This window comes from Lotus japonicus, chromosome 5, assembly GCF_012489685.1.
Source record: "Lotus japonicus ecotype B-129 chromosome 5, LjGifu_v1.2".
NCBI classification, from domain to species: domain Eukaryota; kingdom Viridiplantae; phylum Streptophyta; class Magnoliopsida; order Fabales; family Fabaceae; genus Lotus; species Lotus japonicus.
Window position 1 is genome coordinate 55,253,317 of NC_080045.1, and position 71,546 is coordinate 55,324,862.

Sequence of the window (71,546 nt, forward strand, 5' to 3'; positions counted from 1 at the left end):
TAAAATAATATTTTTAATAAATAATGTAGATAAATAGTTTTAAAATTAAAAAGCGCCGCTAAAATGAATTTAAAGTTAACTATAACATATATGTGCATTATTGAAAAAATATCTAATAATAATTTTGATCTATGATATATTAGTAAAAATTACTTATCTATGAGAGGGTTGTTCTCATGAATCATTTGCTATTAATAATATTCATCTTTTGTTGTAAAAAAAAAGTTACTTAAGGAAGCATAATAGAGAAAAATAATAATGGTCAAAGTTGAATAAATGTTCGTTGTGAGAGGCATATCCATTTAATGTGATCGTAGAACCTCGAGAGATTATAAGTCTCTTGGCTATCGGCTTTGAGAAAACATTTGAAAATCAAATAAGTTAAATAAATTTAAATTCGCTTGATAATATTTTAAACTATTTAGGTTATCACTTATCATAATTCTAAAATTTAAAATTAATTTATTCTTCTTGACCTTGACAAGTCACAACAAATGACTTTCTTGGTAAAAAGTTGGATTGGGCGAACAAGACCTAAAAGAGAGGAACTTGCTAGGGGCGAGAGATAGGGGCGAGAGAAAGGACTTAGGAGATTAGGGACCCCCTTAGGGCAAGCGCCAGGGGCGGTTGATGTATGTAAGGGAGTTGGGCCAGGTGAGGTACAACCCAACAAGCCCCATTAGTGGCAAAGTTAGGGTTTCATGTAACCTCTATAAAAGGGGACTTTATGATCATTGCAAATGATCATTCGGCATTTATTCTAAAGGATTAGACTATTACTAGACTCATGCTTTACTAGGGTTTGAGGCTTATACCATTCTTGAGTGTTCATTTCCAGAACAAAAGTATAAAAAATGATATTAAAATTTATTTCATGACACTAGCACTTAACATTTTTTTACGTAATTTAAATATTTCAAATTAACTTTATAATTTTTCATAAAATTTTTTTATTTCTAAAAATCATTTCTATGCTAATAATTAAATATCAATAATAAAATTTGAGTAATATTAATTATTTATACAAAAAAATCTAATAATATTTATTGAAATGTCTTAACACAGTTTATTTACAATTATAATTAAAAAATATTTTTTTATTTATTTAAACTATAATAATTTATATATAATGTTAAAAAATATTGTAAGTAAACCCGTGCAACGCACGGGTATAATATCTAGTAGTAAGGTATTGGAGGTGCATGTTTTGAGGTTCAAGCCATAACCAACAATGCAAATAATCCTACAAACACAAATCAAAATAAGTTAAGATTCCCTTTCATTTCATTTTTCTTTACCTTTCAACCTTTGTTTGGCATATTTTAGGGATTCATATTAAGGCACAAGGTCCCTTATGAATAACAAATGGCCTTAAAAGAGAAAATTGTTGTGTTGGATAGTCAATTTCCATAGGTTGATCATCTAAATTCCGTAACTAAAATACTACATATACATACATCATATATATATTCATAAATAATTTGCGTGTCAACAATATAGAAGGTTCTATCAAAAAGAAGATTAATTCCCCACTGCAAGGACTTTCCATCTTTGCTTCTTATAAATCCAAGTTAATCATTAGTAGTTAGATTTAAAAGAGTCACCTACTTCTCACAGTCACTCTCCATCGTCAACCATCATCAGTTACAATTGCAACCATCATCAGTTACAATTGCATATACGCAACATTAGGTAAGATGACATTTCTTTTATTTAGCCTTCAATTCCTTCAAGGTTAGTATGAAAAAAAAATATGGAAAATAAAAACTGAGCAAAAGTACATTAATATTTTGTGTCATAATTTGGTTTGGCTGAAGAAATTTGAAGGGGAGGAAAACCAGTCTGCTATGATTCCACAATTGAAGTTTGGTCAATGAGGTTATGGATCCACTTCTGGGTTAGATTATTTGGCACTGATATTGTAAACGTTGTTAACTGATTAATGGCATTACCATATCATCTTAGTCAGAGTCAGACTCATGATGAGACACTGTGTTTTCTTGCCCACCGGGGGGCCAGCAGATCACCCAACCTAACAGGAGAACCTAATAATTTCCTTTCCTTTTTTTATAACAATTATGTGACTTTTATGTTCCTAAACTCTTTTCTAACTTCGATTATGTGATGTACCAAAAAAAACCTTCGATTATGTTTAACTTTACCCTACTAAAAGCTAATAGGAGCTGATAATTACTTTACCTTATATAAAAACTTATTTGGTAATATCTCTTATTAATGTGAAACCTCCTTAACAAACTCGCTACATATTATTTCACAAGTAATCTCTTAACACATTTTTAAAATTTAATTGGTAGGCTATATCATATATCCAATCACATTTCACCGGTTTTATATTTTAATTTAATTATAATGTAGCAAGATAATAAAATTTAATTTTTTTTGGTATTACTAAAGTATCTCTTGCTCGTACCCAAGAGACTAATGTAAAATCTCAATTTAGCAACTAACTTCACAGTAAAAACATGAGTCATTTCAGCGCGTTTTTTTTTCAATCACACGCTGCATTTTCTGAGAAATTTTTTGAGGAAGTCACTCATCCCAAAATTTCTCCAAGGCAAACACACTTAACCCCAGAGTTCTTATGGATTGGGTTTTTTCGAAAAAAAGATGCACCTTGTTGTTATGTGTACGTAGTATCAATCAAAGTCATCATTAACTGCATAGTCTCATGCCTATACAGTCTTAGAGCACATCTCATTCTAGTGCGAAATCGGTATAGACATGTGTCACTTTGCCTAGCAGCCCTCCTAGGTCTCCCTCCTTGTCTACTCTATTTCATTGCATAGCTCACCAATGTAACTGAATATCAATGTAAAACTTATTCACAATTTTACGTATAGTTAATAAACTATCACTGTTATTATAATTTTTTAACAGTCGATGTAGTAAGTTTATCTTGAAATCTGTAAATTAAAGAGTTTGTGATAATAATAAAGTTTGACCAAATGTCATTATTAATCTTAATTAAAAATGCTTGATCTCAGAATTCTTTTTGCATTAGAAGTCTTGTGAAATTGGAGTTTCACCAAAATTAAGATTCGTGGTTAAATGGGTCAATTGATCATTTTGTTGTTTGTTTGGCTATTCAAAGATATTCATTTTACTTATTTTATATACATACGTTAATTGGCAGAACATGTCAATTGAACAATAAGAGCACCAGAAAAAATTAACATAAAATTATGTCGATTGCGACAAGGATTAGAGCAGAGATCCAAGGGACTTTTCATATTAGCAAAAGAAGTGGACATCATAACCTTTATAGTAGCTTTCATGAATTGATCAATCTGTTCAAAAAAAATGAATTGATCAAACTATAGCGATCAATTTGGTTTGTTAATAAAAAATGACCAATTCTGTTTGACTGTGGTCTGAAAATGTTAAAACTAGATTCGAGTCAAATTTTATTATTGATTTTATCTCATTTTCTGACTTTTATATGGCACTGATCAATATAGATATGAGACACTTGTTTTTTTTTTTTTTTTCCGTCATTAGTTTTTTTCCTTATAATCATTAGTCATCCGGATTTTAATTCTTGTCATATTGCCAACAAATGGTCGCTGATCAGTTTATAAGAATGATTATTTCTTTTAAGAAGATTGTATGTTCAATCTCATTACTAATGTGAAGATTGTGTTAGTGGATAATTGATAAGTACCTTTATAAGCTACTATGGTCTTGAAGACATGTTTTGATCTATGGGAGTGATGAGAGCCGAACTTGCCCAAACTTTTAATCCAACACTATTTTCTCTCAAAGGGTTATGTGTTCGATTTTCGCTGCTAATGTGAAAGTTGTGTTAGTGAGCAATTTATAATTATTCCCTAGTTTGTTCCCTCTGTTTCTTTTGCTGTTAATTATCCGAAGCACCAAAATATGTTTCATCTTCATGCGTAAGGATCGAATATATATTATATTATAATTGCGGTTGAAGTAGCTAACTCTAATGGGATTAAGAATTGTACCCATTTAGATATTAGTATATTCACACCTTAACTTTATAATGTTTGGTAAGGTAAAAAGGAATGAGTATATTTACCTCACTCTAAATATATATTGCATTCTTTCATTGATTTTCTTCCTCGCCTTTCTTTTGTACCGGACGGCCTAAATTTGGAGTTTAGGTTCCTACTTCCAACTAATATCTAAATGGGTACAATTCTTAGGTGCCCACTAGGGTGGACACCTACCATTAACCACCATTGGATCTTGGAATAAAAGAATATTCTCTAGATTAATGGTCAAGTTTGAATTTCGATTAAAAGGGTATAATTGTCCCCAAAATCCCCAAACCCAATCTCCTTGAAAATCTGGGTTTCTTACCTTTGAAGATCTGGAGAAACAACATGAAATAAATCAAATGCAACATTGGATATGTAACATAACAGAATCAAATCAAAGACCCTATTTCCCAGATCCAAAAAATTAAATGCAACATAACAGAAGAAACAATTCAGCGTCGTCACCGAATGGGTTTGGGGAAAAAAATTCAATGCAACATATCAGAAGAAACAATATACTCCAGAACCCACCGTCGTTCACCTGAACAGCACCGACGATGTCACCGCCGTCCCAATATCCACCCGGAACAAATCTGGAGAAAAGTCAGATCGGGTTTGAACCCGTTTTGGGTGAACCACACGGTGCACAAGGACGCAGATCTATCAGGCCCTATTCTCCTCTACATGTCATTTTGCCTTTTCCAGTTACTCGCCGGGAAAATCCAGTTCGGCGTGATCTTGGGTTGGATCGTGGTTTCCTCCATCTTCGAAGCGAGGCGACCCAACATGTGGTGGCGCGCATCCACCACCACCCTCTTCGCGCAGATCCCTGAACCTGACACCATTCTCACTCACTTTGCCTTTAGCGGCTGCTGTTGCTCCGTCTGAAATTTGATCAAAGCTCTGGGTTCCTAGATTTGTAAATGGGGAGATCGAAGCTTGGCTGCAGTTGCACTGGCAAGATGAAGCATTTTCCTGGAATTGCCAAGGTAAAGGGAAAGGGAAGAACAAGAGGAAAATGGTAAAATGACAGGAAAATACAAAGTTACCCTCTGATGTTGTGGCAGTAAAATTAAAAATGAGACATTTTGACATGCAAAATTAGCATATTGAGCGTTGGAAATATGACATGATCATAACATTATAACTTTTTTTTACAAGGAGGGGATCATAACATTACAACTATACTTCATTAGTGTGACATGACTATTTAACTATATATTTAGTAAAAAAGTGCCATGTGATTATATGCTTATGCAAATTGATGAATCTTTCAAGTAAGTGTGTGTTTGGATTAGCGTTAGCAGAATTGGATCTGGCCAGAATTGAATCTGGAAGAATTGGATCTGGTAAACGTGAGTTTGAGTGACGTGATTTATGTTTGGATACATTTATCAGGAATTGGATCTGATAGACTTGAATTGGATCTGTAAAAGGGTGAGGGGACAATTGGATCAGCATTGATGCTGAAGCAACAAATTGTTGTGTTAGGATGGATCCAATTCTGGGGCCAGAATTGGATCAGCATTTAGCATCCAAACATCAATAGAGATGGGAAAATCACGTTTGAGGTCTTTAAACGTGGATCAGGCCTGATCCAACGTGCATCCAAACACACCCTAAACTAGCTAGGATAAGGATAATCATTTGTGCGGATGGTACTCATGTTTCTAAGTTTGGATAAATGCATTGCTAGATTCATTTTATTAATTTTTTCTTCAAAATGGTAAGGATAAATGCCTAAAGAAATGAGAACTATGAGTCCGCACCTTACACGCCAAATGAAAGTTTCATAATTCCTCTGACTTCATGACTTGCATGTTGCTTACCAATTTTTTTGGCACCACATATATTTATTCATATTACTTATTTTTTCTAACGTAGAGAAATGAATTAATTTATTCTCAGCCACGGAACAGCCAAGGACGCGCGCCTTCCAATTTTCAACGTGATTCCAATCAATCAAATTTGCAGCCAAACAACCTCATTATTCAAATCAAAGTCCTTCCGTACCAAACGAATGCACTAATGATAAACTAATTAAAAACTTTAATTGGATATATATAAAGCTAACTTAAATGTGATATATTATACAATATATTTATGGAAAATGATTTGATTAATACATCACCTAATGCAAATATCCAATAAATATTTAGGGTAAGAAAATTTTAATTTTGTTTGTCTACACCATATGTATTGTTCATTATCACAGGAAGTAATTTTGTTCAAGACAAGAATATTCATAATTAACTTTCATCGAAAAGTTTTTTCATTGACAATACAACAATATATTATAAGAAGATATCAAGGTTTTGATTAAAGTAGATGACCCGCTTAGAGTATCGTCGTATCGGGACAATCACTTTTATGGTGATTTTAGACCGCCACAAAGTAGAAAGTTTGAAAATAAAAATAAAAAACATGTTTTGTGCATGACAGTCTAATGTAAGTGTCGGATCTATTATTATTCATAGGTCTAACGCATAATGGTTCATCATTTTGCTAATTTTCTTTTACACGAAATTTAGGTGAAGGGATAATGTCTCTTTACAATGTAGTGAAAGTGTTTTAGCTTAAATAGCACGTATAGAAAACTTACTTTAAGTTACCAAAAAAAAAAAGAGAGAATTAGCGGAGTTTTAAACTTGCGATTTATAAAATACGAAACTCTATTATGGTCCGCTAAACCCACATCTATGTTCACCATTTTTGTTAATTCACATCATAACTCCATGCATATATTTAAAGACTCAACACCATGTCCTATAAAATGTCAACTACGTAAACATTGGACGTGGCAACCACCTTTAAGCTCCATAGCCACAAAATGGTTGTTAAGTCACATAGCACATAGAAAAACCTTAATGCTAAACTTCCCTTGGCTTGCAAATAAAGAGGGTGGAGTTGTTGGTTATGCTTCAATTCATTCATGATTGCTAGCTTCTATACAAATGGGTCGTTGGCAGCAAAAAGCCAAAGAGTTCTTCTCCAACCATGGTGGTGCTCCCACCCCAAAAGCAACCTTCCACCTCCTCACCATCACACTCCTCAGCCTCCTCCTCCCCCTCTCTTTCTTCCTCCTCGCCTCCCTCTCCGCCGCCAAACACTACCTCCAAACCTTCACTCTGTTTCTCCATTCACCACAACAACAACAACAACCCTTTTCCTTTCTCTTCACCCTCGCCCTGCAAATCAACCCATGCATCCTCTATGTCCTCGTCTCCATTGTCAGCATCGCCACGCTTATCAACGGCTTAATGGGAAAAATCACTCTTCTGAACGATTCTTCCACTTCCCCTGTTCTTCAACCCAGTCTCTACATAGCATGGATTCTCCTCTGCGCTTTCCAATTCTGCGTTGGTCTGGGAATTGAAGCAAGCATTGCAGCTGGGATTTTTGAGTTTGATAACTCTTCTTCTTCTTCTTCTTCTTCAAGTTTTGGAGAAAGTGCAGCAGAGAGAAGCCTATTGAGCAAGGTGTTTTTTCTTCTTGGTCTGCACGAGACAACACAGGTTTGGTACAGAGTGGTGGTGAGGCCGGTGGTGGATGACACTGTTTTCGGCGGTGCTAAGAAGGAGAAATGGATAGAGAGGGTGGCGGTGGCGGCGAGCTTAGGTGTTTTGTGGTGGTGGAGGTTGAGAGAGGAGGTGGAGAGTTTGGTGGTTATGGCGGAGGCAAAGAAATCAGAGCAATTTGGAGAGTTGGAATTGAAGGATTTCATTGGGTGGTGGCTTTATTATGTTACTGTGACAATTGGGATGGTGAGAATAGTGAAAGGTCTCATGTGGATGTTCATGGTTGCTCTTTGCAGAAGAAGGGTAACAGAGGTTCCAGTTTCCCCTGTTGTGGAATCAAGCCTCAATGATGACAAGGTGTAAATTTCACTAATTTTGTAATTTTTTCTTCCTTTTTTTATTCAATTCACCTTTTTTTTTCTTACAAAAAATGGTAAAATTTGAGATAAAACATTTGTATACTACTGCCTAATGGGTCATGGCATATTAGACCATCAGAGACCTAAATTGTCATTAACTGAGATTTTACTTGATGCATGTATGAAGATGTGAGAATTAAACTCAAAACATGTTTCTACTTATCTCAATCCAGTTGGCTTTGATTCAATTCTCTACTACCTTTTCAATTATAAAATTCTCTGGTGGTCAGCGACATTACAATATTGTGCATCTTTATGAAATTGTAACTAATCTGCATATGATATTGTATTGATCACCGTATTATTGCTTAAGTTGTTGATAATTTGCTACTTTAATATGACTTGTTGATCTTAGTTCATTGAATTCCATTTGCGTGTTCTTGAATGATAATATTCATATGATGCCATGACCTAAGGACTAAGGTCAATGTTAATGAGTTTTAATACGGATCTCCAGCAGTTCAAATCAAATGTTGCAATTTCACGTAACTCCAACTCACTTTTTAATTTTTTTTTCCCTTACAATAGCATGTATAGTATACTTTTTTTTTATGATTTAAGAAGTAGTGCTGTTATGCAACAAAAGTAAAATATTCGGATCTTGTTTTCCCAAAAATACAAAATGATGAAATCTTGTAATAAAAAATAAATAAAAATGATGTAATATGTAAAATGAGCCAATATGCACGAGATCATCTAGATGGAAGCATTAATCTGAAAAACTCAAACATGCATTTAGAGATATAATATAAAATTATGGTGCTTGCTGTGTTACCTTGAGTCAATTCAAGGTGTGGTACCTAAAATGAGTTAAATTTAATGTAAAAACTTATATGTCCATTAAAAGTTCGATTTTATTATATCATAGTAATGTAGTATTTCATTGTCAGAGACGTGAAATTTGTTTGTTCTGTTTTTTAATCTTTGTTCTTCCATTAAATATGGTCATTTAACGCGCATCGCCACCATGATTGTCCGTCTTTCACTACTCGTTCATTTTTCATTAAAAAATGAATTATATGGAATGAAATTAATTGAAAAGTAAAATAAAATTTGAAAATGTAAAATTTACATTAAACAACATAGTAATAATCTATTAAATAACTTAATGTGGGTATCACACCCACAAAAAATTATGGGTACCACAGAATTTGCCTAAAAATTATTATTGGCATCTATAAATCATAACAGGTACTTTGACAGCCGTAATGACAGGTTAATCGTAGCATATGAACTAGTCGTTGGTTAAATAGTTGAAAGCATGAGATTAATCCTTAATGCAATATGTTGGAGTGGCCAGATTGACTATAGATATGATCAAGATAATCCTTTGTTAAAATCACATTGACTATAGATATGATCAAGATAATCCTTATAAAGGCTAGTGCAATCATCACCTTTAAATTGGTTTTGAGGTAGAGTTTTGTCTCCTAAATTCTAATATGGTATTAAAGCCTATCATAGATTCGTTTATTGGATATCACTCATATATGAGCATTTGTAAATGTTCAATCCTACAAACCTCACGATTCATATGTCCAACTATGAGTGTGATAGGTGTGTTACGGTCTCACATTGACTAGAGATATGATAAAGACAGTTCTTATGAATGATAGTGCAATCCTCACCTCTAAGATAATTTTTGAAGTAGAGTATGTCTTTCAAAATTATAATATTCTCTCATCCCTCTCCTTTTTTCCTTCACATCACGGGTCTTACCTTTTATTTCTCTCTTCTATTCCCAAACATAACATCTTATCCATAAGTTAATCTAAATTACTTATGAAAATTATCTTAAAACAACTTATAGGTAGAGTATAAGCTTTTTACATGATCTTACAAAAACGTTTATGTTATAAGATAAACTCAAATAAGTTCTTCCAAACATATCTCAACAAACCATTTTTGCTAACTTTTAGTATGTTGTTAGTTAGGTAAACAGACAATCTCCCTATTCCCTTATCTTCAAAGAACGCCATCAATCATCTTCTTCAACGCAGGGCTGAACTTCTTAGGAACATGCAAAGATAAAATACTCGCTAGCTGTGTAACTTCATGGTTTTGTTTGGACCCTTGCATTTGTTTCACTAAAGACAAACCAGCTATTTTGACTGACGGCAGCTATTGTCCAATTGATGAATTGAAAGTATCGAAATATTATCATCAAAGTTGCATGATTCCACCCCCATTGATAATGCAAACAACAACATCGATGTTTTCCTAAACAAGGTTACTGTCTTAAGCTTGATTAATGATTTCGGCTGCAAAGCGACACGGGGAAAGGGAGTGATCATTTTTCTTTCACAGCTTTCAATATCAATGTATTCCAGGGCGGTTATGGTTCTATAAAAGAGGAATTTGTGTCCCACTAAGAAGTGGAAACATAGTTTCTCTTAACGGAATTATAGCACATAATCAATTCTAGAACTTAGAAGCTACTCAAAAAAGTTTCTCTTTAAAAAGCATCTTAGAAGAATTTCCAAACATGCAATTACTCGGAGGATTGACCAATACTAGCAATCCTCCTCCAACTACTGAACATGAGAAGGAAGATCATTTCTCCAAAGAGCAAAACCAGCAGCAGCAACAACAACATGATCATTTCAGTTTTGATAACTTGATGTTTCAAGATTTCTACTTTGAACCTGCTCTGGAACCAAAAGCTGCATTTCAAGAACCTAAGGAGCAAAAGAATCGAGGAGTGGAAAGTTCACAGTTTTTTGGATTCAATAAGCACCTTGTTGGGTCCAATAAGCAGGTTCCACCATCATCTTTGGCATCACTGGATCTCTTGAAAAATTATGGAAGCAGGTTCAAGAGGCCAAGGGGGCAAAATATTCTAAGCAAAACCAAAACTTGTGCAAGTCCTCTGAAGTTGTCAACTGAAGACATATTAAGAGTAGCTGGAGCAAGGTTTATCCAACACTCAAGTTCAACACAATGGCAAGACAATCTCTGCACTCCAATGCACCCATATGCAAATGGTTTCAGTGGTTTCTCTGAGGAAGAAATCAAAGACATTGAACTTGCTCAGCTTCTTCTTGCAGCAGCAGAGAGGGTAAGTTGCCAACAATTTGAACGTGCAAGCTTCTTACTTCAAAATTTTCAGGGGAATTCACCACATCATGGAAGTGCAGTTCAGAGAGTTATCTTTCACTTCGCTCAAGCACTCCAAGAAAGAATCAACAAAGAAAATGGGACAACACTGAAGGGAAGTGATGAGAGAGTTAAAGAAAGGCATTTGATTGAGCTATTGGAGGTTGACACCAACATAACCATTTTATGCCATCAAAAAATGCCTTTCTATCAAGTAATGCAATTCGCTGGTGTGCAAGCTATACTGGAAAATGTTGCATCCGGAACCAAAATCCATCTGATAAACATTAACATTGGCTGTGGGGTGATGTGCACAGGTTTGATGCAAGCATTATCAGAGAGGCAGGAAAATCCAGTTGAGATTCTGAAGATCACTGCAGTTGGAGTTGCAAACAAGACCAAGATAGAAGAGACAGGGAAAAGGTTAATGAGTTTTGCTGAGTCCTTGAACTTACCCTTTTCATATAACATGATTTTTGTTACAGACATGATGGAGATCAAGGTAGAGCAATTTGATGTTGAAGATGATGAAGCTGTGGCTGTGTACTCTCCTTATTTCCTGAGGTCTCTGGTGTCAGATTCGGATTCCTTGGAGAATTTGATGAAGGTGTTAAGAAAAATCAAGCCAAATATAATGATAAACCTTGGAGTGGAGGCAAATCATAACTCACCATCCTTTGTGAATCGCTTTGTGGAAGCATTGTTCTACTACTCAGCATATTTTGACTGCCTTGATACCTGCATGAAAGAGGAGCATGAGTGCAGAATGAGAATTGAAGAAATGCTATCTGAGAAGATAAGAAATATTGTTGCTATGGAGGATAGAGAGAGGACAGTTAGGAGTGTGAAGATTGATGTTTGGAGAAGGTTCTTTGCAAGGTACAGAATGGTGGAAACTAGATTGAGTGAGTCAGCAGTGTACCAAGCTAACTTGGTTGCTAAAAAGTTTGCTTGTGGGAATTCCTGCACCATAGACAAGAATGGCAAGTGTCTGTTAATTGGATGGAAGGGGACCCCAATTCATTCAATCTCAGCTTGGAAGTTTCCCTGATTAATTATATCTATCTAGTGAACATCTCTGATTAACTTGTAGCTTATGTGTAAAAGTGATTATATGACTTCTTGGAAGTGGTTTCATTTCAAACAAGATATTATGGTCATATATGGAAAAAGAAAATTTCATGTGCCCTATTTGTAGAAAGGGTTCTGCTTGGTAATCCAAAGAGTTTTGTTTGAGCAGGCTGAAAGGGAAAGTTGCTGGTTCCAGCAAGCTGAAGTAGAGCACCATAAATCCCTCTGATTCAAGCTGAGAATGAAGTTTTGAAGAAAGATAATTAATTAAGAAATTATAATGAGTTAACCCCTTGAAAAAATATATAAATGAACACATGTATATATGATGATGGATACTAGAATGGTGCACCCTATACTGAAATTGTATGAAGAGTATATTGCAAAGAGTTTAAGTTGCTTATTGATGTCTTCTGCAAGATAGAAGAAAATGCCGAAATTGACGAGGGGAAATTTGAGGATTAAGAATACCTAAATTTAAGGTAAACTCAATCTAACAAATGTCTTTCATGAGATTCTAATTTGTATTTTAATCTTTACGGGGTCTAACTTGCTTATTATCATTCCAACCTTGTTAGTAGTGTATTATATTTATACTAATTTGTTATTTAGTTTTTGTTTTTAAACATTATCGAACGTTATAAAGTACTTGCATCCATTATGAGGCTCTAAAGGTGAAGGTTCTCATAAATATGAATGAATATATTCAAAATTACCCATAGAAGTGTGCTTACTCTAACTAAACTTCACTTTGGGTTGTTTGCCGATTATTTTTTTAAAATAAATTTTAAAAAATAAAATATTTACTAAAATATTGTATTTTAAAAATGTTTACCAATCTATGGTAGTTTTGGGGCCATGTAAGATGTCTAGGTGTCCACCTTTTGCATAAACTTCACACTTGTAGTGACCTCTTTGTCATAAATGCGCCTAGAGCCAAGACTTTTCATTAGTCAACAATTTCATCATTATTACGTTGACTAGTTGTAGGCGGTTCTGAGAAAGACTTCTAAAGTGAGGAGCTCTCATGTCTTGTCAGTCTCCTAACATGAGACGCCACTATTTTGAAAAAGACTACTCAAGTGAGTAGTCCTCCTGCTTTGTCAGTCTTCTCGTACGAGATGTCATTATTACAGGAAAGTCTCCTCAAGTGAGAAGTTCTCATGTGAAAGTCAATCTCATCAAAGAGAGAACAACTCCATAATTGCAATGTCTCACTTTTTCCACCTTGATAGATTAGCACATCCAAGTTTGTCAAATTCTTTTGTAGAACAAGAACATAACATGCATCAATTGTTTGAAGTATTTAATGAGAGATTAAAAGACACAAAAAAGATAAAGATGTGACATGAAGAGGGTGCTTTTCAAAAAAGATAAATTGGAAGGAATAAGAAATGGTGGCCGTAGATAGTGGCGGAAAAGAACAACACGGACACAGCAGCTGAAATTACGTTCCGATGTAGTAGGCCATGTCAGATATTTACCAACAAAAACCACCATTTACAGAGCGAGTGTGCGTTTTTCTCTCTCGTTCTTCTTCTTCCTCCTTTGATCAATTGACTCACTCTGATCCCTTCCATTTCCATGGTGTCCAAACCTACGGACTCTGCTCTCAAACTTCCTCGAGTTAGTCTCTCTCCCTCTTTCTTCCTCGAGTTTGATTATTACCTTTCTAGATTATTGAATTGAATCAGATAGTTCAGAATTCTCTGTAATGTTCTCTACTTGAAACACTACAACAGCTATTCAATTCACTAGTAGTAGGGCTTTTCGATCACCCTTTATCTTCAATTTCAACCTGTGTTTCGTTCATGCTAATTCCTTTTCAAAAAGATACACTGTCAATATATAGTGCCAAGTGATTATTTGTTTTTTAAATGTATGTAACTCTGTGTTTTCTATGATAATATGATATTGACAGAAACAGCATGAAGAGCCAGAAAATTATGCTGTTGGTGTTGGGAACAACTTGTACACCAAGATAAATCAGCTGAAAAAGCAAATCCAGGAAGAGAGAATTGTATACGTTAAAGTAAGTTTGTAATTGGGTGTGTGATCATATAGCTTGATTCTTCAAAAGGCTCCAACTTTTTGTAGTTTGTTTGCTCATAAGATAGTTTTTTTAGGGAAATGGCAGGAACATGGTAACATAATCAACATGTAGTATGAGGGTGCCGCAAAAATTGCTTCTTTTTATGTTTGCTTTTACATTGTGGTAAAATTTCTGATTTGTTTGGTTATACATATATGGTTGAGACTTTCAGCAATAATTTTACCTTAGCAGTGTTTCTTGGAACAACATCATGTTCATGATTGATAATTTGGACTGGGAAATGGAAGGTTGAGATAGCTTCTTTTTGTACACCATGTTGTGCTATGTTTGTTCATCCATTTAGAATCCACTGCACAAGTTACTAGGGGATGAATGGGAAAGTAGTTTTTTTATTTATTTTATATTTTGCTTCTGCTTGAACATAGGTGTGAGGAGTTTTCAATGGTTAAGCAAATAGGCTTCTAGTCTGCTTGCAAATAACCCTAGTGATATTTTTGTAGGAAAAACTTCAAAAGAATGAGAAGATGCTAGAATGTCATATTTCAAGAGTCGTGTCAGCAATATCAACCAGGGACTCTTCACAGACGGAGGAAAATAGGACACATTCACTTCTTTCCTCCAGGATCGGCCATCCTTTATGTAAACTTAATGGTTTCTCTCAGGCTTCAGGGGACAAAGACTATAACAATCAAGATGTATCATCTGCTACAAGCATCAAGATTCCACATATTGAAAGATTACCACCATATACATCTTGGATATTTTTGGACAAGTATTTTTTTAACTTGCAAATATTTTGAATTTCTGTCCTATTGTTCCTGATTTGTAATTCTTTGCTAAATTGAAACTACCTGCTACTTGAAATTTAATTCATTTTAAATTGAAAGTGAGATTTCAAAATATATTGATGAGTGTATACAGATTTTATAATGTATTTATACTATTTAAAAATCTTTCACAATATCAGAAATCAGAGAATGGCTGAAGATCAGTCAGTTGTTGGAAGAAGACGTATCTACTATGATCAACATGGAAGTGAAGCACTGATATGTAGTGACAGTGAGGAAGAGTTAACAGAACCTGAGGAAGAAAAACATGAATTTTCTGAGGCTGAAGACCGTGCTATATGGTAAGTTAAAGTGAAGATCATAGATTTGATTTAAAATGAATTTTAATAATGTACTTAAACTCATAGCCCATACCTTCCCATCTTTATTCAAACATTCAAAGTTTCTCAACTCTAGAAGTGCTGTCTTAACTATTGAATTTACTAGGATGGCATTTGAGGAACATGGAATAAATGAGGAGGTATTGAATATTGTTAGCAAGTTTGTTGGGGGCACCAGTTTAGAAATTCAGGTAATCTAGAATAACATGTGGAAGTAATTATATGCTTGATTGATGTCAATCTTAATCATTGAAAACATATATTACACCTTGGGGATTTATACGGAGAAGCTATTTTCATATCTTGGAGAAACTGTTTTTTGTGAACATGTGCAGGAGAGGTACAAAAGTATCAAGGAAAATAACAATGGTAGGTTAGGCCGTCATTCAGAAGGCTCAGGAGAATACAAATCTCATATTGGCATATGTCCAGAGAAAAGTTTGAGTGCTGCATTAGATTCTTTCGATAACCTTTTCTGTCGCCGGTGCCTGGTGTGTGCTAAATCATCATCTTTTTCTCTTTTTTATCATCATCATAGTGAGTATGTCTTTACTTTTCTGCTTTCCTGCGGCAGATTTTTGACTGTCGCCTGCATGGATGTTCTCAACCTTTAATATATCCTGTAAGGAGCTGTGCCCTATATTATTTACAACTCAATCTGTATTACTTCATCCATAGAGTGAATTTGATTGTTTACTTCAGAGTGAAATGCAGACAGTTTTGCCTGGGCCTGAAGGTGACAGGAAACCATGCAGTGATCAGTGTTACCTTCAGGTATTCTGCTTTGCCTGAGTTTTGAAGCATTTTTATATTTTGAGGCAGATAAGAAAATATAAGTTCTAGTCTTCTACTTGTTTTCAGTTTTCAAAGAGATAAAAATGGGTTATATTTTTTACTCTGCTGGTATCCCGTTTAGGATGTTTTCACTGACTTTGGAATTGGCATATGGTAAATATGGTGGCATTTCTCTGTTTTGTTGATTTACATTGGAAGTAGTTCTACTAAATATATGAGGCATGTATCCTTGGCAAGATTTGATTTCCACTTCATATATGACAAATGATTCCTGCATGTCGTATCTATCTACACATGCCAACTTTTGCACCCAGTTACAATGCTTCTTATATATTTTATAGGGAAAATGTATCAAGACTGATTGACTTTTCACTTGGCAGCAGTTAAAGGTTATCAAAAGTGTGTCGGGAGATTCAACTCGTGAGTCTTTTCAGGATAAAAAAACTACAATTATAGAAGAGGCTGACGGGATATTGGCACCCTCCAGTGCAGGGGAACTTGGTAATCAGGGTGCTACACTTCCGACAGAAATGGCTGGTCATGAAAATCTCAATTTGAATGTTCCTGTCTCAGAAAATTTGGGGAAACGGAAGGTCACAAATCAATCAGATACAGCACTATGTGACTCCTCTATATTACCTCCTGATGATTCTCACAATTCTTGTAAAAAGCTGAAGAGAATCTCCGATGATACAGTCACTGCAATAAGTGATAATAACGAGAACCTTAATTTGGACGCATGTGGTGAAAGTAAACATGGAGTTTCGGGAAAATCTGTAGAACATCCTTCAAATAAATTAATATTTTCTTCTAGCACTTGCCATGGTGAGCATGATGAGAGTGTCAAGGATGGACCAAAAGATGTCACAAATGAGACAGAATTTAATAAGTTGTTCAATTCAATGGGAGGGCAAGTTGATGGGATGCTAAGTCTCTCGGACTGGAAACCTCTGGAGAAAGACTTATACTTGAAGGGAGTAGAAATGTTCGGAAGAAACAGGTATGAATCTTTCAGAGTTTCACCTCACACTATTATGTAAATGCTAGGACGGTATATAGTTTGAAGTGTGCATGTGGGGAGACTTTCTTGTGTCTAGTATATGTTTTGTGTTGCCCTTTTTACGCACTGTTTAAGTGAGATTTTTGTTATATCATACTTCATTACTTATTATTAATATTTCTTTTGGCCTTGTGTTGGAAGTAACTCGTACTTTTGTCCCTAAATCCTACAAATCCATCCTCTTGTTTTAGTTTCATTTTCAATTAATCCTCTTGAAAACATGAATGGTTATGAAAAAAAGAGACAGGTATGTAAACTTTAAAACCACATTGTAGTAAACTCAACCGTAGCTAATGCTTCCTAACTCCTAAGGCTTTGTTTGGTTTGGTTGTTAGTTAAGTTTCAAAATTTATAAAAACCAAAACTAATTTTTTGTTTTATGATTTTAATTTAAGATTTTTGTGGTTTCTAGTTTTATTAAGTTTCAAATATTATCATTTCTCGGTTGCTATCATCGTCGCTGTCAAGGACCTCTACCACCGCTGCTGGACACCTCTCCACTGTTGCCATCAGCCGACACCCTTCACCATTACCCTCATCATCCAGCATCCTTCAACCTTTCTTCGCTAAAACCCTCCACCACAGTCGACACATTTTAGTACCCTATATGGTGGTGGACAGTGTCGAGCGATAGCAGAAGTGGAGAGAGTTGAGTAGTGGAGTTGGCAATAGTGGAAGGTGTTTGGCAGTGGTGCAAGTAGAAGAAGCCAAGTCTTGGCGGAGGAGAGTGCTTGGCAGCGACAACCGTGGCGGTGGAGGTTGCTAGGGGTGGTGGTAAATGGTGTTGGGCCACAACAGTAGTAGTAAAAGGCGCCAGGTGGTGGCAGTGGTAATGAAGGGAGTCAAGTGGCGATGGTGGAGGGTGCTTGGTGGTGGCAATGATAGAGGTAGTCGGGCAACGACGATAGTGGATAGTGTCAGGTTGTAGTTAGTGGTGGAGAGAGTCATGTGACGATGGTAAAAGGTGTTTGCTCACAACGGTGGTGGAGGGTGTGGAGCGGCTACGATGGTATTAACACATTTTATTTTGAAATTTCTATTTCCAAACAAAAAATTGATAACTCATGTCCATGCCAAACAAACACTAAGTAAACGAAATTAAATCACAGTTCATTTTCTTGTCATAAAGATCATATTTTATGTAAAGGTCTAATTTTCCAGAGTTTGTGCTCACGCCATGTGGTACTCAATACTCATACAATGCAGTTGTCTCATAGCAAGGAACTTGCTTTCTGGTTTGAAGACTTGTATGGAAATAGCTAGTTACATGCATGCTGGAGGAGTGTTGATGCCCTACGGGTCTTTTGCTGCATCTAGTTCAATCATGGACGACAAGGGAAAATTTGATGCAGAGTGCCAAGTGAGAATTATAAGCTTTCATTTTCCATCTTCATTACTCTGTATTCCACTGTCTTCTCTTTTTGTATTGATTTTTTGTTCTTTATTTTTTTCTTTTTGTATTTTCTTTTGGGGTGGGGGAAGGCTTGCTCTTTGCTGAAGATGGAAAATAAAATTTTCCATATATGATGTACCAAAAAGCCCCGCCGGTGTGATAAGCCTAGGTTGCTTTAATGTGCAAAAAAGATTATGACTGAATTTTTTGTTTCGGAAAAATTATATATCCAACCTCATTATATCTGAAATTTCTTGGCTACATAGGAAAATTAGCATCTTGATAATCTCATTAGGCATTAAACTAAAAAATATGAATAGTTATTATTATAGGAAGTGATCCCAATCTAGAGATGTGATAGACAATTTATTAGTAAAAACTGGAACGAGCACAGAAAAAAAAGCATAATGCTCCCAGCTGTGCAGGATTTCTCATAATAGAAGAGCATAATATGCACTTATTCACTTTATATCTGGTTTCCCAATAACCAGGTTATGTATAGGTTGTCATGCAAAAGGATTTAGTTGTCCTTATGAACTGGTGTATATTCTTTTCCTATTTCATACCATTGCATTTGGTAGAGCTTATTGGAGCTTCTCTTGCACTTATTCATATATTTAATAGTTAATGACCTACTTATAAGCTCTTTTGAGGTCATTTGGATATTCTTATCACATTAGGTTATGAATAAGAACAAATTTATGAATAAGTGCTTATGTGATAAGTGTTTATTGACAAAAGAGCTTACTTAAGTTGTTTACCCAAACAAGTCAGTAGTTTCTGTCAAGAACCCACTATTTTAGAAACTTCAGCTGTTAGCTAAGACACTTGAATGGTTTTATCTCTAGCACACATTATGCAAGAGTTCTATAGGCTTTGAAACAAGGATAATATTTATACCCACTTAATCTTGTGCTGAAATTTAACTTATGAATGTTCAGTTTTCCCTCACTTGAATTTATTATCCAATTTTTTGTTCTGACAGCTGCAAATCTTTATGAGTACCCTACTATTTATATGCCACAAAATTCTTGTTGAATATGGGTTTTCATGTTAGGACCAAGACATATCATCTAGGTCACGGACGCTGCTGAGAAAGAGGGGCAAAACAAGAAAGTTTAAATATTCTTGGAAGTCTGCTGGCCATCCATCAATATGGAAAAGGATTGCTGATGGAAAGAACCAATCTTGCCAGCAGTATACACCATGTGGATGTCAGTCAATGTGTGGAAAGGATTGTTCTTGTATGAATGGTGGAACTTGCTGCGAAAAATATTGTGGGTATGTCACTTTTCATTTGATTTTGTAGCTTTTAGAGTAATGCAATCCAAGAGAAAAATTGCAAGATATTTACTTCTCGTGGTCGTATGTTGGTTTGTTTGTATTAGTGTGTGGAATCTAAGCACATATGATGAAGTCCAATGAGATTGATCCGGATAGACGATCAAATAGGGTTTTACTTGATTAGCTAAGCTTCCGAACTCAAAAACAAGAAATGATCATTCATTTCTAAATGACAAGAAATATGTAACTTACTATCTGTTAATATTTTGTTATTTCTTCAAAACATTTTTCCAAGTTTGGCAAAGCTCCTATAAAATGTATTTTCAAGTTAACTTGTGAACTGTTCTGTAGAATCATGTAACATCATTGTTGACAAATTGTGATTTAAATAATAATTTCTTATACCTGCAGTTGTTCAAAGAGCTGCAAAAACCGGTTCAGAGGATGCCATTGTGCCAAGAGTCAATGCAGAAGCCGACAATGTCCATGCTTTGCTGCTGGACGTGAATGTGACCCAGATGTCTGTCGAAATTGCTGGGTTAGGTAATGTGCCAAATATTTTCACTGTGAACTTGATTTTATGCCTGTAGACTTTTTTGGATTTACATTTCTCAACTAAACCTTTCACAATTCCTGCACTGACCACAGAAACCTAAGTTACAACTTTGTGATAATATTATTTATGTATGGTTTTTTTTAACTGATTTATTTATGGTTTATACAAGTATTATTGTTTCAGCAAATATTCACCGGTCCATATGACAGCTTCATGCATCAAAAGTTCAGCACACTATTTAAATATTAATATTTAGCAGCTATGCTTCAGAAAATTTATCAATTAAATAAATGCTTCAATGCGAGATGGTTGAAGATGACCTTTGGGTACTTTATTGTTATACCCCATTCCCATTAAGAATGAAAGAGGGATTAAACATGTAGGGTGCATTTGGCTGTGGTTCACATATGAGAAATGACAAACGGTGACCTTGTGCAATATCCATCTTGTCTGATATCAGTGTTGGCAAGATGCCAAATATCTCTTACAGCTATGAATTAACATATAGTTGAGGTGAAATCTCCATTTTCTTTAAGAAAGCTACAAGCTCCTTTTTGCTGTTCTTGAAACTGCCTAAATTCCTTTGTATTCTTATTGAACTATATTGACTGTAATTGTTGATTTCTTAGAACTTTTAATAGAATTTACTTGGTGTAAAAATGCAAGGCACCTCTGGAAAAAGGTGAATTCTGGACAGATACCTTTGCTACTGAAATAAGCATCTCAGAATCTCAATTCCCCCACTCTTAAGAAGAAGAAAAAAAAAACAGAAAAAAGATGAAAGAAACTCTACAAACCATGAATTGATAACTATCTGCTTCACCTTTATCTTCTAGTTTGACACCCACTTTAATTCCCTTTAGTTCTGTGTCGGTTCAAAATATCTTAAACTGTTCCACTTTTACATGTTATTTGGACTCTGGGGTCCCCCTTCCACTCTAATCCTTATGAATACTTTTAAACGCTACCTTCTCTATACAGCTGCGGGGATGGTTCGCTAGGGGAGCCACCTCGGCATGGAGAAGGTCAATGCGGCAATATGAGGCTTCTGTTAAGGCAACAACAGAGGGTTAGTACTTCTAAGCTTAGTTGATAAAATCATCAGAATTTCATTCTCATGAATCAAAATTCTGAATGCATAATGCATGTAAGTATTTGTGTCTCACATAGTTTTTTGTTTTTGTCTGTATCAGATTCTCTTGGCAAAGTCTGATATTGCTGGATGGGGAGCCTTCTTGAAGGTTAAGATTAACGGATTTGTTTGTTTTCTAATAATATTAGCTTGTTCCCCTTACAATCTGTGGTGACATTTCAGAACCCTGTTAACAAAAATGATTACCTAGGAGAGTACACTGGTGAACTGATCTCCCACCGAGAAGCTGATAAACGTGGGAAAATATATGATCGTGCGAATTCATCTTTCCTTTTTGACTTAAATGATCAGGCATGTGTCTCATTGTCTCAGCATGGTCTACTTTTACTTTTTTCTCTTAACATCGGCTACTCTGGCTTTTCTCAAATTGCTGTGAGCTTCCTTGTAATTTATAAGTGTGTCATCATATATTGATTTGTTATACTTCTTTTTCCCTCGTGTCAAGCTATAACATGTTGGGATTTCAAACTGTTTATTTTAGACCTTAAATCTGCTATCTGTTTCTTCACAGTACGTTCTCGATGCTTATCGCAAAGGAGACAAGTTGAAATTTGCAAACCACTCATCAAACCCCAACTGCTATGCAAAGGTGAGTCCATAAACTCAAGTTTTTGGGAGTTTTAAAACTTGCCCTTTGTGCTTAGTAGCGTGTACATGATCTTAGAAATTGTCACAATAATTGGCCTATTGCACCACTTTCATAGGTAATGCTGGTTGCTGGAGATCACCGAGTAGGGATATTCGCCAAGGAACACATTGAAGCTAGTGAGGAGCTCTTCTATGATTATCGCTACGGTCCAGATCAAGCGCCCCCATGGGCTCGTAAACCAGAGGGTTCCAAGAGAGATGAATCAGCAGTTCCTCAAGGCAGAGCAAAGAAACACCAGTCTCATTGATGATGAGCCATGGCCAAGGTCCAGCATGTACACACATTTTTGGCTTCTACCTGTATATTCTATACACAGATAAAGTTGTGACATCACACCAGAAGACTCAAGCAACTGTGACTGAATAAGGAAATGAGTAATTGGTATGCTGATGCTAATATACCTTAAGTTATGGAGATATGACATGGTTATACAATAAAATGGGTAAGAGATGAAGCAAATACAAATGTTGAGGGCAATAAGCTAGAAATTAGCCTAGCAGTGGTAACAAAAGTATAGAATTTCCTTTTGGATGTATGCTTATTTGGCATCTTTTTCTTTTTTCCATGAATAAGGTAAATCTTTGCTATTTGCTAATAGTGAAAATAAGGAGTGCTATATATACATATACATGCACAATTACAGTTTCCTGGGACTTAAATTCAAGACAATTTCAAAATGAAATATGCTAGTAAGACTCACTTTAGCACTACTTTCCCAACACTTTCTTATTGATTGATTGAAATTTATGTAAGGTTCACTAAAAAACAAGTGAGTTAATGGGAAACCATTGAGGACAAGAAGTGCTTCAAAACCATACATTATAAGCAGGCTAAGGCACACCAAAATCCAGACAAATGCAGCTTATATTTGAGGAAAGTATCAAGATCATGCTACAAGACCGAAATTAAAGAGAAGGTTACAACAGATTTCAATCAAACGCAGTTCAGATTTCTGCAAAGTATCAATTAGAAAACAGCCTCAACAATAGCATGCTTCTTTTTGGGGTATCCCATTCCAAGCATGTGGTTCAAGTACACCTTGCCATCTTTCACAGTTGCTGCTGTGGCCAAACGGTGCTTAGGCCCTGAGAATGTTGCCACAACAGAAGCTGTGTCCCACCCATCTGCACTCTCCACTAATCTCCCTGAAGGGCTCCCAGCAACTACAAGCTTATTAGGAGACAACAGTTCTAAACCATCACCAAAATAAAGAGGCCCTCCTTCTACCTTTATTATCTTCACTTCCTCTCCTTTGGCTAAATCAATCTTGAACAAATTGCCGCTGAAAGTGTGGATCACTATCAAAAACCCATCTGGGTGGTAAACGATGCCGTTTAGCCCAAAAAAGGTCTTGTACCACTCTTTTGGGGTGAAAAGTGGGTTTCTAATGATGGATAGAAGCTCTCCATCCACCCCAACTTTCCATATTTTACTGCCTTTTACATCAGTGACATAGGCATTGCCTTCTGCATCTACTGCAACATCGTCAGCAAAGGACTTCTCATCACCTGCAGGCGACGGAAAACCGACATTAATGAAACAGACAAGTGCTTCAAAAGGATGAGAGATGTCACATTACAATAGCAAATTTAGGCTGTTGTTGGATATACAGTGTCACCATTGCATACGGACGTTAGCACACAATCACGCACTTTATATGATAAGAATTAAGAAGTCCTTGTTAGAAGTTTGTTAGCAGTTTGTTATTGTTAGTCATCACTTAGTTGTTAACTAGTCATACACTTAGTTGTTCAGTTGTGATAAATTCATTAATGCAATTTCACTGCTATTCAGTTTCTTAACCTTTCTGAGTTCCCTTTCTTTCTCTCTATGGTTCCTGATACCTTTCAACCTTAAAGACAAGTGAATGTAACTCTTCTTATAAAGTCTGTTCACATTACACTCAACAGATATCAAATCCCGCAGTTAATAATTCCATAATGTCCCCACAACTCACCACCAGCGGTATCTAAGCCAACACAGTTTGAAAGCTACACTCCATTTAAGAGCCAACAATATAATAGGCCATACAATACAAGACACTGATGTTGGTGGTGGCATTCACTGAGGTGACATGACTAATTCATTTACAGACATGTTTTGTGGCTTTGATATGTATGGCAGATAGTTAAAATCAAATGAACAAACTAACTTTGTATCTTAGAGGTTAGAGCAAATTAATGTCAAAAGATTTGGACAACAACTCAACTTAAATTATCGTCAACTCTCTCCATCTTAGACCATATACAATGGTTGTTGGAAAATGATGTTGAGGATTGTTGAGAGGAGAGAGGGATGGCTGGTTTGTTGAAGGAATTCAACATTGTTGAGAGGAGAGAGGGACGCCACGTGGCGCCCTCTGAAAGGCCAAAACAGGCGCGTGCACTACACGCGCAGGATTTTTCTCCTCCCCTGCCACGTGGCGTCCTCTGATTGGTGGTTCCGGATTTCGTTTTTCCTTATCTTTTGAACTCAATTATTTCATCAAAAAAAAAATTTCTGGAAAAAAAATTTATACCAAAATTCATGATTTTTTTTCTCTATAAATAGAGACTTGGTTCGTTTGATTTGGACACAGAAAAAAAAACCAAGTTTTTTCACTCTCTTATTATCTCTCTCACCATATTATTTATCTATCTATTAACATTTGTTTTGAAATGGATTCCAACAATCACCATTTCAACACCCAGAATTCTTCAAACAACCCATTTTACAACCAAAATCACAACAACTATGAAGATCCAAATCAAATTTCTTACCAACGTCCTCAAAATCTCACCAATTATCAAGTCCCACATCAATTCTTCAACCAACGTCCTCAAAATCCAAACTATTATCAAGTCCCACATCAAATCTCCAACCAACGTCCTCGAATTCCAAACTATTATCCAGATCCAAATCAATATTCGAACCAACCTCCTCAAAACATACAAAATTTTAACCAGTCATCAATTGTTCCAAACTCTCATCCATCTTATGGATCTGTGAGATATATTTTAACCAGTCATCAATTATAGTCTATATTTTAACCAGTCATCAATTATAGTCTATATTTTAAAAAAAAATTAAATTGTTAAGTGTTTATTGTTTTAATTTAATTTAATTCAACATTGTAATTTTATGTAATCATAAAAACAAAAATATAAAATTAAATAAAAATGTGAAATAAAAAAGTGGTGGGGTAGGGTGAGTGGTGAGTGGTGAGGTAGGGTGTTAAGAGTTAAGTAAAATCATTGGAGTGGGTAATTGTAGAGAGAGTGTTGAATTGGAGAGAGAAGATGATGTGGAGTGTTGGGAAGAGAAAAAGTGGGGTAGGAAAGGGGTAAACAAAACATTTTTTGTTGAACCATTGCTCATGGTCTTACCGTTTAACTGTCATACCTACCAAGCACCAACAGCTTTCTTGCTAGATTAATGTGTTTATTTACGAATTAGGTATTCTTGCTTTGACTAATATCGTTAAGGTATGCACACTCTCACTCTCACATCTTTAACAGCTTTCTGTAATTTATCAGAATCAATTCTAACCTTCAAAAGCTATTTAAGCTCCTTGTTATAATATTCTTAAATGATAGTTCAAGTGGTAAGAGTTAGGGGATATATGGGTTGGGTGGGGAGGTCCAGAGATCAATTGCTAGAAAGTGTAACTTATCTTTTTGATGTAAAAAAAAACTCTTAGCTATGATTAATCTTTTTTTAAATCAATGGTAAAAGAATTTGGAAACACAACACCAAATTAAGGGTTGTTTACATCATCGAAAATAAATATTAAATAAAATAACTCTAATTTTAAGTTAACCAATAATATTGTACTAGTAATGCGTGTTCTGAATTAGAATTTCCATGTTAGAATAGTTGGGCCATCTAAACCAGAGTGTGACTTTATCAAGGGATCTTAATTGATTTATGGAACACCTAAATTAATGCTAAGAATATGAATAGCTAAGCTAGTCTACTTTGAAAAAATTGCATGATGCTAAAGGAAAATTCTACCCTTGCAAGCAACAAATTAAAAAGAAGACCAAACGTGCAGCATGCGGAGCAGATAATACAATTAATGAATACAAAATGTGAATAAAGACATAACACAACCGTGGCTGCAGGCAAAGCATCTTGCACACACAAGATTCTTAGCCATATACTACCTTATTAAATCCCATATTACATTAAAGAATAAGAAAGAAAAAAAAAGTACCTAAGTTTTTTTTTTTTTATAGGCAGGACCTAAGTTTATGATTTATTGGTTGAGAGTCAATTATGAGTAATGATATCACTTATTTCTCTCTTTCATCTCATTTTTATAAAAAAAAAAAATTATCTCTCTCAACATTTCATGTCACATCACATATCATATTACTTATTTCTCTTTGATTTCTTCACTACCTCCCAAAGTGGAGGTGGAATTAATTATAAAACAAAACATTATTGGTCAACTATATATCAAGTGAGTAAAAACATATCTTAAAAAAACTAGATCAAATTGTATTTATTCATCATTATATTTGATTGGCGAAAATGAGTAATGTACTTCTAGATGCTCACGAGAGTTAATCTCATAATTATCGGTCATGAAAATACATTAGTAGTACACTTAAAAAATCATTTTTATTTGATTTAACAAAGAACAATTTACTTTCAAAAAAACAAAGAACAATTTGCTCATTTTAAACAAAGTTTGAGTTGAAAATTTATATATACACGTCCTTTTCAGTTTTCACAAATGCATAAAAGAAAAATGAATAGTACTATACTTACCGGTACGGGTGAGTGGGGTAAGAAAAAGACGGTTCCAAGTAGAGAGATCATAAGCGGCGAGAGCGCCGTATCTATTTCCCAAAACGTCGGCGTTCACCACCAGAATCCGGTTCCTTGACCGGTCAATCACCATCCCCAACGACGCGTTACCGGCTAACTCCGGTTCTCTAACCACCGTCACTTCCTCCAACACAGCTTCTCCTCCGGCCGGCACCACCGGAATCTGACCGACACCTCCTTCGAAGTACGAGACTATGAAACGGTTGTTGTCGGAATCCCACTTGGCGCATTCTCTGAAAAAGCCAGTGCTGTGGTAGTGATAGACATGAGTGGCGGGTTGAGCTCGCTCTAAAGAGATGATTATGCCGACGGGAATGGATATTAGTAGCACTAGGAAGGTCAGAGATTTTGCAGAGAAGAGAGCCATGACAGAGAGAGAGTGGTTGAAACTGTGTGTGTGGAAATGGGTGTTCAAGTTTGTTTGATGGCAATTAGGTAGTAGAAAAAATGGGTGTGGAGTAATTAAACCAATCGCGAACTGTGTTGGGAAACCATGTCTTGTCAATTGTCAAATACGAGGAGGGAGAGGAAGGAAAATAAAACACCGTAGAATTTGCTTGCACAATTAATATTGCTTCACCAAGTTAGATATTTTTTATGAGATTAATTTCTATGCACCGACGGTGTAAAAAGTTTTACATCATTATTCAATCACAACCTTTCATTTTTTATTTTAGATAGTATTAAATTCAAAATCAATTGTGAGCTAACAAAATGGAGGGATGTGATTGAATGATGGTGTAAAACTTATTTACACCGTCGGTGTATAGAAATTAATCTCTATTTTTATACCAAGTATTTAATATTTTGGCAATGTGAATGATAATTTATTTGGAAAGAAATTTCAGTCTCACGGCCCGTTTGGTGGTCAGAATAGGATATGATAGGAACTCATATGTGAACAGGATAACAATAGGATAGGATAAGAGCATGATAGACTCTTATCGTATCCTGTGTTTGAGGTGCACATGATAAGGACAGGATATGATAAGAAAATGTATCAGATTTATATTTGAATAAAAATACATTTCAAAATTGATCATTATATTAAATTTAATTTTTTTATATATTTTTATGATTGAGTCTATATTTTAAAATAACTAAAATTAATTTGAATTTTATTAATTAGCATATTTTATTGTTTTGAAGATAGCCTATATTTTAAATAAAATTATGCAATTAATCAATTGGTTTTCACTTAGTTGTGACACGTGATAATTAACAATAAAAATTAACCAAATTACGAATATTATTATTTCAAAATTAATTTATATTTAAATTATAAATTATTATATAAGTATATAAATAATTTTAAATAATAGGAGATGAAAATAGAAAATTAGACTATTACTATTAAAAAATCAATATTTGTAACTAATTAATTTTCACTTAATTGTGACACATGATAAATAAGAAAAATGAACTAAATTAAAAATATTATTATTTCAAAAGTAATTTATATTTAAATTATTATACAAGTAGATAAATAATTTTTAAATAATAGGAGATGAAAATATTAAATTAGTCTATTACTATAAATAAATCAATATTTGTAAGTGAGTAGTCTATTTTACTATTTATGAATAATAATTTTATTTATTTATGTATTTGATTTAAATTAATATTTTTATATTTATTAATTGTTATGATTATAAATTATAAATTATATAATATTAAAATAAATTAATTTGAAGTTAGCATATTGAAAGAAAATATATAATTGGTATCCTATCATGTTCTATTTTAGCTCCCTCCTCAGGATAACTTTTACACATGATTAACAGGATAAGATAGGAGACAAGACAGTGTTATCATATGTTATTGGCGCTACAAACAAAAGATAACGACATGATATGATTATTATCTTTTCCTATCCTATCTTGTCCTGACCACCAAACGGGCTCTCAAGTACATTGATCTCATAATTATTATTGGGTGTGAGGTAATTTAGAAAAAAAGTTTATTACTTAATATTATCATTAATATATACTTTCAAGTCAATTTTCCTTCGTTGATTGATTCATTCATGGAAACAAGTTAAAGTACATTAACAAATTGGAATGGTCTCGCTCTACGTGGGGCGGCTTGACCTCTACCAGCAGGAATCCTTGTCTTAGGGTTATAATTTAGCCCCACTATAAAAGGCTAAGCCCCTCATTTAATAAGACAAGTTTTAACTTAAGCTTAATAATGACCGCATAAAACCCCAAGTCTAGGACCTCCATGTCAATGCAAGAACACAAACTTACAGGGGATTGGCATATTTCCACTAGTTTATTAGAATGAGTATATTAACAACTAGCAAGTCATATCTTGAAATTCATCAATAGACGGGTGAAGGGATAGGTTTCATTGCTAACATGCCCTTGTAATTAAGGAAAATAAGTCATACACATAACCACTTCTATCTAATGAATTAGATATAGGAGTAGAATAGAAAAAAATATGAGACACAATACATGAATGATGTACATGATGTGGTAAGAAAAGAAAACACATTAATAAGCAAAAATAAATCTCTAGAATAGAATATAAGATAAGGTTTTTTTTTTCAAGCAAACAAGTCTCAGCAGAGTTGGTAGGTAGTTGAACTTCTTAAGCATTTAGTCGACGGTTTGATTCTTGACAGATGCGTATGTAGATTGTTAAAAGAGGTGAATCACCTTAAAGTGATATCTGAGCTTCGAGAGAATATGTCTTATAACACCCGCATGTGTGATATTGGGCTAATACCAAAAAAAGTTTATAAGGCCAAAATTTGGAGACCTGCAGGCTGCATATTTAAAAGCCCAAATGGAACTAGTTGGGCTTTCAGGGCCCACGTTAACACCTGGCCTGCACTCGTAGATACATCAACGAAAACTAACCAAATGGGTGCGATTGAACTCCCTCGACTCCACAACTTTGTCTTCGCCTGTGCTGTGTGCCTCTCTCGTGAGTTCTCTCTCTCTTTCCCTTTCTGCATTTTTGTTACAGATCTTCAAACCCTAGATTAGAATCCAACTCACTGTGATTTTCTCAATAGAACATGATTGCTCGTTGTTTGATCTGATCTCTCAAACCCTAACATTTCTTTTCAGCTAAAAAAATACGCGATTGTCGCAGTCGAATCTGTTGATAGAAAATTCATTCGTAGGAATTTTCATATTTGCTATAGTTTATGGGGAAATTGTTGTTTATATGCTGGTATTCTGTTTATGTTATTGGTGTTGCGTTGGTTGTTCCTTATAGGATTTTCTATGATGCACAAAGTTGGTTTCACAGAAAGTTTTGTGAAACCGAATTGATAAGAAGCTATACTGAGCTGATACTTTTCTGTGTGTGAATGTAATAACTAAAAATGTATGCTTTTTTTTATGGGTAGCTATATTTTTTCACTCTTCATTGATTCACCGGATCGAAAGTTTGTGGGTAATCCCCCTATTTTCTTAGTTCTTACCCCCATTTTAGGGTGTGCCAAACTACTTGGGGGTAATGAGTGACTATGCCTTTCCGTGTGCTTTATTTTTCGGTCCTTCATTTTGTTGAATCCGGACGGACTATTAGATTGGTTAATGAAGATTGGTCAGGCTCTTTTTGATCTGTGTTCTAGTGTATTTTATATATTTTTGACTGACTATTGTTTTGTAGGTTGTAGAATTCACAAGCTTAAAGAAAGTGAATCAAATGGCTGGTCCTAGGATTGCTCATGCTACCTTGAAGGGACCGAGTGTTGTCAAGGAGATTGTGATTGGAATGGTGCTCGGTTTAGCTGCTGGTAGTGTCTGGAAGATGCATCATTGGAATGAACAGAGGAAAACCAGGACCTTTTATGATTTACTGGAAAAGGGTGAGATTGGCGTTGTTGCTGAGGAAGAGTGATAATGTTCTTGCTTTGTGCTTTTGCTCTCCATTTATAGTCGTTTTTCTTTTGTCCTTCAATATTCAATTGGCTCTTTAAATATATATGAGCTAACTACTCTAAGATGAAAAAAATAAGTTTCTTGCACTGATTGTGGACTAAGTTTGCTTGAGAAATTTTATGAAGCTGAGTTTTATTTCATGCTTGAATTATTATCTTCTTGCTGCTCTAATGTATATGCTTACCTTTTTCTTTTTAACGCTGTAGATTTTGGTAGCTTGTTTATACTTTTTACTACTAAGCTGCAAGATGTAATGTCACAAATGAGGTGTCTCTTGTCTTTAGAACAGTTAGATCATTAGTGTTAAGATGTTTATTATGTGAAGGATATATTATTGGGCTGCACTTGAATCTGTTGCATTGCACATTTTCACTTGTGGTTAACTTAGAATGTTGGTGTAAGTACATGTATTAGGTCAGTGTTTTATATTACAGCATTACAACTGTGCCAAGTCTTATTAGCTAAATCCCAACATATATTCTTCGATATCTTCCCATGCAATACCTGAATTTCAACACTATACAACTTTTACGAATACAGAGTCCAGCTATAGTAGAAGAAAATGTCACTGATCACAATCTGTAAATAGCACATCTGGTTGTCAAGGATATAAAATCCTTCCCAAATGTAGCACCTCCCAATACTATAGTATAAACCTAAAACTTCTTGATATAAATATCTTTGTTTTTGTTGTTTTCTCAAAAGTATTTGGTAGCTGGATGGTAGATAGAAGAAGCTACTGAAATAGTTATAATGTCCGTCCAGCTATTGTAGAGGAAATATAGTCTGTTTCGGCTTTGGTGGCTAGGGATAGTAGAGATATGCAAGTTATTCTTATTAGCCTTCACCAAACAGATTAGACTTTTAGGAGAGTTGGACTTTGACATAGACTTTTACTGAGTAGCTTAAGCTTTAAGGAGAGGTGTTAACAAGAATAATTTGGACTTAACAATTATCTAATTTCCTGCATTTTTTAGGCTGATAAGAATATATGATTGTACTGAAAATTCTTGGTCATTCTACCTGAGTTATTTAGTAGGCTTTGATCTGATTAACGAGCACTATTGCATTATGAAGTCATTCTCAAATTATAACCCATAGTACTTTGAATGTGTTTAGACGTTACTAAAGAGATAGTCTGTTTTACAATGTCTATTGGTGACTTCTTGACTTCCTTTTTGACAAATTGTATTACTGGGTAGAATATCAATAGATGACTTCTACCAAGCCTTTACATGGCGAATGTTGGAAGAATGATAGTTAATCAATAGGACTACTAGCGATACTAGTGACCACATCTCAAGTGGGCACCAAAGAACCCTTCACAGCTTTCCTTGAGTGTGCCATTTTATATTGATCTCCTGCTGTATTTGGCAATGATCCGATTGTGCAAACATACAGTTACTCTTTGTGTGTTAACATCGTTACTGTTTAGTAGCTGTGCCCTCAAAATACACCGTAAAGCTGAAATCTTGCTTGATTATTCCAGTATCACTTAATTCAAGTTTAAAAAATAAATAAAACTCTTCGTTATGATATAGGAACACACGTTTATGAACACAAATTGCGTAATAGAGAGAGGTAAGTATTTTGTCCGTATTATTTTACGGCAAATATCATAACATCTGGTTGGCTAACATATGATAGCGTGTTAACGGAGAGCTGATGTTTTCGCTTCCAAACAAACAATTTTTCAAAGAGCATCAAAATATCAAGATTTTTATGACTAATCCAAAACTTCTACCCCTTACTTAGCCACCACTCACAATTACAAAGAGAAAGAGCTATGCATTTCTTTCCCAGCAATATTTATGAAAATATAAAAGAACAAATATTCTGTGCCCATAAAAAATAAATATCTTAACATAAGGGCTGCGACGTGGAAGGCAACAATTGGTTGCCACCAAGATAAGAATTATGCGTCCAGAAATATTCACAAGCATTGATTCCATTCTATACTTATATATGCTAGCAGATTCTATATTCCCATTAAACCTTATCATTATTACTACACTCATATCAGCTAAGAGAACCAAAGAAAAAGAAAATGGCAACAATAGCTGGTGTGAGCCTTTCAAGCCCTGGGGTACTTGCTAAAGGACCAGACTCACTGCAAAAGCAAAAGCCACAAGCCATCAGGTTCCCACAGTTGCTCAACCAAAGGTGTCCCGCTATGGTCCGGTCCGGTCGGATGGTTAGCTTCCAACCCGTGCGCGCAGCACCGGAGGGAATATCAGGGAAGGTGGAGGAGAGCATCAAGAGTGCTGAGGAGACATGCTCGGAAAATGCTACCAGCGGCGAGTGTGCCGCGGCTTGGGATGAGGTGGAGGAGCTGAGCGCGGCGGCGAGCCACGCGAGGGACAAGCTGAAAGAAACCGACCCGCTTGAGAACTACTGCAAGGAGAACCCGGAGACTGATGAGTGCCGTACCTACGATAACTGATATTCCAAATTCTGTGTTTAGCTTACTGGAGTTGAATGGAGTATACACTATGTATTGATTAATTTTTACTCCTATATATTTAGCATGATCCAATATTTAATACCATCTCCTAAAGGTAATCAAACGGGCATTCATATTATATTTATAGCTTCATCAGTTCATCCTCTTATGATTCAATTCATAGTAGTAACTTATAGCATCTACAATGATGATTTCTTATTTAGGTTGCTTTGTGCTATGCAGATTTTACTCTTGTCGTGTTTTCTTTAAAGATGTTTAGATTGACACCTAAAGGAGTGTTCAACATGGACTTACATCATGTGTGAATATAAATTTTAAAGAGTGATATTGCAAGAAAAATAGGTGATTAAATTAAGAATAAAACATATACACTCAAGCTGATATATCCGGTTCAACATGAAGTAAAATCCCTAAGTCATATAAAAGCCCATAATTGTTGTCTAAAAGTGAAAATTTGATAATAAAAAAAATTACATGTCACTTCTTGACTTTCGAGGCCTCAAGCTCTGAGCATGAGCATGAGCATGAACGACTACTAGAAAGGCCAAACGAAATTCATTAAAGTCAGTAAACAAAAATTCAAGTGCGATGAAAGAGAGGGTGAAAGAGAAGTGGCGGCAATAGTGAACGTGGGGAAACTAGCGACAAAGCCTGATGAAGCATTCAGCAGAGCTTGCAGCAAAGATCATGCAAAGTTGTCCCCAAATCCAACATCAGAGCTTGCAGCGGATGGTGGTGACAGAGGGTGGAAGGAGGTGCAGTGGTGACAGTAGAGGGTGGACAGAGGAGCGGCAGAGAAGGTGGCAGAAGCGGTGGGTGGCAAGGCAACAATGGAAAAAGAGGAAGAACAAAACTCTCCCATATGAGAGACAAACCCCACAGCATGGATGGAGGAAAACCCACTTATTTAGGTAAAAGAACTACCTATTGTGGTAGAGAGCTCACGCACTGAAGAAGAAGAAGATTAAAGGGGGAACTCCCAAATGAGAATAGGATCCCTCCCCCTAAAGGGGTGACGAGTGCTTAAAGCTTTTTCCTCTTTTTTTTAAAGCTTTCATATTTAGTTTGTCTCACATATTCCATGAAGTTTTAAATGCCTTACAAATTTATGTGTTTTTTTGTGAACAATGGGTCCTTAAAATCACTAATGAGCAAAATTTTAAAGTTTAAAATAAATGGCATTCCCCCGTAATTCTAATTTAGTTTTGTTTGGGTGAACTCGTAGTTGGAACAAAAAAAATTAAATAAATAATAGAGTTGTGTTGTTTTATGCAGCACTTCGAAAAGTGATGTGTGATATATACAATGAATAGTCGAGGTTATTTTGGTAACTTCAAAATGTGTAAAATTTCTAAAATTTCATAAAAATCATCATCTTTTACTAAACTGGGATTAGATTCGCACATTGCCCATAATTGATGCAAACCTCTTGCCCACTACGATGACTTCACCCAACTCTAACGCACCATTGTTTGAGCCATTACAATGGCGCAAGTGTTGGAGCCTAGAATGGCATTCTTGGAGTTCTTAGCATTTGCCACATTGATTGGCCTAGCTTGGATGGAGGGTTCACAACTTAATGGTTGAGTTTTAGGTCTTGGACGGTGATGGACTCTGATTTGGGTTTGGGTGAGATCGATGGTGACGGGGTTGGTTGTTCTAGTGGTGGTGTGACGCAATTGAGGGTCACGGGGTCAGAAGACTTTAAAAGGAATGAGTCGACAGAGAGCAACCGAGAACTAAAAAACTGAGGGTCTCATCAGTAATTTTTTTCTGATAACTTTCAAAAATCGTCGATAATTACTGATGGTCTAATTTTTTGGTAACTCATCCAAAGTTTTTTACATTAGTAAGTTATCCACCCCTATTGCGTTAGTAATTGATTTGTTTACTATAACCGGTTTGATCGTGCACGACACAAAACTACATGCTTGTTTACTATATCGCCAGAGGGTGCCTCATAGTCACCAGCCAACAAAGAAGAAAAAATTGACTGGTCAATTATGCCATGCCAACCATACTAGAAAGTGAAATTATCTGTGGTAGGAAACTAGGAAATGCACTTTAAGAGTGGTTTGCAATGCTGGCTTCTTTCAAGATTTTTTCTTTTTCTTTTCTCATATAATCAAAATTCAAACGGCACCTCGTGTAAGCAAGATTTTCCTTGGACGACATCTATAACATCTTTTATCACTCACGCGGAACTTTCAAGGGAATTACCCACGTGACGTATATGTATCTTCTAGAAACTGAAAAGGAATATCAGAATCAACTCATTGTGATCCTCCAGCACATGATAAATAATGTAAGGAATCACGAATATTCCACTACTTTGTGTATTTATTTTTCTTCCTTGGTTTAACCACAAAGGCACAAACTATCTTTACTGAAGCAACAATTTTATTCAACCTACGTGCAGTAAAGGTCAATTAAACCAAATGATGCTTCATGTCTAAAGAATTTCGTGGCTTGTCTCATATCAATATATCATACATATATTGATTATGATTAAATATTTCAATTTTGATTCTGATAAAAAAAAAGGTTAAAGTGAATACTTGGATAAACGTCGTTATAATTGATTTTAGATTAAAAAAATAGTAAAATTGATTTTAGTAATTGTGAACTCAGAGTTGTTAGGAAAATAAATGAGTTGAGATATCGTATCGTGGCAAAAATCACTACCCCAAAGCAAAATTTTACAAATTTCACAACAAATCTTAAAACTCGGTTATCTTCTCGAGAGTTTGGGATGTTAGAAATGAGAAAGGAATAAGCAAAGAGAATGAGAAGAATGAATAGCTTACGTGTGTGCCTAAGACTCACATGCTGCCGTCTTTTATAACCATGCTAATAAATGTTTCTTTGGTTTCTTATTGTGTGTTGGTTTCAAATTAAGGATTGGTTGGCCAGAAGACAATCTCCCAACCAACAAACTATCGAATAAACCAACATTGCTTCTAATGTAGGGGGAATAGAGAATTTGATAATCTTTACTAACCAATCAAAGGAGTGCAAATGGAATTGTGGAATGAATGTGAAGTAAAACTAATGAAAATCAAGGTTTCTGGACTGGGTAGCGCCGTAGCCTTAGGAAGGGGCGAGTCCCCCAGAAGTTGGCGTATGTGTTTGGGTCGGACTAGTTGTGAGACTTATTTGCCAATTATAAAGCTCGTGATGTCATAAGCTAAGGATTAAGGTTTAACCCCAATATGAAAAACTAGATCACTCAATAAAAAAAGTTCTCTCTTTTATTGAAATCGGCTACCCTAACCCTATATCTGAGTATTCCTAAATCCTTGCGAGAACAAATAGTTAAATTATAAATGCTTGTTGAATGCATTATTCAACTATCCGTTAGTGGGGGACACATGATTATGAATTTTTTTACAGCCGAAGGGTTTGTGTTTTAAGTCTAGATGATTCATAATTAACACCTCGTGTAATGAGGCAACATTATAGGTCTAATAAGCGAATTACTCTTAATCTATAAGATTTAAGATGAGACCCTCATAAAACGCAACTTACTTTCAAAGTTGTGACTGCTTCTCCATAATTTTTTTTAATTAATTTAGGCTTATGTACACACATCAGATTGGTCATGAGTGCTCGAGAAATATTTTTATGAAAAGTGGGCTTTACACCTGCGTAAATAAATACATCAAATACATCTCCAGAACATTATTCAAATAATAGGTTATGCATCTATAAAGAGTTGTGTCGTTAAAAACTAAAAAGTGTCTTACAATAACATCACCTAATTAACAGGTTTAAGTGTCTAACCGGACATTAGGACTTCACCTCAACTTCACATCAAGCACTATCGCACGCCCATCACCTAATTAACAGGTTAAGTGTCTAATAGGACATTAGGACTTCACATCAAGCACTATCACACACCATATGAATAAGATGCAATGCATAAGAATATTCATTTGGCTTCATTAACACAAATTGGGCATTACCATATCTTCCTCCACTCTTGCTTTTGGAACAGGTTATGTAAATAACTTCCAATCTACCTATCTATTTTAAGCTTGTTTTCATAAATTACTCAGATTAGCTTATGTGAAGCACTTAATTAAGTTGTTTACCGACTCTCGCACTTTATCTACCTAACCAATCCTGAATACAACAAATGAATGCTTATTGTTCTAAAGCTCACTAATGAAACTACTATAGTTGTTCAATTCATCATCACACCATAATAGATGTAATTTTAAACACCAACCTATAATCAGCAACTGCAAATTTGCAACCAACATTAACAGATAATATAACACAAGAGAAGAGGGACAGAACAGGTTCATTCAACATGGAAAAGATAAAATTGCACAAATAACACAAAACAAGATAAACTACTAACATAAACTTAAAACCCAGTCATAACATCCATACTAACTCAAATTCAAAACCAACACCAGCCCCATTGTTTATTCACTGACAACAGAGGAACACACATACCATAAAAAATAAACACTACAGATAAAACCCTAATTGAACCAGTTCAACAGCAACAACCAGAGATCAAAAGAGGAACATGTCATCAGAGGACGCCATGATAGGATGAATCGCATGAGGAACATGCCATGGTTTCAGCAACGGGTCAGGAATCTGAGGAATATCAACGGAGAATCCACTGACCTCTTCAGCAATCTCCAGAATGGAGTTCAGAAACCGCAACCGATCAGCAAGTTCCATAGTCTGAGCCCTGAGAATATCATTAGCAGCTTCCATCTCAATCAGCGAAACCTCCTTCACCTTTATCCCCTGAGCCAGACTCTCGTTCGAAACCTGCAACCTGCTCATCTCAGCCGTCAGATCCTCAAGCTGCTTCTGCTTCCTCATCCGCGACCGCCGAGCCGATTCGCGGTTCGACACCATCCTCTTCCTCTTCCTGTCGTCAATAGCCAGATCTCCGCCTTCCGATCCCGAACTGGAACCGCGTTGAACCGAAGCCATTCCTTCCGGTGAATTTTTTTTGTTTTTTGTGAAATTAGGGTTTGGTAGATCTAATTGGTAGCAAAATTGAAAGAAAGGGGAAATTAGAGAGATTAAGCGATGGTGGAGAGGGAGTTCATGAGAAGACGTAGAACCAGTAGAGGAATGCAACGGAGAAGGAGTGTTGGAGACGAATTCGACGCATGGGGTTGACGAGCGTCATAGAAACTCTGTAAACATTGGGGATTTTTTGCTATATGAATCAATTCAAATCAGAGAAACTGAGAAACCCTAAATCGGAGGAACAAGGTTTTGGGAACGAAGAAGAAGAAGGGGAATCAGAAATCAGAGAATGAAGAAGATAACGATGAGGAGAATTCGAAGAAGGTAAGAAAGGAAGTGAAGGGTGGTATATATAGAAAAAGATTGGGGCAAAACGGGGAATTGAAAACGTGGAACGGTGAATGGATTTGGAATTAAATAATTAATAATTGGAAATTGAAAATTCTAATTGGTGGGTTGAACTGAAAACGCGTCATCGCTGACGATAGGTTCATCGCAGACAGCTTTTTCCCGCACACATAATCAATTTTCAATTTCCAATTATAAATTAATAATTAATGATTATAAATTGAAAAAATAAAGTTTTGATTTTATTTTGGAAAACTTTTATTGTGGTATTTTTTAAGTATGTTTTATTTTGGTTGTCTAAATCCAGAATTGATTACATTTGATTTAAGTTCAACATAATTTACTTAATAGTTAATAGTGATTTGGCATCTTAGAATATTTTTTTATTCCATTGCATTTATTGTGTGTTGATTGCTTCTTATAAAGATAAAAGAAAGATAAATATTCATTTCAAAAAAATAAAGCCAAATTTCCAATAAGTCCAGAACATCTTAGATGAGCATTGTTTGATTCGTTTGAAATTATCAGTATTGGTCTTTTGTAATTGTTAAAGAAGATCAATGATAAGTCTGGAGATTTTCTTTTTCTTTTATCATGGTTTAGGATATGGTTGTATGTTCGTGTCTTAACAAAAATCTTCCTTAAAATTTAAATTTATGATCTTATCTTTAGGTCTAGCTTATTTATTACTAGACCAACACCTTATTGGTTGAAGTTAATGTTGGAGATAAGGTTTTTTTTTTGGTCAAATAAATAATATTTAAAATGTATATATAATTAATTATTAGTCATGAGATAATTCACTCCATATTCAGCGCGGACGTCAGGGCATTGAGAGTGTGAATGTCAGGGCATTGAAAGGTCCTTGTATGAGATGATCGAAAGGACATACTTCTAATGAACCAATTATTGTGCCAAAGACATTTGCACATTTAGATGCTACTAATGTACTATCAAGAGGATTAGCTACCAAACCTATTTATTTAGCAATAGATGATTTAAAGTCGACGTCAATTATGCTTCAATATTTTTTTTTCAATTTATAGTCATGAGACAATTTTATCCATATTCAACCTGGGTGTTAGGGCATTTAGAAGACATTTCCCTAGTATGAGACAATTTGGAAGAACCTCTAATGTGCTAATTGTCTTGCCCATAACATTTGCACATTTAGATGATACTAATCGTCTCGTGCTGATTCCTCTTATGTTTAGTTTCTCAAAAGAAGTAAAAGCAATAAAAGTGCATACGTTTTAAAATCTCCCCCTCCTAAACCAAATAAGAAATGGGTTATGTTCCCTCTCCATAACAAAACATGATAATATTTATCCTCTCTTTCCCTGCCCTCCTACCTGTTCCATTAAAATATCTCTTATGTCTCATACTTTTTTTTCAAACGAAACACACTCATGCATTATTTGTTTGAAGAGAGTTTGAACATATAGTGTTTCATAAGAGAGTTAGAAGGAAAATGAGGTTGATAAAATTATTTGGTAGGAGATGGGTGAAAGCAAGAGAATACAAGGGACAACCACCACTTTATAGGTTCTTTGCAAAATGAAAAGAGTCATGCATGAGTTGTAACTTTTACTCTCACTTTATTCAATTATTATACTACTAGCTTGGATGAATGATTTTTAGCCATTGAGATTAAAATAAACGAATTGGATTACAACATTACCTATCAAAGTGCAATAAAAAGAACACACCATTTTTTGCAATCAAAGTGCTGGAAAACAAGGTGCCACAAAGTTATAGGGAATGTAAATCAACTTTTCAGCTTTGATGTTGATCGACTTATCTCTATAGATGCACAAGAATAAGGACTTGATGGCAACGCAACTCGATGACACGAGGCTGGGTTTGTAACGACAACCTAATGAACAATGAGACGCTGAACGTGATGCAGGGCCGACCTTGGGCCTGTGCAAGCAAACCCACAACCCAGGGCCTCCAGAAAGAAGGGGCCCCAAAAAAAATTCACATTAAACTTTTCCCAAAAATCAATTTAGTTATAATAATTAATGTTCAAGATGTTATTAATGACTTTAGCTGGTCTAGTGGTTCGTAACGGTTTATGTTACTTTTATGTCGCGTTGCTTGGATTCGAACACGCGACCCCTGGACGGGTTGCAAGAGGTCAGTTGCCAAACGAACCAACATAATAGTTTTGTTGAAATTTCAAACGTTAAATATATAACGGTATCTGGCAGTTGTATCTCCAAGAGATATTTCTCTTTATTATGAGTCATTTTTATTATTTGCTCAGGACCTCCAAAATGTCGGGACCGGTCCTGACGTGATGGGACGAGCAGGTGCCGTGCTGCTTGATGAGCAATTGCGGTGGCGACGTGCGCGCAACTCAACGAACACAAAACGTGATGTATAACGAAAGCTGAAATTTTCAGAACTGATGAAGAACCAGAAAATAGGGCACGTGAGTCACTTAAAAAGATGTTTTAATCTAACTTGTTCATTCTAATCTCAATAGTTAAAAATTATTCTCATCATTATCACACAAAAGATGTTTTCTCATGTGATACACCCCCTATATTTCGACATTTCATACTCTCTTGCGGCCTTATCTCTTTCATACGGAACAATTCTCAAATCTTTTTCTTTTTGGAACCAAACATACCAGACTACCAGTACTATTCGGACCAGATCAATTTTTGGGATCACATTCCAGGCCCGTTTTTTCATCGACAAAAAAAAAACTCTACCTCCCACCAAATCTCAGACTGAAATTTCTTCATCATTTCACAGATCAGAGGAAGAAGGAAGAAGGAAGAAGAAGAAGAAGCAGAAGGCGAAAAGAACGTGAAAAATGGCTGTAGATGAATTGCCACTGGACGACAAAGCAAAGAGGATGAGAGATCTTCTCTCCAGTTTCTACTCTCCAGACCCATCCATGTCCTCCGACACCTCCTCCAAACTCGCCTCTCGAGACGACATCAACTCCCCTTCCTTCGATCCCGATCACTACATGAATCTCCAGGTAACATCCTCCATCAATTCATCACTATCGAGCTTGAATTCGCAACAACCCATAGTGTTGAAATTTTGAACTATTTGTCAAGGTGCACAAGTCCAATTTGGAAGGACTGCTTCAGCGGCATGTTGAAATGGCCGCTGAAATCAAGAATCTCGACACTGACTTGCAAATGCTGGTCTACGAGAATTACAACAAGTTCATCAGTGCTACAGATACCATCAAGAGGTTCGTCTAACTGTGTGTGTGTGTGTTCCTGATGTAATGAAAATTGTAATGTTTTGCTTGTTAAACAGGATGAAAAGTAACATTTCGGGGATGGAGTCGAATATGGAGCAGCTTCTTGACAAGGTAATCGCGGCGGCATTCATTTATTCAATCATTTTGAGTTTTGTTTTTTCGAGTTCGGTGATGGGTAGTGGAAGATAAGGGGGTTTTACTAGAATCTGGAATTTTATTTCGCCATGCAGATAATATCAGTGCAGTCAAGGAGTGACAATGTCAACACTTCACTATTTGACAAAAGGGAGCATATCGAGAAACTGCATCGAACTTGCAATCTTCTTCGGAAAGTTCAGGTATTGAAGCAATCATGTATTTTTTTTTCTGGCGTCACATCATTACTAGCTGCACATTTATGTTTCCATGTGGCACTCGGCTCTCGAGTGATACAGATTGTAGTTTGAATGATAAATGTTTTTGCAATATGACTTACACCACAACTTTTCGCCCTTGTTGAAGAGTAGTTCATATATGATCTACCTGATAGACTTGGCAAGTGCATCAAAGCAGAGGCGTATGCAGATGCAGTTCGGTTTTACACTGGTGCGATGCCAATTTTTAAGGTTGGGTTTGGCTTATATGGTTTCTAGTCCAATTCTCAAATTACTTTAACACCCAACATATTAATCTTAGTCTGAGATTAAATATCCTGGTTTTATCCCCTCTTTATCAGGCATATGGAGATTCATCATTTCAGGATTGTAAGCAAGCATCTGAAGAAGCAATGGCTACCATAGTAAAAAACTTGCAGGTATAGTTCTTTAACCTTTGTCTGGCTCTTTGGATCTGGGTCAATTAGCCGAAAGGCAAGCTAGAGGACATTGTTGATTTCTTCACCAATTCCTTATTACTATGATGTTATTTTGATCATGCAAATTCAACTAGTATGAATTATTGAATTATTAAGTTGTTATTATGGTGTATCCTACCTAACTTACCTTGTAGAAATTCCATATCACCTTATAACATGGTATCAGGCCCATGCAGAAAGCTATATGCCATCTTATTTATTTACCAAATTTATAGTAAAATTGGATAAGACCATCATATCTTGTGTCCACTCTTTCTAATCCATTCTTCGAAACATGGGTAAAACTTAGAGGTTAATAGAGTCCAGATTTGCAGTTAACTTAAAACCTCAAATATTATGCTGAATAAATAGCTGATGCTCAATTGTGTTTCAAAGAAGTTTGTTATATTGATTTGACATTTTTCTCTCTAACCAGGGAAAGCTATTTTCAGATTCTGAATCAATACAAGTGAGAGCTGAGGCTGCTGTACTCCTTAAGCAGTTAGATTTTCCGGTTCGTATTGATTTCTATTTTTTAATTGAAGATTGACGTTTCGTACTACTTCTTGAGATTTGATGGGATTTTATCTATTAAGAATTATTTCTGAATGTTTAGTATGAAAGATCTGTCCTTTTGATGTGAAATCCTTTATATATTTATTAGTTTGTTTATTTTTTTGCATTTATGAAACACTTTGAGCTTTTGCAATGTGCTCTTTCCCTCGCTTATGGAGAGAAATAAATTTTATTTCCTTGTGTAATATTAGTTAAGGTTATATGATGGTAGGATTTCTATTTATTGTCAGGTGAACAGTTTAAAGGCAAAGTTACTAGAAAAGTTAGAACAGTCTATTACTGACATTCAGCTGAACCCTAAAGAACTAAATAATGCTTCAGGGGACCTTTCTCCTTCAGCATCTGCTCATGAGGTAAGCAGCATCTGAGTAGTATCCTTTTGTTTAGCATACTCCTCCCTCACCTCCTTAAGTCTGCTATTACTATCCTATCTTTGGTTACTTACAGATTTTGATGACAAACAACATTAAAATTATGTGCGTTATCTTAGAACAACATCACAAGATATAGATGATTCTGTGAATTGCTATGCAACACTGGCCCTAAACCCTAAAAATAAAAAAGATAGTGACTATTAGGCCCGTAATTGCTTCAGTATCCATGATCCATGATAATTATGTCAGATAATCTGCAAAGAGAACTGATGAATGAAATGCTTGTTATTGTAGGATTACTAATGCAATTCAATTTTTTCGTATCATTCTGCTATTTAGGGTAATTTGCTTGCACTATTACATAATTTTCCTATGGTATCGGAGGTTGAGACTAATGAATAAGCATCTGTTTCTGTTGCCATTTTTTAACACAGGCAGCCATTCACGAATTTGTGGAGGCAGTTCGTGCTTTTCGAGTAATATTTCCTGATTCAGAAGAGCAATTGGTTAAACTTGCTCAGGACTTGGTTATGAAGTTAGTATCTTTATCTACTATAGGTAGCTTTTTTATCTACTGTGCCTTAAATTTGGATAATATTCACACTTATTTTATTGTTTGCTAGGAATTTTGTAATTACCGAGGAATATGTAAAGACACGGATTATCCCAGCAGATCTTCTTGGTGTTCTTCGTAAGTAGTATGACTTTGCTAGTACTTCAATCTTTTTCCCAAGTTCTGGTCATATACTTAATTCCTAAGCCTGATGATTTTTTACTTTTAGTTCCACATTGAGTATATGAGCTGGTGATCTTTGACTCCTATCTTTGTTTGTAATGTTTAATACTTGATATTAAAGTAAGGCTTTTTTTTTTCAATTTCATTTTTTATATTAGATGATTCTTTTATAAAGCATTTTTTTATTATCAAACAATCCAGTTCTGTTTATTATGAGAATGAATGTATTGAAAGGTCTTTACGTCATGTGAATATATACTCTATTTCTCGTCTAAATGCTGACTGTATGCATTCATTTTGTTTTGTCTTTCTAGACGTCTTTTATTGCAACGAGTGTTTGTCTAATAATTTCTCTTGACAATTAGGATAGGCTCATCATTGTCTCCATTTGTGTGTAGATATCTAACCTCTAATATAATTTTTTCGTAATATATTTTCAAAATATTAATCAGTGCACGTGTTTTTATACATCCTGGCAAGTGGCAACAATCTTCCAAAGTACCAATATTCAATGGCTAATAAGTGAATATTCATCCTGTGAAATTGTGATAGCAAAGAAGCAAAAGATAAATTTCATTTACTTTGTTCAATATAATGAAAACACTCTACCTTCTTTTATGCCTTTAACATATACATCGAGTGCATATTATCAATTTGTTGGTCAGTCCAAACCATTTTTTTGAATTCACAAGTCTTCTATATGTATATTATTTTAATTTTAATTGCTAAATCAATTTCCTTCTGTGTGACCTGACTAAATCTTCTTTAAATGTGTAATTATAGGAGTTATCTGGAATGATGTACTCTTGATAGATGAAGTCTTACCGGAAGCAGTTCTCTCTACCCATTCTCTTGAGGTTGTACACTCAAATTTAATTCTGATCTGAGCTGTAACTTTTCAGTTCCCCCTTTTCCTTACCTTTTCAGATTATAGTTGATATGAAGTCCATATTTTAAAAGTGGATTCTCATCAATTAACCCTAAATATTTCCAGGCTGCAAAGTTTGTTGTGACATTGTATGTTAGAAATGCATTTTCTCATCTTCTGCAAGATATCTCAGGTCAGTTCTATGGCTTATTTTCTGAAAGGTTCTGATCTTAAGTTTCAGCTTGAAGATTGAAAACATTAACCCTGCCACATGATAGGAGAATCAAGAAATTGAACATCTTAGGTCTATTTGATTTGTGAAAATGTTCTGTATTTTCATTTCTATTTTAAATTTTGATTAACAAAATGTCACATTTTTTCTCACTTTGTTATTTGTGTTTAAAGATTTGTGCAGAACACAATAAAAATGTTTTCGCTTCTCATACAAATATTTGAAACAATGTTATAAATAGTGGATTGCAGAAAAATGGCTGAAAGCCAAAAATTCGCTAAGCCATATAACAGATAGTGCATATGGTGGAAGTCGCATAGTGGTTGGAATAAATCAATTATATACATATACATATATAAAATTAAGCTGTATGAAAATACAAATATGCTATAAAAAAAACTGCATAAAAGTGGCATAATATTAAAGTTCTCTTTTGTTTACAGAAGTGGAGTGAGACATAGGAGAGAAAAAGTCCACGTACAAGTCTCACATCTCTTCTACGATTCAGTTTTTTTTTTTTAAAAGAAGAAGATGAAAACACCTGTTTTCGCTACGTCCCTCAGCCATACCGTTGACATCAGTTGCAGCCACAATCGCTTATTTTGCAGATTCGGCAGCATGTTGCAATCAACCACTATAGTAGATTTCACAATTAACTCAATGCAATAGCACTATAGCACCATTGATCTGAAAACAATGAGATAATCAAGTGACATTTTTGCAATTAAAAGTGAAAACATAAAATGAAAATAGAAAACATTTTCCCAAACCAAATTGACCCTTAGTTTGTGCCAAGGTGACTTCTTGTGTTTGAAAATGATCAAAGAACAAATTTATGCTGTCACTGGTTCTCACATGTCAAGATAACTTGATTTTTAAAATATATTTACATGATTTCAGCTAGTAGAAAATTTAATTGAAAGTTGTCTTCATACTTGTGCTCTGAAATAGCTTCTGTTTGGTAGATTCCCTCTTACAAGTCCTGAAAAAGGATGGAGCAGAGCAGTACTCTCTTGAAACTGTTTTTGGATCTAGTACAAAAGCTGTTCTCCAAGGATGCTTGACAGTCTTGCAGGTAAGCACATAATTAAGTATAAGGGTATGCCGTTGTTAGATATATATATTTATGACTTATGTATGCATGTAATGCCTTGTTAAGATTTTCTGTTGCTTCTGTTTTATGCAATTTTATTTACATTTTAATCTCTCCTTCAGGACTTCGGCAAAATTTTAGATGATGACTCTGGGATCCTAGTTAGACTAAGGGAGTTATTCATTGATTGGGTCCAAGAAGGATTTCAAGACTTTTTTAGGCAACTTGAAGACCAGTTCCTTCTATTTTCAGGAAGAACTAGTTCTCCTGCTATTCAAGTACATGGTTTGGCAGAGGGAGCTCAAGGGGACAAAGCATTTGCTAGCCTTGTCCTAGTGCTGGCACAATTGTCTGCTTTTATTGAACAAACTGTTATCCCAAAAATCACTGAGGCAAGGATCCACCTGATATACTTAGATTTTATTCGTGAAAGTGGATCCATTTCTGTGGTTATTTTCCCTTCCATGCCCTCTGGGAGTAACACCTTAAAAATTTCCTTAAAATCTTCAGGAAATAGCTGCTTCATTTTCTCGCGGCAGTCTTAGAGGCTATGAATCTGGACCTGCCTTTGTTCCAGGAGAAATATGTCGAAAATTTCGGTCAGGCCGTGAAAAATTTCTGCACCTGGTACGTTTCAAGTTCATATTTTCTATTCAATGGAATAGCAATCTGTATGAGTATGATGCACTGTCTGCAACTCTGCATACATTTCTTCATATTTGATAGGAACCGAAACTCAAGACTCTCCAATAATGAAATACATGGCAATCTATTATAAAGTATAAAATCTTAATTGCTGGTACTTGGTAGTTGCAAGGATAGAGCGGAGGAAGTGGAACACTTCCCCCTTACCAGTAATATCCCCTGGTAGCAACTCATCATGCTTTTAATTGACCATGACAACTCACATCACCATCTATGGGCCTACTTTTTGAAACATTCCATACCTTGGGCCCATATGATGATATGATACTTGATCAATAGGTTCAGGGCTCGCATTCCTGTCAGTATTTCACCCCCTTCATTTGGGCCTTTAGGCGGTGTCTATTTGTGTATGAAATACAATCCTGTTCTAAACAGTACGTATGATGGAGAATATTTCAATCATTAGATGATGAAGTTATCATATTATGTATTTTCTGCTTTCTCACATAAATTAGCCAGTTTAGCTCCCTGCTTATTTTTAACTCTCGGCCAGTCACTTTTCTTGAACAATTTGTTTGGGTATTTGATAGAGTTTGATATACTCTTAGTTTGGAGCAGTTTAATTGATTTCTTCAGTGACTTTGACTGGAAAAATGGGGGAAGACTTTATGATATGCAATTTGTGTTATTATCTGGTGCATTTGGTTGTAAAATGCTCAATTCATGCTTTGAAGAATATCTTGCTGTAATTGGAGTTTATTTGGGACAGAATAGTTCCTATGGCTTTGTTTTGATGTTCTGTATGGTTACTTTTAATGGACTCATCTGATTGAAAAGGAGATACCAAGCTTCACCATTTAATGGTGGATGACTTTATGTTCTTATGCAATTTGTGTTATTATCTGGTGCATTTGGTTGTAAAAAGCTCACGCTTTTAAGAACATCTTGTTGTAATTGGAGTTTATTTGGGACAGAATAGTTCCTATGGCTTTGTTTGATATTCTGTAAGGTTTCTTTTAATGGACTCTTGTCTGATTGAAAAGGAGCTATTAAGCTTCACCGTTTTGTTTTGTCATACTCTCTTGAGTGCTTTGGTTTTGAGGATATCTAGTCTCCATTTTGCCTATACATGTTTGGCCCTCTGTACTTCCAATTTTCATTCTTAGAAAACCATCTTCAAGTTAAATAGCATTTTTACATATACTGGTTTATTCTTTTCAGTACATAAATATGAGAACTCAGAGGATATCACTTCTCCTGAAGAAAAGGTTTACCACACCTAATTGGATTAAGGTCAGTCTGTTGTATGCCATTTTTTTACCCCAATATGAAAGATGGTGGTTACTTCGAAAGACCCTAAATCTGAAGTTTTTATTATTTGCTCTCCTCAGCATAAGGAGCCAAGAGAAGTTCATATGTTTGTCGATTTATTTCTTCAAGAGGTACATCTGTATTTTTAAATCAATCTCTCGACTTTGTATCCCTTTTAACTTGCATTGAATGGTTTAAGGATTGTAATTGTAATTAAATTTTATTCTTACTAAATTTTTCTCTACACTACAACAATATCAACCAAGCCTTTTTCCACTAGATGGGGTAGGCTATATGAATCGTAGGATGTGATAATGCCTTCTCATGTATTGAGTTAAAAGATAAGGTAGACAATTTATTTATCGTAAGTCTCTCCTTACTGGTGGTCATGTTAAATTTTACTTAAAAGGATTAGAATATAATGAGTATGAAGCTTAATATATCAATGTTTGATGAACATGTATAGTAATTAATTGAAGCAAGTTGATGTAAAAATTTAATTTCTTGTTTCTTTTCGTTACAGCTTGAAGTTATAGGTAACGAAGTGAAGCAGATTTTGCCTCAGAGTGCGCGCAAGCACCGCAGGACAGATAGTAATGGAAGCAGTGTTTCATCGAGGAGCAACCCCTTACGAGAGGAGAAATTGGGTAGGTCGAACACTCAAAAAGCAAGGAGCCAGCTTTTGGAAACACACCTAGCGAAGCTGTTTAAGCAAAAAGTTGAAATTTTCACGAAAGTAGAATATACACAGGTATTGATTGGTTATCATATTGATGATTCAAATTTGAATAAATGGTTGCTAGCTATGATATCATTTTTTGGTGATGCACTGCAGGAGTCTGTTGTTACAGCTATAGTTAAATTTTGCCTTAAAAGTTTACAAGAATTTGTCAGACTACATACTTATAACCGGAGTGGATTCCAGCAAATTCAATTAGATATTCAGTTCCTAAGGATTCCTATAAGGGAGATAGTTGAAGATGAAGCTGCAATCGACTTCTTGCTTGATGAGGTAGGAATTTTTTTCTTATGTTGGTTCTATTTTCATATCATTGTTATACTTTTTCTTGGCTTTGGCTCCTCTAAAGTTAAGAGTCAACTGTGGGATTATAAACATTAATTAGAAAAAATCAGTTGTTAAGATATTAATAACTTGAGGGTTTTATTATACACGTGCATGGAAAATCAACTTCATAGATTTTTGCATCTTAACTGTTGACTTTTAATTTAATGGTTTTAACTGTGCACTTTATCTTGTACTATAAAACTGAAGGATGGAAATTGATAAAAAGAAAATGAAGAAAAAGAAAAGAAAAAGCGGAATTCTATGTTTAGTTTGTTTGGATTGAGAGAGAAATGGAAAGAAAAAAAGATAGTAAGTTCTCGCCCTTTATTTGGTTGGATGGAAAGGTGAGAACAAAGAAAATGAGGAACTGATATAATGTCTATTTCACCCTTGAAAAAATGAGAAAATTTACATGGATCTCACACTAAGAAACAAATATGCGGGTAAAATAGAAAAGGGTGAATTTTTAAGTATTTGTGTTTTCAAGCCAGAAAACTATGATGTGTTTTTTTTTTCCTTCCCTGATTTCTTCCTGCCCAAATGAGTGATTTTTATTTTCTGTCTCATTTTCTCTTTCTCCATTTTCTTTTCTTTTGTTTTCCATGAGAATATCTTCTTCAGTTTTACTAATTATTTGGTGTGAAGTGTGAACAAATAACTAGGCCCTAGCTTCTTGCTGTCTTCTTCTCCAAGTCTCCTTTACATATTTGATTTTTCTATCTTTGGATGCAGATAATTATTGGTACTGCAGAGCGGTGTCTTGATCCAATTCCATTGGAGCCTCCCATACTGGACAAACTTATACAAGCTAAGTTGGCTAAAACCAAGGAACAAAATACAATCTCTTCATAAACATTTTGTGGAAGTAAATTCTACGATCATGTTGACCTAACCCTATCTGCTGCATAGACCGTATTTTCCTTGTGTTTTAAAGGCATGAAGGGAAGATGTATTAGCTGTATTTGTCATCTTTGGGAGATTTGGTTATGGTTTTCGCGGTTGATAGTCAACTTTGTTCCTCTTCTGTTAATTTGTAAATCTCTTGTAAGTTGTAACACATCGCTATATTGTTATTTGTATAAGTATTGAAACTGGAGGAAAGTTCATCCATTCATGACTAAGTTCAGTTCTATCATGCTTGATGTTTACTAGTGTGTTGGGAATCACGTATCAAACACTTTCATAGTCCGTTTAGAGCCACAGGAGAGCAAGCCTTTCTTTCATGGTTGATGCACTTAGAACATGTGCAACTGGATACAAACATATTCTATGGCTCAATATTGCTGCTGCACATGAATTCAATCGGTACATCAATGTTGTCCGCTAGTGAAGTTAGATCTTTAATCACCAACTGGGAAATTCCATGTCCTGGATGAACTCCACTTTCTTACAATCAAAATTTTGAAAATCACTTCTAAACTTTCCTCAGTCGCGATACCCCAGTGATATTATGTGGGACTGGCATGACATGTTTCTATTTAAAAGAAATTAAAGCGGAATTGTTGCAGATTCAAACTGTCACAAAACTGGTATATCCACTGAATGTCATGCCATGGAGGTTTACGTATTGTTAAAAATTTCAAGCTAACTATTAACACAAACGAGCTTATCATCTGATTCGGGTCATAAGAGTGTATTTTAATTTGGAGAAAGTAGGGTAAAATGACAAACATAGCTTCTACATTGGAGTATGAGAATTTTCAACAGTGATGATAATAACTCCTTCCATGTTGCTATGTAAGTCATAATAACTCTCATACAATCCTCAGCATTCAGCAACAAAAGAAATCGCAGTTACAATGTGTTAAATTAGTTTCTAATTCTTGTAAAATTTGATTTTAACCTCTATTAAAATTTTACTCGGTTAGTAGGGACTAAAAGCTAAAGTTTATCGACTTTCTAAGGAACAAAACAAATTTAACCTGACTTTTATCACTTTATATTTGTATAGTTTTTACTTTTTTATCATTTGGTAGAGTTGGTATAGGGTGATACTGAACTGATACATTTCCTAGTGTTTGCACCATCTTATGTGCACGTGGGGATGATTACAATAATCAATATCAATATAAATATATTAGAAAAGAAGAATTTCTATAAGGCTGATTTAGTGACGTGTCATTCTCATAAAAAAAATTTCACGTGTCATTCTCAGGTTAATTCTCATAATTAAAAAGATACATTTTCAAATTTTAGATTTGATTAAGATTTAGGTTGTTTATTTCATGATTTTATCTTAATTTATCTTATTATTTATTCTTAGAGTATTAATTAATTTTTATGGTATTTTTATTGAATTTCCGGATTTTTAATTAATTCATGATTTTATGAGTTTTTATAGTGATTTGCTAGATTTTTGTAGTTTTTATCTATCTTTGTTTATTACCTTTTTAAACTTTAGATTTGATTAAGATTTAGGTTGTTTATTTCTTGATTTTATTAAAAAAACTCACGTGTTATTCCATTTGATAGATTCTCTTATGTTGTGTTATTTTATCTTGAAACCGAATTTTAAAAGATTTGCCTTAATTATCTAAAATTTACCTTAGATTACTCCTTACTAAATTTATTTCAAAAACAAATCTTGAAACCGTTTTTATTATCTCTTTAAATTAGGAAAAATCTCAAGCCTAATTTAGTACATATTTACAGGAATCCCGTAATTTCTCCTTTTATTCATTCTCATGATCCACAATATAAAAAAATGTAATGCTGAGATTATAATCCATTAAAATTTAAAAGATTTTTCCTAATTATCTAAGATACTGCACCAGTCATCTCCTCCTCTATATATTAATTAATATATATTAGAAAAGAATTAGATAACTTATCTTTTGTTGACACGTGTTTCCTAATTCCAAAACATATATTGAAACCGAATTTTAAAAGATTTGTCATAATCATCAATATCAATATATATTAGAAAAGAAAACTTCCATAGTGACGTGTCAGCACCAGATTAATTCTCATAAAAATTATTCCACGTGTCAATTTGTTAGAGGGTATAATTTTCAATTGATATATGTTTTAATTTTATATATTCTAAACTAATTGATTGATATTATTTTAGAAGATATAATTTTCAATTGATATATGTTTTAATTTTATATATTCTAAAATAATTGATTGATATTATTTTAAAAGATAAGATTTGGTCTTTTAATTTATTTTAAATTTATTTTTAGAATATATTAATTAATTTTTATTGAATTTTCGAATTTTTTATTAATTCGGGATTTTATGAGTTTTTATTGTGATTTGCTAGATTTTGTTAGTTTTTATCTATCTTTATTTAGTACCTTTTTTAATATTAGATTTGATTGGGATTTAGGTTGTTTATTTCTTAATTTATCTTATTATTTATTTAATTTTAATTCCAGGAAATATTTTATTTTATTTTATTTTAGATTTATTTTTAAAGTATATTAATTAATTTTTCTTGAATTTTCGGATTTTTAATTAATTCAGGATTTTATGAGTTTTTATTGTGATTTGCTAGATTTGGTAGTTTTTATCTATCTTTATTTAGTACCTTTTTAAATTTTAGATTTGATTAGGATTTAGGTTGTTTATTTCTTAATTTTATCTTATCATTTATTTAATTTTACTTCCGGGAAATATTTTATTTTATTTTACATTTATTTATAGAGTATAATAATTAATTTTTATTGAATTTTCGGATTTTTAATTAATGCAGGATTTTATGAGTTTTTATTGTGATTTGCTAGATTTTGATAGTTTTTATCTATCTTTATTTATTATTTATTTAATTTTAATTTCATGAAATATTTTATTTTATTTTATTTTATGTTAGAGTTATTTTTAGAGTATAAATGAATTTTTATGGTATTTTTATTGAATTTTCATATTTTTATTTAATTCAGGATTTTATGAGTTTTTATTGTGATTTGCTAGATTTTGATAGTTTTTATCTATCTTTATTTAGTACATTTTTAAAGTTTAGATTTGATTAGGATTTAGGTTGTTTATTTCTTGATTTTATCTTAATTTATCTTATTGTTTATTTAATGCTAATTCTAAGAAAAGGGAGTTGATTTGGTGCTGAGGGTCCACAAAGTTATCATGGACACGCAGAGATTTGACAGCTGCTATTTCTACCTCTGCCACATGTCGCGATCATGACGGAGGTATGCCATAAGATGATGTTACGTGAAGTAGAGTTGATCATGTTGTGATTGATGGTTTGTGTCATTTCAGTTTATCCTTTGTTCGTAATTTAATCATGGATTCTTAAATTTCACATATTTTGTGTGTTTCGATCCAAAAGTTTACAAATTTTTGCATATGCAAGGGACCCTTTAACGAATTATTATTGAAGACGTAATGTTTTGATTCTGATGTAATGTTTTTTCTATTGTTCTCCTTCCGCTTTCGTATTTTTTTAAACCAGATTTTGGTATAATTTGTAGAAATCAATGCGTGTGAAGCCATTCTAAACCAGATTTTGGTATAATTAATAGAAATTCACGAAACTTAGGATAGCCTGAATTTACATTCATTTCTCAAATTTTTCTCTTTTTTATTCATCATGTTTGAGCTGTGTGTATAAGTATACTATTTGCACTGTATGTGAATGATGCACAACTTACTAATTTTATTTTTTTTATGATGCACATGTCAGTCAAATTGATGAAAGCATATGAAGAGCTCATATTTAATCTTCATGAGTATGTTTAACCCATTCTTAAGGTTGGTTCATGTTTTCCTCAAACTCATCAGTTTTGTATATAATCATGTTTTAGTATGCCAATTGGGTGACTTATCTTACTTTGCTCTATATATTTCCTTAAGTTCAATTTAAATTGATTGTTAGTATAAGTTCATTGGTGAAGTAACCATAATTATTTTGGGTGGGAGAATTATTTTATTTTTTTCTCACATATATTGATAATTTGTTGGGGTGTGCACATGTGGGGCATTACACCATTTTTTGTTTTTCTTGACTGAAATGTGCCTTTTGATTTCAGAGACATGGTGAGCATCTTTAAGGTATCCCAATGGTATGTTTTGTTTCAGAATCCTTCTACCCACCATCAACCTCTTCGTTCCGCAACATAATAAATTCAAACGAACACGCATAATCACATTCATTCATGATTAATTAATGTATCAAATACAATAGACATATTCCCCGTGCATGCAACGCACGGGAAAAAAAAACACTAGTTATCTAAGATTTAAACAAACACGCATAATCGCATTCATGATTAATTGATATATCAAATACAATAAATATATTATATTCCCCATGCAACGCACGGGAAAAAAAGACTAGTATATTGAAAAAGAACAAACCCTTGGGAACAAACCTCTCCCAAGTGAGGAAAAAGAGCTAATTAAACAAAGCCAAGAGTTGAATTTGTATTGAATCAATCTTATTCTTAACAATAACCTAATTTTGGCTTGTATACAATATCAAGAGGTCGTAGCCAAAATGGATAGATCAATTTGCTACTGGACAAGCAATATTTGAGGCCTGTGGAGTTAATGGAAAAGCCGTATCCCAAGCATATGTGAATTTGAAAACTTCACGGTATACTATAGTGTTACTATATTTAAGAAGACATGCAGTCGCACCCTCTGCGGTATAAAAAGCATATGGACTTATTTTCTCAACACTTTGAAAACCTTGACATGTTAAGTATATGCTGCTTTGATTACACTGGCAATTGTTGGTGACAGACACACTCCATTCTGGCTTTCCTTGTACCTTAACTCCTGTCTGAGATTGTGTTACAGAGAGACTGTGGATGGTGCAATAACCATAGCCTATATAAGACATAATTACAGGAGAAATTATGAGCAAACAATAGTTTATAAAATTAATTTGTGAACTTTTATTTAATCATCTAATGGGAGAGAACATTACCTTGAGAAATAAGGGACGAGAAGCTTAGTGACGGCCATTTGTGACTAGTGGAACGCTACCTTCAATTCTTGAATTCTTAAAATTTATCTAGGTTGAGTATACAACTGGTGTGTGTGACATTACTTATATAGATAAATTATGTTAAAAAATATACGTAATTATTTAGGAAATTGTTAATAATATAGTCAATTAATAACTAAAAAAATACAATCAATTATGATTATGATTTAATTAACTTAAATATCTTAAGAATTTTGACTACCATATATATTAAGAATGATTAACAAAAAAAAAATTAATATCAGGAATGATTTTCATCATCTATAAATAATATATCAAATTTATTTTAAAGTGGATCTGGGAAAATATTAATTATATTATCTATAATTATGTGACTGAAAACTTTATACGTTTTATATGAATACTTTTTAATCATATATTACTTTAAAATTACTTTAAAACCTTAATCATCAATAATAACATTTTTTGTTGTCATAAGAGTAAAGCAACCATCAATAATATTATAATAGCATTATACCAATTATCTATATTAGAAATAATCCTTACCATCTTTAAATATTATAATATTTATTTGATCAAGCATTGCTTATTAATATATAAATCATATCTAATTTTCCGATGTAGCAAAAAAAAAATATAAATCATATCTTATACTATATACTATTTTCAAAACCAAAAAGTGGTAATTTCGACAAGTATTACCCCCTCATGCTATCTCTTTTTTCATAAGTTTTCTCTCTAGGTAGATGATATCATATTTATATTTTCTGATTTTTCAGTAATTTAAATATTAAATAATTCCATATTTTTCAAAAATAACTATTGTATTAACATAACATTTAATTGTTATTAATGACATCAATATCAATATCAATATCATTAATCAATATCAATATCAATCATCAATCATCAATATCAATATTGTTGTGTCCTAAGATAAGCTAAGTAAGGAAGGTACCAAACAACAAACCCTAGCAGAGCACTAAAATAGCATAAATGTAGTAAAAAAGAATATTCTCATTAATGGTCATAAAAGTTGTTGGTACAAGGTGATGATCCTCCCTTTTATAGAGGGGTAGGTCATGATATGGATTTTTCCTAGATTTGGGCCTGACAACTAGGGCCCAAATCCCTATGTATATAAGACAAATCCATAAGAATCTTTCAGCTGTCTTGCGGGGCCACCCAACTTGGGCGAGAATCATCGGTGCTTTGCTATTTCCCGCCAATGTCTTCCTTTATCCAGCTGATCGCTTGTTTTGGGCGGGAATTATGTCCCGCCCAGTCCACATGCCCCCAAGACATGAGGCTTAGGTAAATTGAGTCGAAATGTCTTTATTATGTTGCTTTGTCGCCTGTTTTTAATACTGCGTTGGGTGATTCTTGGTGAGGTTGTTAATGTATTGGTATTCCGTCGCCTCTTCAACGCTTGTTAATATATCGCCAATCTTTGTGTTTGTTGATACATCGCCAATTTTCTGCTCGTTGGTGTATATCGCCACTTTTTGTCCAACTTTTTCTTAACGTCAATCAAATCCTTTCTTCACTGACACATGCTATCCTCGTTTCCCGGGATTCTCCATCATTTGTAATGAATGTTACTTTCAGTTGTGTGTCTCGAGGAGTTGCTTCGTTTGGTGGAAACCTACGGAGTTATGATGCCTTTTCCACTTCACACCTTTTCAACTTTTTTCAAAATTTTCAAATCCCACGTCGTTTCCCCACTTTCCCGACTCATTCTCTCTCCTTTTTTCCCTTATAAAACTCTTTTACCCCTTTTCACTTTTTCACTTCAACAGATTTTCTCACTTTTCTCTCTTTTCACACTCCAGCGAATTCTCCCTTGCTTTGGCCGTCGTCATTGCGCGGTGTCTCCCCCTTTTTGACGCTCTCGTCTCCTCCCTTCACGATCCTCTCCCCAGTGAGTCTCTTGCTTTTCTGGTTTTATTACGTTCTTTCTCAGTTTATCCTCTCTGTTCATCTTCTCTCCCCTCTTTTTCTTTCATCCCATGCGATTTCCCAGTGTCTCTAGTGTATCCTCTTTAGAAATGTCTTCTCCTTCCTTAGATAAGGAATCTTCCTCTTCATCCTCTGTGTTTGTTTTTTCCGGTTCTCCCTCTGTTAGGGATGAGCCTGGTCCTATTGATTCTGCCATTTCCGCCCCTCCTTACCAAGAAGGTATTTCCTCGCCCGAGTGGCGAACAAACCTAAACCTGATAGAGGATAAATGTCTATACCGCTCCATTTGGGGTAGTGTAGAAAGTATCAATTCTAACCGTTTGACAGCCCAAGGGTTTACAAAGATAAACCCCGCCACCTCTTGTAACGACGATCTATTATTGAACGTCCTTCCCTGTGGTGATGATGATTGCGTTACTTTGCGAAAAGATACGTCGGATGGATCGCCCGACTTCTTTTTCGTGTACGGTTATTTTTTTACCCAACTGAACATAAAACTTCCTTTCTCGCCTTTTATCTGCCACGTTCTTACGTTTTTGAACGTGGCACCTTGCCAACTTCAGCCCAACGCTTGGGGCTTCATTCGTTGTTTTGAAATTATGTGTGAACACTTGAGTTTTACCCCAACATATCCTCTATTTTTTCTTTTCTATACCTCTGTTACTAGAAAACCTACTTCGGTTAAGTGGGTTCCTCTCTTGGCCAGTAAGAAGATGAGTCGCTTCCTCGCCTTGAAAAGTCATCACAAGGTGTGGCAAAACAAATTCTTCAAAGTCGCCGAGTCGCCAGGAATCAATAAAATCTTCCGAGACTCCAATAACAACCCCCTCTTTCCGTTTTATTGGACTAAAAACCCTCGCCGGAATATTACTGTTTCCGATGGGGCTTTAGATGACGCCGAACAGGGTGTGGCGGCTTATCTTCAAACATTGCTCGTTCTTTCCGGTCATGACTTGATTGAGGCGTCCAAAACTAGCACCTTGAATCAATTTTTTAGTAAGTCAAAGATCTTTATTCGCGCCCTTCTCTTACCGTCTTTGTCAGTCTCTTAACTTACTTCACTTTTCTTTTGTGCAGCCACTATGGGAAAAGGCAAAGTTAATGCTGGCCCAGAGCAGATGAAGGAATATCTCCTTCAGGCTGCTGAAGCTGTGAAGAAGAAGGTCGTCGAGGCGGAAAAGAGAACACAAGATTCTGCTTCTGATGCAGGAACTGCTCCCGATCCCAAGCGCCAGAAACCATCATGCGATCCTGAAAAAGCTTCTGGTGACAAAGTGATGCATCAATCAACTTTGACCAAGTCCGGTCCATCTGGCATGTTGAAGGTAGTTGTTGAGAAAAAGAAGGGAAGTGACAAGCTCCCGCCTCCCCACAAAGATTCTAGCGGTGCTTTAACCCGCCCAGGAACTCCTCTTCAAGCTGGCGCTAGTTCAGCTTCTGCCGGGGAGATTCCCCCCACCTTGCTGAGTTTGACTGACCCAAGCTCCGATGGTCTGGATTTCATGAATCGGACCTTTGACAATCGTCTGAGCAAAGACATTGTTGGAAAAGGCGCCCCTAACATTGCCTCTCAAGCCATTCATCATGCTCTTTCTGCCGCTAGTAACGTGGCGGGCTTGGTTCACTATGCTAAAGATCTTCACTCCGCCAAGAATCGCTTTGAAAAGAAAGCGGGTGAATATAAGGCCGCTTATGAGCGTATGAAGGCTGATGTGGAGGCGCACAAGAAGAGCCTAAAGGAATCCGAAGATAAGTGCGCCAAGCTGACTGAAGAGCTTGCCACCTCTGAGCTGCTTCTTGAAAAGACTAGGTCCTTGAAGGAGACCATCAATACTAAGCACACTATTCTTCAAGAGAAATGTGAGAAGTTGGCGGGGAAATATGACCGCCTTAAAGAGTCTATCCTCGGGAACGCCTCGTACCAGTTTGCGGAAGGTTTTGTCAAAGCTAAGGAGCAAATTCAAGTTGTGGATCCTGCGCCAAGGACATGGCGAAGCTGGCAATGGTCATGGCCAAGGCGACAATGATGCTGGTAATGAAAAAGGTTGTGATGCTCATGCGAGCCATGACTCTACCAACCGTGTTGAAGACCTTGCTTAGTTTTTTGTTCTTTTGACTTTTGATGTAGGGCGAGGCCCGCTTTAATTTCATTCTTGTAATGGGCTCTGTCCCCCCTCCTTTTGTTAATGAAGTTTTTACTTTTAGGTTGTTATTTTACTGAGCATTATCTCCATTTAGGTTTATGTACCTTAGCTGATTTTTCGATGAGGCTTGGTTTCTAGTGGCCAGTAGAATTGCCAAGGCTTTTTACGCCCAGTGGCGATACTTTTTTAGTCCGAAAGGATTACTCGCGGTATTTTATAGCTTGATACGACTTACGCCGCATAAATTCATACTATGAATCAAAAATACATATTCACTTGGAATGATGCTTTCATTGCTTTTTAAAACGTGGGAACTATTGCCCCTTCATTTACATATATGCCGCCTCGTTAAAAACCTTCCATAAGAAAGGGAAAAAGAGTGCGGCTTCTTTGAGTCTTGTTGTTCCACTTAACTAAAGTACTGCTTTAAATGTGAGGCGTTCCATGTTCGTGGAACCCTTTGTCCATTCAATTGCTCCAATTTATAAGCTCCACCTCCAACATCGCCTATTACCCTGTAAGGCCCACCCCAATTGGGCGAGAGTTTATTATGCTTGTCAGGTATAGTCTTCTTTCGAAGCACTAAGTCTCCTGCCCTCATGGTTCTTGGAACTACTTTTGTTGCGAACTTCCTTGCAATCTTTATCTTTCCCGCCTCGTTCCTTAAGTGAGCCTCCCGTTGTTCCTCCGGAAGCATGATTAAATTGGCTATCAGATTATCTCCATTATCGCCCTCATTAAATCGTGCTACCCGCCAACTTTGATTTTCGATTTCTACTGGGAGCATGGCGTCAGTTCCGTAAGTCAAACGATATGGAGTTTCCTTCGTGCTTGTCTGTTCATTTGTGTTATATGCCCATAGGACGCCTGGCAGCTCCTCCGCCCAGAGACCTTTCACTTCATCTAACTTTTTCTTTAAGCCTTTTAAAATGACCTTGTTGGCTGATTCCGCCTGCCCATTTGTCTGAGGATGCTCTACTGATGCAAATCGCATCTCAACTCCCAAATCTGCACAAAACTCTCTTATCAAACTACTTGTGAACTGAGTCCCATTATCCATCACCAAGGCCATGGGGACACCAAATCTACATACAATCCGTCGCCATAGGAAGTTCCTGACTTTGGCGGCCGTAATGGTTGCTACTGCTTCTGCTTCTATCCACTTGGTGAAATAATCAACCGCCACAATAATGTACTTCATTTGTGCCTTTGCTACTGGGAATGGTCCTAAGATGTCCGTCCCCCACATGGAAATCGGTCAGGGTGCCATCATGGTTGACAACTCTTCTGGCGGGGCTTTGTGCAAGTCAGAGAAAATTTGGCACTTTTCACACTTCTTGACATATTCTAAGCTGTCTTTCTTCATTGTTGGCCAATAAAATCCTGCTCTTAAAACCTTTACTGCCAATGATCGCCCTCCTATATGACTAGAACATACTCCTTCATGCACTTCCGCCATGATTCCCTGTGCTTTCCTCACATCGACGCACTTGAGCATAGGAGACATAATTCCCCGGCGATATAACTCGTCGCCTACCAGTGTGTAGAAACTAGCCTCCCTACGCTTTTTTTTTGTGTTCAAATTATCATCCTTTAGAGGGTTTTGAAGAAAAGTTTTGATTGGTTCCATCCATGAAGTCTCGCCTTCTGTTATTGCTTTTACCGCCTTTAGCTTGACTTCCACTAAGTCAATACTGGGGCGAGGGAGAGTCTCCTGAATTACTGTTTGATAAATGCCTAACTGCCCCGTGCTAGCTAATTTTGCTAGAACATCCGCCCTTTCATTCTGGCTCCTTGGAATATTCTCTATTCTGATTTTTTCTATTTCCATCATTAGCCTCTGCACCACTTCCAAGTATTTGGAAAGCTGGGGATCTTTCACCTGATACTCTCCTTTTACCTGCTTAACAACCAGTTGTGAGTCGCCTTTGATGAATAATTTTTTAACCCCCAATTCAATGGCGAGTCTCAAACCAACTATTAATGCTTCATATTCTGATTGGTTGTTGCTCGCCTTAAATTCAAATTTCAGAGATTGCTCAATGACCATCTTGTCCGGGCTTTCAATAGTTATTCCTGCCCCACTTCCTGTTTCGTTTGAAGATCCATCGACAGACATGACCCACTCTCCCTCTGTTCTCTCGCCTTCAGTGGGTGTTAGTTCCGCCACAAAATCGATCAAACTTTGGATTGTAATTTGTCCTCTTGGCTCATACTGTATATCATATTCGGACAATTCGACTGACCAACCGCCCTGACAAATCAGGTTTCTGGAGTACTTGCCGTAAGGGAATGTCAGTTTTAACTTTGATTTAGAAACTTGGGAAATATGACCTAAGACGTCTCGCCGTCTTTAGAATTGCCAAAGCTGCCTTCTCGATTTTTTGGTATCGCAATTCAGCACCTTGCAAAGTATGGCTCACAAAATAGATAACTTTCTGCTTTTTCCCCTCCTCTTGGAGCAATACCGTACTGACCGCCCTGTCTGTAACTGCCAAGTAAAGCATCAAAGGAACGTCTGGCGTGGGTTTGGATAGTACTGGTAATGTTGCTAATGATTTTTTCAATTCAGTAAAGGCTTGTTCACATGCTTCAGTCCACTGAAACGTTGGATTTTTCTTCAAACAAGTGAAGAACGGAGCTGCTTTGTCGCCTGCCATTGGCAAGAAGCGTGCCAAGGCAGCCAACCGTCCTGTTAACCGTTGTACTTCCTTAACATTTGTTGGACTTTTCATTTCCAATATCGTCTTACCTTTGTCTGGATTCACTTCTATCCCTCTTGATGTTATCATGAACCCCATAAACTTCCCTCCTTGAATCCCAAATGAGCATTTCTCTGGATTTAGCCTCATGCGGTATTTTCTTAACTGATCGAATGCCTCCTTGAGATCATCGCCATGTGCACAGGACTTGACGGATTTGACAATCATATCATCCACATATACTTCCATGTTTCTTCCTACTTGGTTCGTGAAAATCTTATCCATGAGGCGCTGGTAAGTAGCTCAGGCATTTTTTAAACCAAAAGGCATAGTTTTGTAACAGTAATTCGCCTGATTGGTCATGAACGCCGTACTTTCCTCGTCTGAAGGATGCATCATGATTTGATTATACCCGGAATATGCATTCATGAAACTTAAAAGTTCATTCCCAGAAGCCCCATCCACCAATTTATCAACATTGGGAAGAGGGTACGAGTCTTTGGGACACACTTTGTTAAGACTCGTGTAATCCATGCACATTCTCCACTTCCCATTAGCTTTCTTTACCATCACTACATTGGCGAGCCAAGTTGGGTATTGCACTTCTCGGATGAATTGAGCTTTGATTAATTTTTCGGTTTCTACTTGCACTGCTTTGTCTTTTTCATCACTCATCCTTCGCCTTGTTTGGATGACTGGTTTCGCCCCTGACCGTATAGCCAATTTATGAGTGATCACATTGGGGTCAATCCCTGGTACATCATTAATTGTCCAAGCAAATAAATCTAGATTATCGTCCAAAAGGGCAATCAACCTTTCCTCCTGTTCCTTTGTTAAACTGATGCCGATCTTTAAAACCTTATCCTTAACCTGTGCTGACTTAGTTTCTTCCAAGGGTTGCGAGCGGAAATCGTCAGCGTCATCTCTTGGATCCAAAGTGAAACCTTCTTGTGGAAAGATTTCTGTGATACGATGACTTTCCTTGGCGGCCTTTCGCCCATAGAGCGCCACACTCCTTAAGTAACATTCTCTCGCCGCATTCTGATCCACACGAAGGACACCGATCTTTCCGTTGCAAGTCGGATACTTAATGGTTAAATGCGCGTTTGAAATCACATCACATAACTTGTTAAGAGTGTCCCGCCCTAAAAGTACATTGTAATTGGCCCTGCATGCCAATACCAGGTATTTGACTTGAAATTTTTTGACAAATTCCCCTTCACCGAAGGTTGTTGGTATTTCCACGTATCCTCGCACACTCACACGGTCCCTTGTGAATCCTACCAAGGTACCCTTATATGGTTTCAAATCTGACTCCTTCAAACACAGACGATCAAAAGCATCACCATAAATAATGTTCGCCGAAGATCCCTGATCTAAGAACACTTTCTTAGTCATGTAATTGTTAACCCTGATTGTAACCACGATCGGGTCATTGTCATGAGGGATTACATGCGCAAAATTGTTAGGAGTGAATGTGATTGGAGAGTGATTCAACCCACATTCGCCTTTAACTGCTTCATGCACGACATGAATTGCCGCCACGTAACGCTTTCTGGCCTTGTTAGAAATCGCGCCTCCTCCAAACACTCCTGCGATGGATGAGCATTCTCCTATAGGTTCGCCCAACTCTTCTACTACCTCCTTTCCTTTTCCTTTGTCTGCCTGAGTTGCCTTAGCAGCCTCTGGCGTTGCTGCGTCTTTAACAAAATTTGCTAGATGCCCAGCCTTAATTAGCCGGTCAATCTCCCGCCTCAAGTTCCAACAATTGTCTGTGGTGTGACCCAATGTTTTGTGATACTCACACTATCTGTTTGTGTCTACATTAGTTGGTGGTCGCCGAGGTGGTGGCGGATATTGCACAACGTTTGTCTGCCCTACTGCCCTTAATATTATGCTCAGGGGGGCATTCAGTTTGGTAAGTGGAACCGTATTTGGCGTGGCAATTGTTTGACCAGCCGGAGCTGGGGTGACACTTTGGGGATTTCTATGCCACGTATTCTGGAATCCTGGTTTAGAGTTATGATATGGACCTGGCCTTGGCGTTCGTGGAGTTTGAGGCAGCCTTGTATCTTTTCCAGTCTTAGGTTTGTCCTGTCCAGCCACACCTGACTGGACATCCTTTCTTCCTTCTTCCTGTTCTTGCTTTTTCTGATCATCTTGCTCAATTAAGATGAATTCCTGAACTCGGGCACGAAGATCCATCATATCACGCGTTGGGCGTCTTGTTAAATCTCGATTTAAATCTCCCGCCCTGAGTCCATTTTTGAAAGACGCCAAGCATACATCCGGGCAGTGTTATAAAACTCGGACCGGACCGGCCGGTTCGACCAATTGAACTGGGAACCGGACCCCTGACCGGTCCGAGCCATTAAATGAATCGGCCATGCAATTCAACCGGTATGAACCGGCCGGTTCAAGGGATAAACCGGCGACTCGACCGGTTTTTGTTTGGACCGGTGAGTTTTTTTTTTGTCAAAACTATTTTTCCTTGTGATAAATATAATTTAACAAAAAGTATCCCAGATGGGATTCGAACTCAGTCTCATGAGAACGTAGGCAAGATACATAACCACTTGACCAAGTTGCTCTATGGTCAATCTTGTACACATTAAATTATTAATAATGTATAATTATAAATGGAAAACACAAACTATAAAAATTTATCATACCTAGGAGTTGAACACAAGACCTAGAGGGAGGAAAGCTATCAAAATTTCCACTAAGCCACTTTGCTTCTTATAAAAGAAAATGCATATTATTTTATATATATATGCTATGCTAAGGTTAGTTTTATAAATTATATGATTTTTTAATATGAACCGAGTCAAACAATCTAACCAGTGACCCAGTGGTTGAACCATTGACCCATTGACCCAGTGCCTCGACCGAGTCGATCACCGGTCCGAGTTTTATAACACTGCATCCGGGTTATCCTCTTCCAATTGGACAGCCATCTTGCTGAAGCGCGCCATGTAAGTTTTTAGCTTCTCTCCTGGTTGTTGATGTATACGGATGAAGTCGAACATGGTTGCCTTTGTGGTTTTGTTGGCTGAGAATTGAGTTAAGAATTTAGTAGACAAATACGTGAAATTATCAATTGAGAAAGGCGGCTGCCTAATGAACCACTGCATCGCCATTCCCTTGAATGTTGATGGTAACAGTCTGCACTTCACCTCATCCGTCGCCCCGCCAATAACCATTTTAGTGTTAAAGTATCTCAGATGCTCCATGGGGTCAGAGTCGCCTGAGAAGACGTATAATGCCATTGTTTGCAAATGCTTTGGTATCTCAATCGTTGTGATGGCGGGAACGAACGGTTGAAACTCAACCACGTCTTCAGCCTCAAGACGTTGTCCCTGCTTAAAATCTCTCATCTGGTTTAGGTATTCCACCTGGGCTTGTAACTGTTCATTCTGGCGTTGTACCTTTTGCAAGGAGTCCAACATTTGCTTCAAAGCCACTGGCGTGATACCTGTTATCACCTCCTGCTCTCTTCTTGGAGCACTATTCTTAAGATCCTCTAAGTTTATGCACTCAGGCGGCGTTGATCGTCGTCTGATACCTGGATCTGACTTGGCTGTAAGATCTGAAAGCTTGCCCGGAGCCAGTTTCACCGGCGACGTTGGTGACTGCGCCACCGAATGAACACCGTCCAAAGAAGCCTCCTGCTCTTGCTCTTGAAGTACTGCACGATTGTTCTCCCGACCGCCGCCGCGTCCGCCATGACGACCACCACCTCTACGACGATGGTCACGGCGACCCCCGCCGCACGAACGGGTTTCCATGAAACGTAACTCTCACCTTCTACGCCACGTGTAGATCTAGGTTAGAGCCACAGACGACGCCAATGTTGTGTCCTAAGATAAGCTAAGTAAGGAAGGTACCAAACAACAAACCCTAGCAGAGCACTAAAATAACATAAATGTAGTAAAAATGAATATTCTCATTAATGGTCATAAAAGTTGTTGGTACAAGGTGATGATCCTCCCTTTTATAGAGGGGTATGTCATGATATGAACTTTTCCTAGATATGAGCCTGACAACCAGGGCCCAAATCCCTATGTATATAAGACAAATCCATAAGAATCTTACAGCTGTCTTGCTGGGCCACCCAGCTTGGGCGAGAATCATTGGTGCTTTGCTATTTCCCGCCAATGTCTTCCTTTATCCACCTGATCGCTTGTTTTGGGCGGGAATTATGTCCCGCCCAGTCCAAATATATATTGGAAAAGAAGAACTTCCATCAGGCTGATTTAGTGACGTGTCGTTCTCACGTTAATTCTTAGTGACGTATCATTCTCACGTTAATTCTCATAAAAAAAAATTCCACGTGTCATTCTAAGGTTAATTCTCATAAAAAATACATTTTTAAATTTTAGATTTGATTAGGATTTAGGTTGTTTATTTCTTGATTTTATCTTAATTTATTTTTGATTTATTTTTAGAGTATTAATTAATTTTTATGATAATTTTATTGAATTTTCGGATTTTTAATTAATTCAGGATTTTATGAGTTTTTATTGTGATTTGCTAGATTTTTGTAGTTTTTATCTATATTTATTTAGTACCTTTTTAAATTTTAGATTTGATTAGGATTTAGGTTGTTTATTTCTTGATTTTATCTTAATTTATCTTATTATTTATTTTTAGAGTATTAATTATTTTTTTGTTTAATATTCCATATAATTTTTATAACAATATAAAAGGCACAAAAATACAATATATTTTGAAAATACAATATATTTCTCAAAAATATTACCACAATTTAAAAATCATTATGAATTAAAAAAATTCTCAAAAATTTCGAAAATACAATATATTTCTCAAAAATATTAAAATGGAAAAAATGATGATGAAAATTAAATAAATCAAATAAATATTTATTTATTAAAATAAAAGATAAAAGATACATTTCAAATTTTTCAGCTAACATGCCAAACGTAAATTATTTTAGATTGAAAAAAAATTGAATCCTATTAGGACAAATACAAATCTAAATGCAATCAATTAAATGGAATGAAATTAGATAAAAATAAATTAAATCAGTCTATACTTTTTTATTATGCACGGGTAATTACATATTTTTCCACATCTCCATTCTCTTTCTTCATATTTTTCATCATATTGTTTATCATATTTCTCTCTTTCTCAATCTTACCTTTTTCAATTCCACAAGGTTTTTTCTTTTGCTTCTTTCAAATTCTTGCTGTCAATCTTCAATTGATCATAAGTTTACCGTATTTCTTGGTGGATAGAAAGTCTCTTCCTTTCATTGACATCAAAATCAACCCTAGAAGTAGGTTTTGTAATTTCTTATATTTGATAAGTCAATTAATACCTTGATCATTAAAAATATAATAAACAACGGATGAAATAGAAGAGTGTGAAATGATAAGCAAAGTGGATAAAAAGTCTTAAATTAAAACCCTTGTTGCATAGATTGAACTTCGTACAATTGAATAATTAATAAAAAAATTGGTTAACCAAATCTCAAATTATGCAAAACATATTAGGGGATGTGGTTTAATGATGACTAATAAACAATAGCTGATTTAATCTACAATGAAAAAAAGAGAAAAGATTCTTTATGTACGTGATTATGCGAGTTCATTTTTTACACAATAAAATAAACTAAGTTTGACTCATATCAACATGAAGTCGTTTCACATTCTTCATGAGCCTAAAGACAATAATACAAATTATAGATATGAAGAATCACCAATAAAGCATTCAGAACACATTTTAATCTTAGAAAAAAAAATGTACCGCGAAATTTGTTATTGTATTTGATAAATTAATTAATACTTAATGAAGGTACTTTCTTGTTAAAATGTATTTCTTCCCGTAGGAGAATTTAACTCCTATAATAATTTGTACAAAAAAATTAAAGTGGACTATATTATTATCTAGTAAAAAATTAACATCAAACTATATTATATTATGTTTTTCTTGTAACAAAAAAAATTCCGATGAAATCTTATTAACATTTATTTTTATGTAGAAGTATTTTCATGTAAAATATTCTTCCTATATATAAAAGCTTTTAGGCTCTTTCTAATACATTTAGATCTAGCTTCTCCTTACTCTCAGGATGCTTGAAAGTCTTTTCTCAAGTCTATCTGGTGGGTAATATCGATAAAGATGATGACACCCACCATACCTTGCTTGCTTCAAGGTCGATCTCTTGTATCCTCCTCCTGCCGAAGACTTTAAGAGTAAACCTTGTCATTCCAACTTTCATCGATCGAGTTTCAGTGGCTTTTTCTGTTGATCCAGGTGAGAAAGCTTACTAAGGCAACCTCTGCTTTTGTCTATCTCCCAATATAAGAAGCATGTTGCTTTGCTCTTATAGTAGTACTAATGGGCGTACTTTAGAACAAATTTTTAGCGAAGGTCTTGACAGTTTGGAACTGAAAGGTTTGGTTCATTAATAATATCTAGTAGTTTCATCATGTTATTCTGCTTTTGAGCTTGTTGTACTTACCAGAGCATTTATGCGATAAAAAATTCAGAATAGTAAAGCAGTCGTAGTATGCTCCCTTTACTTGCTCTAGTGCTCAAGTGATAGCTGAGTGCATATTGTTTACATCTGAATTATATATAAAAGACTCTTAAAAACAACTACTTAATTCTCCATTACAAAGAATATACATTACATCAGAACCTAATTATTATTTGTCAGTGACATAAGTGTCGAAAATAATAGTATTAATAATGGAAATTTCGAATGGTGTGTATAAGGATTAAAAGTCAAATCTCATAAGAAAGAAAAATCTTCATTTACATCAAAATCTCTCTTAGATTTCTCTACCTCACTATCACCACCGCTTTTCTTATAAATTATCCACAAACACACTCACAAATTCCACACAGTACATAACACCATATGCAAATTTTGTTTTCACTGCAATCAGAGTCTGTTCTTTGGCATAAAAAAGCACTTCATAAAGTAAGAAGGTATCACATTTTGAATTTAAATCATTAAAATATTTATTTCTAATTAAAAAATCAAATGAAACTTGCTTCCAAATCTGCAGCAATCCTAGGTGCTATTCCTGATTGTTGTCCAACTTTAACATGAATTAATATGAACTCATGCTAATTCAAATGAAACTTGCTTCCAAATCAGCAGCTTCCAGCCGTATCTGCATTCTAAGTAACAGAAAATCAAGAACTCAGGAAGTGAGATTGATAGACATGTTAGAGTAGGATAGACTAAAGACCACCAAACATAATAGCAATATGTGCAACATCAATCTAGCTATGATAGTGCAAAGATAGCAATCAAATTTGCAGACAGATATGAAAGCCAAAGAATGAATTGAAGCCACTTTTTGGCTATGACCTTCCAGTGGTTTCCATAACCAATCAGATCTATTTGTAAGGGGAAACTAATCACATGCTACTAAATAAGATGAATGGAAGAAAACCCCCCTAGAAATTTTAGACTCATTATATTTGTTGAACGGCTAAAACAACTCTTTGCTTTATGTAGTACTGTTGTTGAAAGTACAATAACCAAATCAAAAACATATGCTGATACTAAATCGTAATGTGATAATTACACACTCATGCAAGCAAGACTTCCAATCACACTAAAGTTTGATTAATTGAACCATAGTAGAACAATGATTAATTATAAAATCTAATATTGCCTTCGAAAAGTGACTTTTAATATATGTAATGATGATAGATAGATGTAGAATTGATGAACTAAGTCAGTAAAACTATATATGCATCACAGTAGTGCAACACCAAACACACATCTCTATCTTTTATCTGGTGAATATATACATATGCATCAAAGTAGTGCAACACCAAACACACATCTCTATCTCTTATATGGTGAATATATACATATAATGGACTGAGAAAAACCTCCATGAGTACTGGTCTCACATGTTTCGTGGCTTACTTGAAATGAGAGCAAGATAAGATCTTGAGTCATCAATCATGTTTCATCGTCAGCTAGCTGAGAATCAGAGAGTGTAGTCAGAAAGAGGTATGCACCTCATTGCCGTTCTGTACCTACGAATAAATTCATGTCAAATGTTTCCAGGGAAGCCAAGGAAATCAATTTATTGTTAGAACATTGGTTTATGCGTTTAGCATATTAGAAAGGATAGCACCAGTTTTAAAAGCCTAACCTCAATAGTATAGCTTGAGCGAACAAAGATAAGTAGTAAAATCTCATCCATGATATGTAGTTGTAACGGCAAGCACCAACAATAATAATTAATTTCTTCCGTGCAAGAAGCAAGCAAAAAGAAAAAATTACCAAATAAAAAAGTTGCAAGGAAAAAAATCTACAACTTCTCCTTTCTCTCCTCTCAATTCTTTCACTCCCTCAATCCACTTCACTGACAATGATTAGGTTAATCAAAACATACACAGATCAATGTTTCACCTCCTATAACATAGGACACAAATTTTAGATGCAAATTAAGAAAAACGAATAAAATAGAATCACATACAAAGGAGAATCAGAAAACCTAAAAAACAAATCAAAATATTGCAAAATTTTATATAGAATATAAAATGGACTCACCATCCATGGCTTCCAAAGAATCTCTTTTGGTGGAATATCTATAAAAAAAACCTGAAGAAAAGAATTTGAAATTAGCATGGCAAGTGATGAACGAAATTGACCTTGAAGTCAAACATGAGTGAATGAAAGTTAAAGGTAAAGTAAAATAAAATTAAAAAAAACCATAACATATTATGCAAGCAAAGGAAGAAAATAATTTGAAACCTCCATCTGCAACCTTCCCAATCAGTCCAAGGCAGCAAATCGGAGAGATGCGATTGCAAGTCGATGGCAAAGTGGTTCCGTGGAGAGATGAGACGATTTTGTGGGGGTGGTTCCGTTCAGTGGAGAGATGGGATGAGAATTGCATGGAGGAGATGAATTCCATGGAGGAGATGGTGGAGGTAGGCAGGGTTTTAAGATGGTTTTTAGTGATGGGATGTATTATTGATTTAAATCACTTATCACAGATTTTATATTAAGATAAAATCATGAAATAAACAACATAAATCCTAATCAAATCTAAAATTTAAAAATGTACTAAATAAATATAGATAAAAAC

General features: G+C 35.4%; 8 protein-coding genes across 14 annotated transcripts; 6 read left to right on the top strand and 2 right to left on the bottom strand.

The window, feature by feature from the left end:
* Positions 1–6,857: 6,857 nt before the first annotated feature.
* Positions 6,858–8,153, top strand: LOC130721295 (uncharacterized). The gene has a single exon (XM_057572062.1). The coding sequence runs from the start codon at positions 6,980–6,982 to the stop codon at positions 7,904–7,906; it is 927 nt and encodes a 308-aa protein (XP_057428045.1). The 5' UTR covers positions 6,858–6,979; the 3' UTR covers positions 7,907–8,153.
* A 2,212-nt stretch (positions 8,154–10,365) lies between these two features.
* Positions 10,366–12,329, top strand: LOC130720181 (scarecrow-like protein 18). The gene has a single exon (XM_057570805.1). It carries the CDS (start codon positions 10,448–10,450, stop codon positions 12,107–12,109), a length of 1,662 nt encoding a protein of 553 aa, XP_057426788.1. The 5' UTR covers positions 10,366–10,447; the 3' UTR covers positions 12,110–12,329.
* A 1,148-nt stretch (positions 12,330–13,477) lies between these two features.
* LOC130720600 (histone-lysine N-methyltransferase EZA1-like) lies at positions 13,478–22,886 on the top strand. Of its 7 annotated transcripts, none has more exons than XM_057571263.1 (17): positions 13,478–13,755; positions 14,051–14,161; positions 14,683–14,954; positions 15,150–15,311; positions 15,457–15,541; positions 15,686–15,841; positions 15,925–15,972; positions 16,065–16,124; positions 16,526–17,145; positions 18,412–18,565; positions 19,656–19,879; positions 20,294–20,425; positions 21,420–21,507; positions 21,632–21,679; positions 21,754–21,963; positions 22,103–22,180; positions 22,296–22,886. In XM_057571263.1, the coding sequence occupies exons 1-17, from the start codon at positions 13,714–13,716 to the stop codon at positions 22,485–22,487; spliced, it is 2,682 nt and encodes an 893-aa protein (XP_057427246.1). In that variant the 5' UTR covers positions 13,478–13,713; the 3' UTR covers positions 22,488–22,886. The 7 variants fall into 7 exon arrangements, with proteins under 7 accessions (XP_057427246.1, XP_057427247.1, XP_057427245.1 ...); XM_057571264.1 differs by having other exon boundaries at positions 16,529–17,145; XM_057571262.1 differs by having other exon boundaries at positions 14,057–14,161; positions 16,053–16,124.
* A 200-nt stretch (positions 22,887–23,086) lies between these two features.
* Positions 23,087–27,595, bottom strand: LOC130720602 (uncharacterized). The gene is made up of 2 exons (XM_057571268.1): positions 26,996–27,595; positions 23,087–23,748 (listed from the first exon to the last, which is right to left on the bottom strand). The coding sequence occupies exons 1-2, from the start codon at positions 27,420–27,422 to the stop codon at positions 23,207–23,209; spliced, it is 969 nt and encodes a 322-aa protein (XP_057427251.1). The 5' UTR covers positions 27,423–27,595; the 3' UTR covers positions 23,087–23,206.
* A 2,259-nt stretch (positions 27,596–29,854) lies between these two features.
* On the top strand, positions 29,855–31,105 carry LOC130718021 (cytochrome c oxidase subunit 5C-2). The gene is made up of 2 exons (XM_057568451.1): positions 29,855–29,989; positions 30,686–31,105. The coding sequence occupies exon 2, from the start codon at positions 30,722–30,724 to the stop codon at positions 30,914–30,916; it is 195 nt and encodes a 64-aa protein (XP_057424434.1). The 5' UTR covers positions 29,855–29,989; positions 30,686–30,721; the 3' UTR covers positions 30,917–31,105.
* Positions 31,106–32,933: 1,828 nt separating this feature from the next.
* Positions 32,934–33,539, top strand: LOC130718019 (calvin cycle protein CP12-2, chloroplastic-like). Its single transcript, XM_057568450.1, has one exon. It carries the CDS (start codon positions 33,005–33,007, stop codon positions 33,398–33,400), a length of 396 nt encoding a protein of 131 aa, XP_057424433.1. The 5' UTR covers positions 32,934–33,004; the 3' UTR covers positions 33,401–33,539.
* A 4,221-nt stretch (positions 33,540–37,760) lies between these two features.
* Positions 37,761–38,756, bottom strand: LOC130720239 (bZIP transcription factor 53-like). Its single transcript, XM_057570866.1, has one exon. The coding sequence runs from the start codon at positions 38,381–38,383 to the stop codon at positions 37,949–37,951; it is 435 nt and encodes a 144-aa protein (XP_057426849.1). The 5' UTR covers positions 38,384–38,756; the 3' UTR covers positions 37,761–37,948.
* A 2,642-nt stretch (positions 38,757–41,398) lies between these two features.
* Positions 41,399–50,886, top strand: LOC130717907 (vacuolar protein sorting-associated protein 51 homolog). The gene is made up of 20 exons (XM_057568308.1): positions 41,399–41,771; positions 41,854–41,993; positions 42,062–42,116; positions 42,236–42,343; positions 42,512–42,610; positions 42,721–42,798; positions 43,274–43,351; positions 43,644–43,766; positions 44,222–44,322; positions 44,411–44,478; positions 45,307–45,380; positions 45,518–45,584; positions 46,589–46,698; positions 46,839–47,108; positions 47,227–47,343; positions 48,583–48,654; positions 48,753–48,803; positions 49,196–49,423; positions 49,508–49,684; positions 50,471–50,886. Exons 1-20 carry the CDS (start codon positions 41,601–41,603, stop codon positions 50,588–50,590), a joined length of 2,307 nt encoding a protein of 768 aa, XP_057424291.1. The 5' UTR covers positions 41,399–41,600; the 3' UTR covers positions 50,591–50,886.
* Positions 50,887–71,546: the final 20,660 nt, after the last annotated feature.

Coding starts and splice junctions, on each gene's coding strand:
- LOC130721295 (XM_057572062.1), top strand. CDS start 6,980: ATGGGTCGTTGGCAGCAAAAAGCCAAAGAGTTCTTCTCCAACCATGGT.
- LOC130720181 (XM_057570805.1), top strand. CDS start 10,448: ATGCAATTACTCGGAGGATTGACCAATACTAGCAATCCTCCTCCAACT.
- LOC130720600 (XM_057571259.1), top strand. CDS start 13,714: ATGGTGTCCAAACCTACGGACTCTGCTCTCAAACTTCCTCGA. Junction 19,880..20,293: donor TGCTGCGAAAAATATTGTGG/GTATGTCACTTT, acceptor TTATACCTGCAG/TTGTTCAAAGAGCTGCAAAA. Junction 21,508..21,631: donor TGTTAAGGCAACAACAGAGG/GTTAGTACTTCT, acceptor TGTCTGTATCAG/ATTCTCTTGGCAAAGTCTGA.
- LOC130720602 (XM_057571268.1), bottom strand. CDS start 27,422: ATGGCTCTCTTCTCTGCAAAATCTCTGACCTTCCTAGTGCTACTAATA. Junction 23,749..26,995: donor TACCCCACTCACCCGTACCG/GTAAGTATAGTA, acceptor CGTCGCCTGCAG/GTGATGAGAAGTCCTTTGCT.
- LOC130718021 (XM_057568451.1), top strand. CDS start 30,722: ATGGCTGGTCCTAGGATTGCTCATGCTACCTTGAAGGGACCGAGTGTT.
- LOC130718019 (XM_057568450.1), top strand. CDS start 33,005: ATGGCAACAATAGCTGGTGTGAGCCTTTCAAGCCCTGGGGTACTTGCT.
- LOC130720239 (XM_057570866.1), bottom strand. CDS start 38,383: ATGGCTTCGGTTCAACGCGGTTCCAGTTCGGGATCGGAAGGCGGAGAT.
- LOC130717907 (XM_057568308.1), top strand. CDS start 41,601: ATGGCTGTAGATGAATTGCCACTGGACGACAAAGCAAAGAGGATGAGA. Junction 42,344..42,511: donor ATCTTCTTCGGAAAGTTCAG/GTATTGAAGCAA, acceptor GTTGAAGAGTAG/TTCATATATGATCTACCTGA. Junction 49,424..49,507: donor CGAAAGTAGAATATACACAG/GTATTGATTGGT, acceptor GATGCACTGCAG/GAGTCTGTTGTTACAGCTAT.